The 71417-nt window shown below is 34.7% G+C and overlaps 7 protein-coding genes and 5 pseudogenes across 9 annotated transcripts in view; 3 read left to right on the top strand and 9 right to left on the bottom strand.

Annotated features, from left to right (window-relative positions):
* LOC116146854 (pentatricopeptide repeat-containing protein At5g46580, chloroplastic-like) overlaps positions 1–1264 on the top strand; it is a 3382-nt gene extending 2118 nt beyond the window's left edge. Inside the window, exon 3 of the mRNA XM_031432301.1 lies at positions 1–1264. This exon is cut by the window's left edge and continues 1246 nt beyond it. Within this exon, the coding sequence (XP_031288161.1) occupies positions 1–1018 (1018 nt within the window). The 3' untranslated portion in view covers positions 1019–1264.
* A 1068-nt stretch (positions 1265–2332) lies between these two features.
* On the bottom strand, positions 2333–9007 carry LOC116146749 (protein phosphatase 2C 29). Of its 3 annotated transcripts, none has more exons than XM_031432184.1 (4): positions 6982–9005; positions 4001–4114; positions 3106–3443; positions 2333–2726 (listed from the first exon to the last, which is right to left on the bottom strand). In XM_031432184.1, exons 1-3 carry the CDS (start codon positions 8848–8850, stop codon positions 3330–3332), a joined length of 2097 nt encoding a protein of 698 aa, XP_031288044.1. In that variant the 5' UTR covers positions 8851–9005; the 3' UTR covers positions 2333–2726; positions 3106–3329. The 3 variants fall into 3 exon arrangements, with proteins under 3 accessions (XP_031288044.1, XP_031288043.1, XP_031288045.1); XM_031432183.1 differs by having other exon boundaries at positions 3106–3370; positions 6982–9003; XM_031432185.1 differs by lacking the exons at positions 2333–2726; positions 3106–3443; positions 4001–4114 and adding exons at positions 6157–6631; positions 6708–6817 and having other exon boundaries at positions 6982–9007.
* A 9386-nt stretch (positions 9008–18393) lies between these two features.
* LOC116146725 lies at positions 18394–23896 on the bottom strand. The gene is made up of 7 exons (XM_031432147.1): positions 23697–23896; positions 22296–22428; positions 20368–20453; positions 20181–20259; positions 19945–20054; positions 19345–19409; positions 18394–18660 (listed from the first exon to the last, which is right to left on the bottom strand). Exons 1-7 carry the CDS (start codon positions 23841–23843, stop codon positions 18567–18569), a joined length of 714 nt encoding a protein of 237 aa, XP_031288007.1. The 5' UTR covers positions 23844–23896; the 3' UTR covers positions 18394–18566.
* Positions 23897–25457: 1561 nt separating this feature from the next.
* On the top strand, positions 25458–27924 carry LOC116146852 (annotated as a pseudogene).
* Positions 27925–30330: 2406 nt separating this feature from the next.
* LOC116146812 (glycine cleavage system H protein 3, mitochondrial-like) lies at positions 30331–31270 on the top strand. Its single transcript, XM_031432263.1, has 4 exons — positions 30331–30521; positions 30606–30694; positions 30787–30957; positions 31065–31270. The coding sequence occupies exons 1-4, from the start codon at positions 30407–30409 to the stop codon at positions 31188–31190; spliced, it is 501 nt and encodes a 166-aa protein (XP_031288123.1). The 5' UTR covers positions 30331–30406; the 3' UTR covers positions 31191–31270.
* Positions 31271–31433: 163 nt separating this feature from the next.
* On the bottom strand, positions 31434–33857 carry LOC116146821 (beta-amyrin 11-oxidase-like). Its single transcript, XM_031432272.1, has 8 exons — positions 33617–33857; positions 33061–33541; positions 32414–32680; positions 32247–32336; positions 32088–32166; positions 31888–31994; positions 31690–31811; positions 31434–31595 (listed from the first exon to the last, which is right to left on the bottom strand). Exons 1-8 carry the CDS (start codon positions 33853–33855, stop codon positions 31499–31501), a joined length of 1482 nt encoding a protein of 493 aa, XP_031288132.1. The 5' UTR covers positions 33856–33857; the 3' UTR covers positions 31434–31498.
* A 4062-nt stretch (positions 33858–37919) lies between these two features.
* On the bottom strand, positions 37920–39206 carry LOC116146851 (annotated as a pseudogene).
* A 2444-nt stretch (positions 39207–41650) lies between these two features.
* LOC116146850 lies at positions 41651–42862 on the bottom strand (annotated as a pseudogene).
* A 7627-nt stretch (positions 42863–50489) lies between these two features.
* LOC116146849 lies at positions 50490–51755 on the bottom strand (annotated as a pseudogene).
* A 3452-nt stretch (positions 51756–55207) lies between these two features.
* On the bottom strand, positions 55208–56729 carry LOC116146790 (stemmadenine O-acetyltransferase-like). Its single transcript, XM_031432234.1, has one exon. It carries the CDS (start codon positions 56629–56631, stop codon positions 55306–55308), a length of 1326 nt encoding a protein of 441 aa, XP_031288094.1. The 5' UTR covers positions 56632–56729; the 3' UTR covers positions 55208–55305.
* Positions 56730–58362: 1633 nt separating this feature from the next.
* Positions 58363–60545, bottom strand: LOC116146829 (ent-kaurenoic acid oxidase 2-like). The gene is made up of 7 exons (XM_031432284.1): positions 60290–60545; positions 59699–60179; positions 59369–59632; positions 59122–59290; positions 58924–59030; positions 58717–58838; positions 58363–58626 (listed from the first exon to the last, which is right to left on the bottom strand). The coding sequence occupies exons 1-7, from the start codon at positions 60520–60522 to the stop codon at positions 58533–58535; spliced, it is 1470 nt and encodes a 489-aa protein (XP_031288144.1). The 5' UTR covers positions 60523–60545; the 3' UTR covers positions 58363–58532.
* Positions 60546–65820: 5275 nt separating this feature from the next.
* Positions 65821–71417, bottom strand: part of LOC116146782 — an 8014-nt pseudogene continuing 2417 nt past the window's right edge.

Here is a 71417-nt window from a genome sequence, read left to right as displayed (position 1 = left end):
GGAGCGAATGAGGGAGAATAGGTGGCCGATGGATTTTATTTTTTATAACACATTGTTGAATATGTGTGCGGATATTGGATTGGTTGAGGAAGCAGAGAAGCTGTTTGAGCATATGAAACAGTCGGAGAATTGTAAGCCGGATAGTTATAGCTATACGGCAATGCTGAACATATATGGTAGTGGCAGGAAGGTTGATAAGGCAATGGATTTGTTTGAAGAGATGCCTGAGCAGGGGGTTGAGATCAATGTGATGGGGTTTACTTGTTTGATTCAGTGTTTGGGAAAGGCTAGGAGGATTAATGATTTGGTAAGAGTGTTTGATGTCTCTGTTGGACGCGGCGTTAAACCGGATGATAGGCTTTGTGGGTGTTTGCTGTCTGTTATGGCCCTGTGTGAGACCAGTGAGGATGTTGACAAGGTGATTGCATGTTTGCAGCAAGCTAATCCAAAGTTGGTTGCCTTTGTCAAATTGATTGAAGACGAGAAAACCGACTTTCAGATCATCAAGGAGGAGTTTAGGACTGTCATTAGGGACACTGCGGTTGATGCCAGAAGACCATTCTGCAATTGCTTGATCGATATTTGTCGAAATAGAAATCTCCATGTGAGAGCACATGAGCTGCTCTATTTAGGAACCTTGTATGGTTTATATCCTGGTTTACATAACAAAACTGGGGATGAATGGAATCTTGATGTGCGATCACTCTCCATCGGTGCAGCTCAGACTGCCCTTGAAGAGTGGATAGCGACGCTGGAAAAAACAGTTCAACGCAAAGAGGAATTACCGGAGTTGTTTTTGGCTCAAACCGGTACAGGAACTCACAAATTCTCACAAGGTTTGGCCGCAGCCTTCGCGACCCACTTGGAGAAATTTGCAGCACCATTTAGGCAAAGCGAAGAAAGAGCTGGTTATTTTGTGGCAACTAAGGAGGATTTAGTTTCATGGGTGCAAGCAAGAATGCACCCTTCTGTTACCCGCATAAATTCCAAATTAACTGTAAAATGTTGTAATTTTTAGTTTCACAGTTTTTTCATTGAATGGAAGTAATGAGAAAATGATTTCTACAAAAGGAATCTGAAAATGAAATTCCAACTTTGTAAACCGCATGGGTGGAAATCCACCTTCAAAATTACAGACGCTCACCTTTCATTAGGAAATGCTCAAAGTTCAGTAAGTATAACTGTACCCCCCCAACCATACTACAGACTATTTCTTTTTCTTTTTTCTCTGCCTTGAATAGAAAAGAAAAAAATAAAAGGAAGGCACCTTGGAATGTTAAGAGCCTCCATCTATGCAAATCTCTAAGTAAAGCAAAAGTCTAAAAGAAAAAGATTGAAAAAAAATTAAACAAAATGAGTTCTTTCTTTCCTTTTTGTCCCTAAAGAGCATTTCCCAACAACCCTTCCCTTTTTTTCTTTTTTAATCCTGAACTGAATTTTCAGGCATCTACTCAACTCTTGATGACTACCTAACATTAGTCTGCCTTTGTCATTTGAACTTCCCCCTATCNCATGTAGTTGCGAAATCGCTGTCACAGAAAGTGTGGGCGTCTAAATTTTTAGTTAGTCGCGGAAATTTTTTTTTTTTGCAAAGCAAATTAGTCGCTAATTGCTGGTTAAAATAGTCTCCCCCCCTAGACGCTAATTGTTCAAGGGTACTTTGGTAAAATAGTATCGCGATTAATCAATTAGTTGCAAAATGTATCTTTTCGTGTCTAATAATTTGTCGTAAATGCCACAAAAATTAGACGCTAAAAGTGTGAGGGTAATTTCGTAAAAAAATTTCGCAACTATTTTATTAGTAAACGAATGTATCTTTTGATGACCAAAATTTAGCGGTTAATTCTAATACTTTGACACTGAATATGAAAACCAAAAGGTTTTCACGACTATTTATTAGTGGTCGAATGTATCTTTTAGTGACCAAAATTTAGTAGTTAATTCTAATAATTTTAGACGCTAAATGTAAAATCCAAAAGGTTTTCACGACTATTTTATTATTAAACGAATGTATCTTTTAATGACCAAAATTTGGTGGTTAATTCTTATAATTTTAAACGCTAAATGTGGAATTCAATTATGATAAATTACTGTTTGCAATTAAAAAATTAATTGCAAAATATGTTTTTTTTTTAGAAAATAATTAGTGGCAAAAGCATTTTGTATTAACCTAGTTTATACATTCAACATCAACAAAATAATCCATCACAATATAAAAATCTGAACACTAATATATATATATATATACTTGTCAAAATATATATTGCCTATACAACAAAAAACTAACCATCAATATCTAGAGCATCTCAAGTGTCACCAGTTGAGGTTTTCGAAATAGTTGTAGTTGATAAGGACGAGTCTTTAGCAATTGGAGATGGCGATGGTTGTCGAGTTGGAGCTTTATCAGATTGTTGTAGTTCAAGGGCTATAGTTAGCTGCTGCATCATCTCCAACAGGACAAATTGTTGTTGTTCAAGGCTTTTTACTTTATGTTTTTGTTGATCAACTAAGACGAGTTGCTCCTCCAACTGTTTAATCTTATTTTCTTCTTGTTGTACTATGCACCTTAACTCTGCTTCTGCTGCAGTATCATGATGCTTAGTGTGTGAAAATTCAAAATTTTGATTAAATCCGAAAGCTTTACCCAGAACTTTCTCACATATTTTTGCTTCTGTTTTTTCACTTTCCCCTGTTGGTGTTTCATCTTACAGCTCTATCATTTTTTCCTACCATCAATTCAATGCATAATCAATAAGTCAATAATTACATATACATTATAATTAATAAGTCAATGCATAATCAATAAGTCAGATAACCATGAATAAATTACTCGAAACCAATCACGTTAATAATATTAAGAAGATAACTAAAATTACCTGTTGTAATGCAGAAGAAAAACGACTAAAAATTATGCCAGAACGTTTACATTGAGAAATAGTTGACAAATGGCTTAATATTGACATGGAAAAAGCTTTGATACTATTTACTGTGGAAGAAACACCCTTACTTTCAGAGGTTAAATCTCATAATTACTTTTCCACATTTTGTACAACTGGATGATTATTAGCATTTAAAGAAATAAGCAGAAAAGAAAAAACATTTTACCAGCTTTGTCAGCTGCATGGAAGAGCAGCTCCTCTATTAGGTGCTGTGCAGGATCACCATCTGGAAACTTCTCCATGAAACTCTCAACATTTGAAACCACTTCCTGATTGGTCAGATACTGATATAAGCCATCGGATGAGAGGATCAAAAATTAATCTCTTGGGCAGAGTCTATGGTGATGAAGAGAAGGCGTGCAGGATATGTATGGAGCAGTTCCAATATACTCATTTCGAAACATTTCCAATAATGAATCGTTCAACTTGGGCTGCACCAAGATGCCATGATATCATTGAGCAAGTTTTTAAAACACACCATTGGATAAAACAATACACTGGGAACTTCATCAATTGAAAAAATGAAACATAAGTGTAATGCTCAAGTGTGGTTTTGTAAGAGCAAGAATGCATAAATGAGTGAAGCATTAGCAAAATCAGTGATGATATTCTTGTGGTTTGTTAGAGCAAGGACACATATATTGAAACATTAAAATAATAAGTACAGTAATGATATTCGGTTGGCTCACATGACACAGCATACAACAGAAATGATATTTTTATGCACTGATAAAGGTGACCTGCAACTTGAATCATTTCCAATGCTATATACAGCATTTCCTCTATCACAACACTTTTAAAAGATATCCAAAAATTACAACATTTTAATTTATACACTGCATTATCTGTAAAAGCCAATATGTCTTGTCCATATACCGTAGTGATGAATATTATTCATGAGGATATAATTTACTAGAACATAGCAAGCAATGAGCACCTATAACGAAGATATATGCTACCATGATGTACAAATCACCAAACAGTAATAATTATCAACCAGAATTACTTTTTATCAGAAATCCTTGCAACAAAATAGTTATTACAAAGGATATACGACAAACCTTTTTCAGAAATCCAGCTCCAAATGCTCTGGTAACCTTAAGACGACCTTCCACTCTATCATTGACAATACATTGGCTATCATCCGGGTGTTCATTCTCTATTCTTATGATTTCCTGCAATATTAGTGCAAACCAAAGTTCTTAGCAAATCTACATTACTTCCCTTCATTAACAAGATCATACAGTTAGTTTAAGGGTAGAGATAACCATACTTGGCGGTGAAGGGCCAGCGGGACGGCCAAGGAAAAGAAGAAGGGCAAGTAGATTGAATATTTTATCATTAATGAAAATATACATGCAAGTGCAATGACACATTTGGATCGGACATTATCATCTTAATATGAAGCAAGCAATCCATTAAAGTTGAAACTTCATGGAAAAACCAAATGTTATCAATGAATTTCATTTGTCACCAAGTGAGCATAACTACTCTGCAATAAGCACAGGCTGACTCAATATTGAGAAAAAGTCCATGCTAACCATTTTGGTTCAATATCATGTGTACATAGGGTCTGCAAACACTAGACTTTGGGAGCACATCAGCGTGTGTGTCAGAGAAGCAGCAAGGAAGAAAAAAAAATGGAAAGTTTATAACAGCATTCATCCTGTTTCCAGTATACAGACAACTGCTCAGGCTTCCCAGTGAAAAAGAAACAGGGAACAGATGACAGAACTCCACTTCAAACAAAAAAAGAGAAAAGCAAGATTGCAATTTTGATTAATCTAATCTAGAAAAGTTCACCATACAGTCAAAATCTTCAATACAACCAAAAAGATATAGCAATGAGCCATATATAATATTTATATACACGAATAAAAATGATCAATCAAGCATACCATCAGAAGAACAAATTAAAATGTTTAAGACAAATAATTAATGCTGTCAGGTTGCCAGCAAGCTATGATGTGTAACATTCAAGTATTATCTGCACTACCTTAGTAATTCATTCTCAAAACCAGACCTTCATGATAGAAGATATGCTATAGATTATAGATGCACTCAGTTCTGAGCACACAGCATTCTTTTCATATAATGTTGCAAAGTTTGGAATATTATTAAATATCATAATTATAACTTGGCTTACTGACTTACATCCTCCAACGCTTCCCGAACTAGGCACTAAATCACTACATATATCTTGGCACACAAGATACTTCCACACATAATAATAATTATCGAAGTACAACATATTGGACCAGACACTACTATCCATTGTGTTAACACACTCCCCAAACTACAGATGTCAACACGACACAGAATGCCCACAAGTATTGTCAGAAGTCTTCCGGGAGAGTCACTATCCTAGACTCACCTGATTACATGTCTGATTACATAAAATATAGTGCAACATACCTTTGACATCACCTAAGGGAAGCAATCATCAGATAAGACATATTCTCAATCACTGAGATACAAGTAATATTTTAAATTAACTAAATACTCTTCTACAATAATACATTCATACTTTTGGGCATATTAAAGGATTCAAACACCAATCATACCCCACCATCTATAATTCTGACAATATCATACAATATTCCCACTATAAACAGATCCACATCCCTATGTTATTAACCTATTAACAGCAATAAGCCTGTGCAATACCAAAGGACTTCCTAATGTCCTAGAAATTCATATTTAGAAAAGTCTGAAACACAATAGCTCCTGGCACCCAACATGTGTTACCTAAGTCATGAGAAACAAGGTTGTTACTACATACTCGAACCATAAAGCCACCGCCAAAAGGCTTCTTTTCAACCAAGAGTTCTTCCACCATCTGTTAATAAACTATCCTTCCGTATCAGAGCCTCTTCAGCATTAGGGTTCCAAACAGTAAGAGACTTTATTAATTGCCATTTGAAGGGGATTCAACTAAAATTTTTGCAAACATTTCTTACCCTCTTAACTCAGAAAATTTCAGGAGGCATTCAAGCTTGATTTCAGTACCTGAACTAAGATGTTTTCACAACCCTAGATTCCATAAAAGTTCTCATCTTTCCAACCACATGCATTATTTTAAAAACTGAAATTAGGATTTCATGACACTCACATAGAAGCTGTAGCTTGATTTCTCATTACAAACACTCTTCCATGAAAACTCTTTAACAATTATCATTTATCATCTTAAGAGGTCTTAGTAAGATCATGATACAACACACAGAAATATGAATTCGCAAAATCCCAAGGGTTCATTTACTGTAACACTGCATCAGGCATCTCTACTATAAAATTATACCATCCCATAAGCATAAGACTAAGGTCAACCACTTCAGTAATAAAATTATCCTTATCTCATAAGCATAAAACTTTTCCTAGAAGATGCTCCAAATCCTTAGTGGTGGTAGTCAAAGAATAAGAAGCATAAGAATCATAGAGGATTTGTTTCAAGGAATGAAATATATATTTAATAATTTAAGTAACACTGCCAATTTCCATCAAAATGTGTAGACCCATGTACATAAATGCCAACAAAAAGTAGAAAATGCAGACACAAAGTCGTACACTTTAGCTTTCTAGAAAAAAATCGTGATCTACCAAGTACACTTCCAGATAGCAGAAAATTAACATCGCTCCGTTGCTTCTTGTCAGCTTAATAAAACAGCAAAAAACCTGAGGGTATTGCATATACACTGCAAAAAAACCAAGAGTATCTAATAGGTATACAAATTTCTGAATCAGTATTTCCTAACAATTTTGAACACCAACCTGTTTACAAGGTAAAATAAGAGTTTGTATGCCTCCAAACGCACAAAGCTCAGAGACATTAAGCTTCAAGATCAATTCCAAAAAAAGCATATTATCAAGTAAAACGACTCCTACCAATCACAAAGAAACAAACAACATGTTCAGGAGGAACTTTACACTAATCAATCGAACTGACTATCATGATGTAATATAAGTGTGTGAATGAGAGCTAAAGTGATGAATTCATGAAATGCAGAATAAAACAATCTAAGTATGAAAGTTTTCAAATACTAACTTCTTCAATGCTGGTGCTGTGATCAGTCGAAAGCTGCAATGCAGTCAATTTCATTCGTTGGGCAGAAGCCTCATTTGTCCTCACCTTACTTCCCCTTTCATCCTGTGTCACTGGCAATTCCTCAACTATACCCTCCATACTTGACCCATTGCCCCCAGGCCCTTTCATCCCCACACTACATTCAGCTGCTTCAGGCTGAAACTGTGCTACAATTGCCCTACTATCACCCACATTCATCACATACACATCCTCATCCCTCATCAACACAACCAATAAACACGAACCCATCAATGCTAGCTCCGGATTCGTATCAAGAACCTTATCCGTCATATCCAAGTATGCAAGCTCAGTCAATTCTAGAGCTCGCGACATCGCCTCCAACACCAATTCATGATCAACCGGGCCCTCTTTTCGCTTCTTTCCACTCTTTGCAACCTTCTCCTCTACTCTGTTCTCATCTAATCCAACCTTCTCTTTCTCCTCCAATCCAAACCTCCACGGAAACAATGATTTCCTCCCATAACCAACCTCCTTATGCTTTGTCAACAACCCTTGTTTCAACTTTGACAACAGCAACCATCTCCTACTCGCAGCTGAGCTCTCCTTGTTGACACTAATGGCATCATCCACTGAAAATGCAAACCTCTCTGACCCAGAAAGATCCAATCCATCTTCGGTGTCCTCCTCGGCCAAAAATTCCCATAGTCTCCTCCTCCTATTTTCTGTTCCCTCTGATTCAAAAGTCACTTTTTTAGCTCTCTCTATATCTTTCGTTTCATTTTCATTACTTAAAACCACTGGGTCAATTTTAGTTTCAGTTTCCTGAGTATTATCATCATTTGCATTCTTGATTTCATCATCTGGCTCCTCAACATCCCAAAATAAACCTTGTAACTCATTATAAACAGCTCTATAAAGATTACCCATCAAAAATTCGGGCGCATCCGGACCATTGAAACCATCATAAATTCCAACGAACATCCACCCCTGTTCTTCGGATACCACCACGTGCACACGATCTTCACCGGCCTTACCCAGCGCCCATTGAACATTATCATTATTCCTCTCGTTTTTTGCCACGTCAGCAGCCTCCTCGTCCAAGTTGTTGTCGTGGTGACTGTGGTTGCAGTCCTTTCTAGAAACGAAATTCAGTACCGGCACCACCCACGGCCGTTTCTTCTCGTAAAACGCTTTCCGGATTCCCGAAATCCCCAAAATGTTCCTCTTCTTCTTCCTCTTTAAGTAAATGCCGCCAAGCGGAGCAGAGAAATGGACATGGCCACCGGAGTCGGAGCAGCCGGTGTTCTGGTCCAGTGGGCCCGACAATGCCCCGCGCTCCAGCGGGCCAGACAAGAAGAACGGGCCCCGCTCGGAGGCATCGTAAGCACCGCCACGTGGCATCGGCTGGAGAGGTAAAGCACTAAACGACGAAGTACTCTCGAAACCACTGACATTCACAATACTGCTCTTCACACCATAACCACCGGTAAACGTAGTCTCAGTGGCATCGTCGTAAATATTGTCAAGTTGGAGGACAGTTCTGGGAGTAGAAGTATTGGCACTAACCGACGCTCCGGAAATGGCCTTAAACCCTGTCTCGGGCAGCGGGCCACGCTGTCCGGGTCCGGAACGGGTCGGAGAAAAACGGAGAGAGTGTGAAGGAGAGACAAAGCGATCGGAAGGAGTTGGCGAGATAAAACGGTTAGAGGATCGGACGTAGCAGAAGGAGTGTCCAAGAGTCTCATCCAAGGGTTCAGACGAAGCGAAGATCAGGTCCGGTTGGTGAGCCTGTTCCGGTTGGTGCGTGGTCCGGTTAGTTCGGTTAACCGGTTTGATACAAGGGAAGAGGTAAGAGAGTCCACTTCCCATCACATTTGACGCACACCCCGTGGTTTTGGTTCGGTTCGGTTTCCTGTGTTTGGTTGCCGAGAAAATTTGTTTAAAGAGGCAAGCAAGTGCAAGTTTTTCTGGCAAAGTTTGAAAAAGAAAAGAAATAAAAAATAAAAAAATAATTAAACAAAAAGAAAAGAAAAAAAAAAAAAGAAAAAGAAAGTAACGCAAGACAGAAGAGAGAGAGAGAGAAAGAGGGAGTGAAAGAGAAGAGTGTTTTTTTTATATTTCAGCTGAGTAGACTTATTTTTATAGCGAGAGAGAGACTGTGTGTTTTTTCTTGTTTTTGTTTTTGTTTTTTTTGTTTTTCTGTTGTTGGCTCATGGTTGACGGTTACACCTGGCGTTTTGCAGAGGGAGAAGAGAGGTGAGAGGATGCCACATAAGATGCCAAGTCAGAGTTGGTGGTAAGAAATGACGGAAAAGTCCATGATTGGCTTTTAAGGAAAATAATAGGGTCAAAGTGGGAAACAGAGGTTGAATAAAGAGTTTTTCTTTCAGGTTTACTTCTGTCCTTTTACCTTGTTTGGTCAATGGAACTCCCTGTTTGGTAAGCTCAAGGCTAGGCCCAAAGCCCAATTCCGTTGACGCTTTCTTTGTTTATTTACAATAACACCCTCAATATTTTTTTTTAAATTAATTTGTTTTTATGAGTTAATAGGGATTAGATTCCCCTCATTAAAACAACACCTGTATAGATTAATTAATTAATTCTACTATTAATGAAGGTTGAAAGTTGTTTGGAAAATATTTATGAACCTAATAAGATTCATAAATAGATATAATAAGTGTTTAAAGTCCGAGCCACTAACAACATTTTCTTTTATTTATTAATAACATGGACCATAAATAGTCAGAAAAAACATTGATGAAACTTTAAATCATAACGCTCTCCTACTTAAATGCATGATTTTACCACATTATTTTTATATATGGAAATGGGCGGATATACCAAAGCGTAGGGAAATTACCTAAACTAGAAAGACCTACCTCCGATCCAAGTCATTACGGTCGGGTACGGCTCGAACCTACCCTTGTTACAAAATGCAGTTAGAAAATAAACTTGGACCAAGTCCGAGTCAAAGCCTAGATCTTTGGTTGGAACCGAAACCCGACTTATGACATGGGTTTTCACTTAAACCCTTTTTTTTTTTTTTTTTAATTGTTTTAACATAATATTTGTTGGCGGATTTGTTACAAGTGGACACTATAGGGAGAGTCGTCTATTTGGCATCGATGCGTTTATATATGCATTAAAAAACTCCTTATATATATTCACTATTGATGCAATTACGGGCGTTCAAAAAAATACAAAAACCCAACCGAACCGAAAAAATAGTTCGAAAAATTCAAAAAATCGGATTTTCAGTTTGGTTACCGGTTCAGAAAAAAATAAAAAACGGTTAACCGAAACTAGTTTTTTGGACCGGTTATATATATATATATATATAAATAAAAATAAAAATATATATTATATATTAAATAAAAAAATAATTTCATTTCAGACTTTTATTTGTATCAATTTTTAATATATTGTTAGTAGTGGTCAATAGATATGTATGAATGTTTAATTTTTATTTGGATATGTATTATTTATATTTACAATTTAATTTAGAAAAAAAATAAAAAAAATTATAAAAAAAAGGGAAAACCGGTAAACTTCTTTTTTTCAAATGGTTAATCGATTTGGTTCAAAAATTTTTCCGACCCGAAAAACCAGTTCGGTTCAAAAAAGTGGTTAACCAATTCAGTATGTTAACCGCTTATTAAGATAGATCATATGAAAATTTGCTAACAACAAATTGGTAATAGACAACTCATAATAATATTTAATTTTTTAAATCATCTAAATTGGGCATTAAAGTATGTTATATAATAGTCAATGGTAATGTTGGTGGACGAAAGAAGAAAATTTGATAAATGAAGAAAAGAATGGTGGTTGTAATTGTTAGTAGTGGACCAAATGGTAATGAGGTGGTTGCATGATGGGTAAGTGATAATGTTTTGAACAAGGATTTAAATTCAAATTCAAATCAAATTAATATTTTATCTTTATAATAACATTTAAGTCCAAAAATAAAATAAGAAAAACCCCTTTATATGATATAGAATTTTATTGTCAAAAAGTTAAAATACAATTTTTATAAATATAATAGGTTCAAATTAGTCAAAAGACCTAAAATTTTAAAGGGGGTGGCAATCAATAGCGACTAGTGAGCAATTTAAATTTGAATTGTATAAAGATTATATTATAAAATTGAGGTCTTTCAATTTTCAACTACTAATAACCTAATTGGTAAATCTTCAATCAACTTTATCACCTTTCTACCACAAAATTTAAATACAAAAATTAATGTGACAAAGTCAAGGTTTGATGAAGATTTGTGTTTTATTATATACGGGGTACTTTTATTTTATGTTAATTAAAAGAATTTTATTAGGGGTAATTTCGTCATTTAAGATGGGCCAAGAAAAAGAAACCCAAAGGTAAAACTAAAAATAAAAAAGGATGAAAGAATGACTATCCTACCCTTGGGGGCGGATCGTGGTCGGGTATCTTTCATGTTGCCACGTCATCATACGGGACAAGAATCAGAAGATAAGACACATTGAAAAAACGGAGGGTGAGGATTGAATGAGCGGAAAATTGCAGGAGTATCTGATTAGTCAAAGCGCACGAATTCCTCTTCGCTCATGGTTTGTCGTAATCCCAAACTTTAATAAAATAATAATATCTAAAAATAATAATAAAATAATATTTTTGGGAAGTCGGGAGGGAGGGGGAGCTTTTCACACTTAGTCAAAAAACCCCACTTTAATAATTAAAGAGGAAAAATAATAAAATAAAAAATGGGAAAAAAGAGAGAGAGAGAGAGAAAAGAATTAAGCATGTGAAGGCGGGAAAATCTCTCACACACTGCAAGTCAAAGAGTTTGTTGGTTTTTCAGAAATTTTGTGAAACAAGACGACAAACGCAATATTAACTCTCACACCGTACGTGTGAAACTCAAACCCCACATTCTCTTTCTCTTTTATTTTTTTTTATTTTACATTATCACCTTAATTACTATATCCATAGATCTATCTTCCCATGGTTTACACGTTAATATTGCAGAATGATTATTAAGTATATGCACATATAATTATTTAATATTAATTTTATTATAATCATACTATATATTATAATTATCCTGGATATTCACTCGACTTAAACCCTACTTTTATAAACTTTTTTTATTAATTTTTTCTCACTAATGCGACATGATAGTTCGTAATTGGTTAGTTCATAATAAGTTTTACCTACCCAATAATAGGTTTTGTCTGATTGATTGAGAGCTGTCACGTCACGTTTGAGAGAAAAAACTAATGGGAAAGGTTTGTCAGTCTATTTTTATTAGAAGTAAAAAACTAAAAATGATCGATTGTTAACATTAAGAGACTTACATATATGGATGGACCTACTTAGTTATAAGGGGGGGTTGGTGACCCCACTCAAACAAATAACTTAGTGTTTATCATCATCTAGCAGGACCAGCACAAGGGTTTGCAACTATGTGAATAGAGTTAATGACTTTTTTTTCACCCAAATAATGGTTTAATTATATTTTTTCACTCATAGACTCTTAAAATAATAATTTATTACCTAAATTTATATCACGTTTTCGATTCCGAGATCGTTGTGACCCCATATCACCATCATTCTCTTCATCAATCATTACTCACCAAAACCCCTTGAACCCTACCCCCACCAACCCCGCCAATCGTCGGCAATTGAGTGATTACGGTTTGCGCAGCTGCCCCTCTCAAGTCAAATCTCGATCAATCTCAACCACCAAAATACTCATCGGTTTCTCCTCTTCAAAAGCATCAACAGTCTTAACCGAGTTTAGTCTCTGTTCACCATCGGAATATAAATTTGGGTATTAAAGAAGTATTTTAAAAGTTTGTGAATGGTAAAGTGTCATTAAACCATTATTTAGGTGGGAAAAAGCCGTTAACTCGTGAATATTACCTGTTTTTTAGATTAGCATGTAAGTGTTACTTTTTTGTGTAACATTCGACATCACTTAGGAAGGTTAAGAAAATATTAATAAAATATATTGTGAACTCTCGAGCTGTCAAGATGTGTTTTGGGTGAAACATGCTTGCGTGAAGTTTAAAAGCAAACCCGTACGGGTATATGAAAACTCAAAGTGGATAATATCTTGATAGTGAATCGAGATGTTACGTTTAAATTTTAGATTTAGACTCTTATTTAATAAGAGGCAAGCATAGAATTCTTTATGGGAGGTGCTTTAACAACTCCCATGAAGAAGAGGATTTTACTTGTTTAATAATCAAAACCTTTTTTTTTTAACATTATTTAGATTTGTTGTCTCTTTCGTATAACATGGTTTTGTAACATAATCTTAATGATTATTTAATAATATAAATGGATAAAAAACTTATTTAAATTTTATTTTGTGAAATTTTTATATTTGAAATTTATAAGTTCCAAATTACTTTAATTAAATTCAAATACAAGTAAACAATTTCAACATAATCGGACCCACACATACTATATTGAATAGACATTCACAACATAGTAAAGTTACCTTAATTCAAAATTTTAAAATTTTGAATGAAGTTCAAAAAAAAAAAAAAAAAAACTCTTAAAAATGAATGAAGAAAGAAGGAAAAATAGATAGACTTTAAATTTATTCAATAAAAAAAAAAAAACCATCAATCTTTTCAGAATTTAAATTAATTTTTTGGACAAGAAAATACATCTACTACCTGAATGGAATATTTAAAAAAATATATATTTCTATTAATATATAGAATAATTAATTAATATTCTGTTATTTGTAAGTAAAAGCTTTTGAAAAATGTTGGGCGATGTGGGGCCAAAAGAAATCAGACGGTCAACCAGGGAGGACATAATCCTGATGTGTGGGTTCCATGGACCGTTGATTTTGATTTTTATATCACCTTTGTCGGATTCCCCTTTCAAGGAAAATAAAACAAATTATTTCATTAAAATCAATAAAAGAAATTTCATATTAAATACTATTACATGTATATTGGTAATTCGATAATTAATATTTTTAAAAATCTAAAAAAAAAAATTAATTGAAGAATTATGAAATCACTCTAATTTTTGTATATTTTATAATTAGTCTAAAAAAAAAAAAAAAACCAAACTTAATAAATTTAAAATATGAAACAAAAATATAAAGTTAGTTTAAGTGAATATGCAAGACTTTATTGTACAAGACTTTTAATTAATTAATTTTGATGTCTTAATCACTTATCCATTCGTAAAAGTTAGACAAAAAGGATCAAGTGGTATTTAATCAATTAACTAAATATGATTAGTTAATTAATTAATTAACTTCAAAATCAAGTAATTGACTCTATATTTGACAAAATTAATTAATTAGCGTAGTAAGTGCATATTTGGGGGAAGAACCAACTACATTGTTACATTTATTCTATGTCCTTTCAAGTATTTTTCTAAGAATATTCATCAAATTAATTAACTTTAATTACCCATCACTCAATTTAAATTTTAAACTAACCCAAAACATTCACTTTCTTCGATTACTTGTACAAATAGAGATCAACTTACGTTTGGTTTTGACAATTTTTTTTTCTTCCTTTTTTATATTTGTAGTCATTTTCTGGTGTGGACGTTTTTAAAGCATATCAAAACCTAATAACCGAACATCGACTTCACAAAACATCTACACTTAAGAATTTTTGTTTATTTTATGTATGAAAATTCTCATGTTCATACATCTTGAAGGTTTGTATATAATAATTTTGCGTATTTTCTTAGAGAACGTATTAAATTAAATTAAATAAATATATGAGATTGAACATGAAATTTCTCGTTGGGTTCTTATTTGTTGACTCTATCGGCTTCTAAATTAAGATGTTTTGAAATAGATAATTAAGAATAAATAATATGTATAAATTTATTTGGTAAATGTGAAGATTTATGTATTGCATGGGTTTAAGAGAAGAAGAAAAAAATAAATAAAAAATGCATTGTAATTAGTATAAGCACATGGTTGACTTGGTTCGATTTAAATGTAACGTGCCGTCAAGAATTGGCTGTACAACCACCTTTTTTATTTATTTTAATTAATTAATTATTGTTTCTGAAAGTTACAAATTAATTTTTTTTTATTAAAATTGTTTTATACCAAAATACAAAATGCTATAATATTATGGGTTATTTAAAGAATATTTTGAAAATTATTGGGATGAAATTAAGTCCATAATTCAATGAATACCATGGTTTTAAAACCTGGCTTGGTCGGGCCGGTTGAATTGGTTCGATTGAGAACCGGTGGCTAGATTGAGTCAGTTAATGTTAAAAACCAAAAATAACAATTGACCCACTTCCACTCGCGGTTAAATTCGTTTTTTTATAGCGAACCACCGGTCCAACCGATATAACCCAGGTTGCTACAATAAAATATAAAAAATAATATAAAATTAAAAGTAACCCTTTTAAGCTTTTCTCTTCTCCCTTCCCTATTTTTATTCGACAAAACCAACACCAACAAGGATAAAAAAATAAAAATAAAACCCATTAAAAATAAAAATTTGCATTTTTTTTTTAATTTGCTGACATCAGCATGATGCCATCATGCTGATGTCATGATCCGACCCATCGGTCAGACCATTCGACCCGTAAAACCTGTGACCCGGTGGCTTGACCGGGTTGCCCCGGTATGGTTTTAAAACCTTGATGAATACTTTATGGAAAAGCATAGAATTTTATTTAATAGACAAATTAAACGTTCTAAAATTCAACACCAAAAATACTGTTTAAAAATAATTGCCCAATTGATTTAATTATTAATTCAATCTTTTGAAATTGATTGACTTTGAAAATAATGACCGGATCAATAATAATCGCTGAATTTTTCAAAACATTCAATCATCATCTGCTTAAAAGTTGAAGACATGATTACATTATTACCCATGAGGTTTGGTACAAAAAACGTTTTCCTCTTCCAATTTTGAAAACTAACGCTAAAGCTCCTATTTAGAAATTATGTCAGCTAAATTTAGCATGGTTTTCACATTCAGGAATTGTAATAGTAACAAAACGATCTCTTCGTTAGATAGTGTTTTTGTTAATTAAATATAATGGCACAAAGGGTAGAAATTAATGTTTTGAAAACCGGACTGGCTGGTTGGACTGGTGACCCGCATTCTTTCCAGTTCGGTTTAATATTTTCAACTATTCACCAAATCTTTAATTTGACCACCAATGAATGAGGGCTATCAAGTTCCAGAGTTAGATGGGTTTTGTAGAGTGGAAGTTGATGGTTTAAGGGGTAGTGTTGAATTTAATTTTCGACGCCAGAATCAATCGAAATTTGGCCAGAAAAATCAATCAAATATGTGAGTCACAACAGACAAACGCGAGGGGGATACAAAGTGCCAGGGTTAGAGGAGTTTTGTAGAGTGCGTTAGGCCGAACAACCTGGTCCGTTGGCTGGGTGGCATCCTGGATCGGGTTTTTGAACATTGGTAGAAATATATTTTCAATGACCGGTTGATGGTTTTGATCAAACAATTCACAATTTTTACATTTTAGAATTGGTGTAGTACCAAAAAGAACATTGGTTGGCTAAATTTTTTGTTGAAAGTTTCAACTGTTTGGCCCAAGTTGTCAGTGATTTATTCAAAATATCATTCTTACCACTTGATCCGTTACATTTAACTAATAAAAACGTCATTCAAGGGCGAAAACATTAAGTTTTTCAAAATTATGGGGAAGCAATGGTACCTTGCCAAACCTTGGGGGTGGCACAGTAGAAGCCAAAGTTAGCATAATTATTGACGTCACTTTCAAGTCTATTTAATAATTGACTATATACAAATAATAATTAATTTGTTGACACATTAAACTATATATATATATATTATATATTGTCTAAAAATTCAAAATTTGTCTCAACTACATGGAAGTTTTCTCTTTGAAATTATATAGACTAGTTGCATCCCAATTGACCCAGAAAATAAAATAATAATAATTAAAAAAAACAAAAAAGAAAAGAATTTGAAATTTTTTGTAATTTTTTCTTTCTGGGTATTTGAATTTAAATTTCCTTTTTCTGATTTTGATTTGGTCAAACCCTTCTTCCTCCGCCATCTGCTCCGATAACTCAATTGCTGGCTTCAAATGAAGCTTTCACACATTAAATTATGATAGTTACACACTTCTAAGAAGACATGAGTCATTGTACCTCTCATATAAATATCTATCCAGAGTGTCCACAAACACCAACAAAAAATCCTTTTCTTTTTAAGGTGAAGAGTTTTTTTTTTTGGTATCCAAGGTTGTTCGGGTCAGTTTGTTTTAGTATTTTGAATAGGATTTTTGATATTTTCAGAGTTAGATAGGAATAACGAGATCAAATTTAAAAATTAACCAAAACACCCTCTAGATTTGTTAAATAATAAACACCCCTGTAATAAAAATTACAAAAACACCCCTACTCACCCATTAAATTCCGACAGCCAACCACCACCGTTGGAGGGTGGCCGGAGTCAACGTATCGGCTCACAACTGGCTGGATCTGGCCGGTCGTGTGCCGAGATGCTCTTTTCCAGCCAGATCCACTGTGGATTTGGTCGAGAAAAGACCAGATCTACGGCTAGATCTGGCCATGTTTGGTCATCAACGACAGCCAAAGATATGACCATTGTTGACGTCCAGATCTTTGGGTGTGGATCTGACCTTTTCCGGCCAGATCTACGATGAATCTGGTCAGAAAATGATAGATTGATGCACTATCGACAAGATCCAGTCGATAGTGTGCCATTATATCAGATTCTGACGACCTGACACATGTGGGTGAGTGGGGGTGTTTTTGTTAATTTTTAAACTTTTTTCTAGTGGTGTTTAATTAAATTAATAAACTTAAGGGGTCTAAAAAATTAAATAAAATATAATAGTATTTCATAAATAATGAAACAAACAGTTATTTTGAGAATATGACTGAAAATAAGGTAAAAAATAATGAAACAAATAGACCCTCAACTATTTATCTGAAACCTTAAAGTTAAGGATCAGATAAACCTCTACTGACAACCTCTTATTAATAATCGAGAAGGTGAAGAGTTTATTTAATATCTCACAGCATTATTTGTGTCAACGAGTTTTAGAAACTCATGCTCGATGTTTATAAATTAAAGTTGATGTCGCTAATAACATAGGATGTGACATTTACTAAGCTTAAGTTTCCGGAAGGATGAATAAAGGAGAATGAAAACATAATCCAGACATTTTGACATCAGAAATTAAATTTTCTGGGTTTTTCTTTAAGTCATGATTAAGAACAGAGGGATAAAGATTTGGGGTTTTTTAATATCTGAGCCATGGCATTGCACTCTATCAGGCATTCCAATTCCTGTAAATTTCTGATTGGCTGCCTCGGGAGTAAATTGAGAAAGTGTTATTACTACTAGTTTTGGTAGAGAGGGCATGCAAGAAAAACAAAGATAATAACAATAAAAACAGAACACTGCATAGAATTTACAATTTAATTGGTCAGTGACAGAGTAAAGAGTAAAATATGATCAAAGTAGGACAGTGATTTAATTACTTGGCTCAAAGTTGAACTTCTGTGCAGTTGTGTATATACTGTTTTATGGGTTAATAATGATCAGAACAGGTGTTTTACATGCTCAAAATTGACCTGCTCGAATGTCTCTATCCAGTTGATCAGCATTATGGGTCCCAGGAAGCTCTCTGAAATCATCATTGAAGATAGAATATGCACTGCAGGGATTAGGAACAAAACATAAGTTTCTCCTGGAAAATTCGGTGTTATCAATTTTGTTCAACAAGGCACTCATTTCAATTAAGAAAAAAGTGCACAGATTAAAAACAGGAAAATAAGTTTCTCCTGGGAAATTCAGTGAACGATCTCATCCAACAAGGTAATCATTAGAATAATGGAAAAACCACATTGGATACTACAAGAAATTGAAGCATAAACAATTTAAAAAGCAACCAGTTTGAAAACATAGGAAAGAATCAAAGAAGATGAAGAAAATTAAACGAAGATAAGAGTCAGTTTGGTAAACTGACTTTGCTCTAACTTCTAATTCACTGTCAGCTGTAACAAAAGCAGTTGAACAATTCATAAACCATGCTTTTAGAAGCGCTATGAGTTTTGAAAGTGCATTTGGAAAATTCTTATTGTCTAATGCTAGTGACTATGTACAGAGACTAAAATAAACACGATGCCCCACCAAAAAAAAAAAAAAAAAAAAGAAGGAAAAAAAAAGGAAATCATAAACTATTCGTAAATAAAATAGCACAAGGATTGTAAAATCAAATTTCAATAAGTTCTATAATCCATAACTTTTTTTTTTTTTTCACATGATTTTGTAATAACAATTAAACTTCAACTACAGTTCATTAAATCAAGAGTATGCCAATTTCCCCATTAGGTTATACCTTAGGTCTCCAGGTCGTCGCTGTCCAAGATTCAAGAAAATGATAGCAAAGGCTGTCCCAAGTATCTGAATAAAAAACAGTAACAAGGAATTGCAATATCAAATCACTTTCCAACAAGTGATCCAGGGAAATGCGAAGACATATAATGCAAAAGACAATGATCATTAAAGTTCATCCTGTTAAATAACCTGCAGGCTTGCAAATCAAACAATTCAACACAATTGGTAATGACACAGATCTTTTTCACTTCTATGTACCGAAAACAAGAAAAATCAAACAATACAATAAATCAAAGACTACAATCCTGATCAACTCAAACTAAGCTTTGTTAACAAGATACCATAAGAAAGAAAAAAACTGATTTTTCAACACAAAAAAAAAAGAAAAAAGAAAAAAAGCTTAATTATTTTTAATTGTAAATTTAGTGTGGTCTAATTCTTCCTAGGCCAAGCAAAAAGCAGACAAACAATTCATAAAATTGGACAAACACTGAACTGAAATCTGTATTGACTTTTATATACTAAAAACATCTTAAAACAAAGTAATATTAAATTATTAACAGTGTTATTATGCGTTCATAAATAAATGAGAGACACTTACATATAAAGGTCCAAGATCCCATCGATGTGCAATAGGTGCAAAAATAAACCATAGAATGATAATAGCCCACACCTTTAGGCTGAGTGAGAAAATTGCCATCAGAAGCATATCTATCAAAGAAACACAAAGGGAAAGGCATTAAGCAGATTGCTGTTTTTATTTTTCACAAAATACTATAATCTAGAATAATCGGCAGATTTTTTTTTTTTAAAATATAACTTCAATTAGATGGTTACCAGGAAGCTTTAACTTATTATGTAGGAAAAAATAAAGCCTCCTCTTCCACTGGCTTGTTGATTGTGGGAGTTGAAACTTCTAGACATTCACAAATTGACGAATTAGTTAAAAAAAAAAGTCAACCAAGAGATGTTTGAACATTAAAGTGGTATCCAAATTCATAATGTTACTAGCTAATTCTATTACCATATCTAAATCATCATCATCGATATAAGTATCATCATGAAGATGTTTGGCAGGTGCCTTTGGTTTGACAGCAGCGATCACGCAGTCTTGAAAATGTGGGTAGAAAGGTACAATAAATTAATGGGCAAATGCCAACAGACACAAAAGAAAGATTTTCTCAGAATCTAAAACAATCAATTATAGGAACTGAATATGCTTACAGTAACTATGACATGGAGCTTCTCTACAATATAACTTGGCATACAGTTGTGATTCATGTTATATTCATATATATGACTCAAATTGAAACCAAAAACATGAATGTCTAATTTACCAATTATAGATTTTTTATTTTTGTTTTTATTTCTACAAGTTGAATTACAGTGGCAAAACAATTAGGTTTCTTCCCCGATTTCAATGCGCAAATTTCATTGACCTGATCCTTACCTTTGCTTTAAACTAAAAACACTACCTTCCCTCTTTAAAATATCGCTAACCTTCTCTACTGTTATGAAGTCTCTGTTTAATTTAACGATTAATTTGAAAAACATATTTGGGAACTCTCGTAATGTTAAGAAAAATTCACTGGGACGTCCCTAATGTTAGGAAATTTTACATACATTCTTTAACGGCAGGAGAGGTCAATACCGTCTTAAAAACAGAATGGTTCTGTTTATTTTCAAGGCAAAGATGAGGGAGGTCAAATAAATTTATGCATACTAATTTATATTAATTTGCTCAACAGTTTATTGATCTTCTGAAATGGAAATATTAATATTTCTTCCTAGAACAAGAATCTTAACAAGCATTGACAAAAAAACAAAATCCCAAAAGTATAAAATCTCCGCTCAGTATAGAATATTACAAGAAGATATGCATGTGATATCTTTATAAAAATCAAATGAGCAATCAGAACTGGCAGAACTCTATTTATCTACTTTTTATTTTCTGAGCAGTATTTGACCTTATACTACTTGTTGCCTTATATTTTAACCTTAAACAGATATCAGAATACTTCATGATGAAAGCTTTTGTAGTTGAATGGGGTAAACAAAATGATGAATATGGAAAATGTTTAGGGCTATACTCAAGTTTTGAAAAAAAAATAGCAAGAAGGTTAAGACTTCAAGATGGCAACAATGACAAGTCTCTTTATGTTTGACAATTGAAATTCGATAGCCAGATTATGGAGCTAAGTAAAAGTGTAAAATGAGAGTTTGTTCTTCTCCTTAAAGAAAAATAGAGAATGCTAACTGGGAGCATTATTAATAACCGAGAAAATTAAAAAGGCTGGGATCTTTTTGAAGAGTATCAAGGTAGGGAAATCTTGTTGAGCATTTTTTATTAAAATTTTTTATAGGTCTAGGGTTGAGGAGTCAAAGGAACCTGTAAATAAGAAACCTGTGGCTAATTAATAAGTGTAACAAACTAACTATCGTGCTGAAAGTTAGAAAGAAGAGATAATGAAGAAAGGGAGAAGAAGGAGAGAAAATAGTGGAGAGCAATAAGGTAGGCAACTTTGCTTTCTAATAAAATATAATCAAACTATACTTTAGCAGAAAGAGTACATAAAAAAATCATCATTTGGTAATTCCAAGGACATCCGAACCAAAATTGAATAATATATCCGCCTCTCTTAGAAATGAGTTTGGATTTTGGTTCTGTACATTCAATGGGACTATAACCCAACCCCCTTTTAGTATACCGAAAGGTTAGCAATATAGCTTGACCATATTAAAAAAATATAATAGACAACTATACAGACCTCAATTTGTTCTGAGTTTCATAATTCTGTGAAATGGTCAGTATACAAAATTATCTAGCTCTCCTAGTGCCAGGCTAGTTTGCTTAGAATTAAAATGTCAAGAAGAGGAGAGCTTTACATGAGAAAAATTTCAGTATATGTGTAACATATTGTATCAAGGACTAATTGAAGATAGAAACAATACCTCCATTACTGAGTTTGAGATACACTTCGTCCTCGTCTTCTTTGTCAACCAAAACGTTCCCCCGCAAAATAAGCCTCAAATTCTCTATTGGTAAATGTTTACTTCTGGCAACCACAGTCCTCAAATCACACACCTAAATACATAGAAACAATACAAGCACACACAAGAATTAACACACAATAGAATCTTCAAAATCTTAACCATCTAAAATCTTCTCCTTTACTAACAATATATAGTTTGATCACTGTCAAAACCATCCAACTTATCTATGTTCTGAAACCTCTGAAATTGATTTAATATCAAAAGCAGAAATGATGGAAAGATATTCTGCTAATATATCTTTGCCATAGCTAGACATTTTCCAGAACATGTGAACTAGTCCAAACACCCTAACGTAAAGATAAGAAAAATAATATCTAGTGGCAAGGGAGTTTTATGAGGGTGAAAAAACATAAAGGTATCTATCTCGTTAAAGAATATGATCAATTCATTTGAATGTTAAAACTCATATTGTTTCACTTCAAAGTACATTGATATAAGCCGAAATATTTCTACTCATAATTCTTGTTCAATTTCCCAACTGGAGACTATGTTCAACCAAAAACAACATTGAGCTGGTTGAGTCCCAGATAGGCTGGTAATGGGTGACTGCTTCTCTGTCCATCATGAGAATGGTTACACACCAAAGTATCCAACAAGCTTCATCAACCTTCTGCCCCTGAACAAAACTATATCTTCTGCCTGACGGGTACAATATATATATAGCCGGGTAAAATCACAAGAATAACGCTCTATCTGGAGTGCATTAACGTCAACTCTCTACAAAACCAGCAAACTTTTAACAATATCTCCAACCTGATTGTTACGAATAGCTTGCTTCAGGAAATAAGCCTAAAATAATCTAATAATAGCCCATCCCCACACATTTTTACTGTTGTTCAAAAATTCAAAACATGAAAGCAGGAGCTACCAACTGTGAAAACTCTAGGAACTCATTTTGCCAAGCAAAATATCTTACAAAAAAAGAAAACCCAATTAGCTCCGCTTATTTAATCTACAATACGTGTCATAAAAAGGTACACATGCCAAAATGGAGATATTCAGCCTTCAAAAGTTAAAAAAGAAAATCCAATTTCCACCTTCAAAAACTTTCTAGGGAAAATATTTTCCCAAAACTAATTTCCATTTGAACAAATGGATCCATATAAAAAATTGGACATATATCTACTAATTAATTTAATATAGTTCGATTCAAAAATATATTAATTAGCACTTAAACTGCGAAGTAATAATAATCATGAACAGATCATAATTTCATAAAAGCGATCTGGGTATTTCAATTATGTTAAAGAAAGGATGAATTACGCATAAATTAAATAAAGTAGAAGAAAGGAAACGTACTTTGATTGAAGAGGCGACAAGAAGGCGAGAGGGGCGAGCAGGGCCGACGGTTTTGATGGTGATCTCCACATTATTATCGTCATCTCTTCGTTTATTGCTGTCATGATTGGTCTCCTCTACGATCTCTCCCATGACATTTGATCCCATTCCTCACTCAAACAATTGGATCAACCGCAAGAAAGCTGAAATAAAATAATCGCTACCTTGAGTAAACGAGGGAAACTTTGCAAACTTGATGACCTTGAAGGGGTTTAAAAGAATTAACCACTCCCACTAATTTTGTCGCGTGAAGACAAAAATACCCTTATCTTCGTATGACGCTCCTTTTTTATACGTCATTTTAAAAGTTTATAGTAAAAAAAAAAATTAAAAATATTGTTAATATAGATTATTAGACTTATGTTTTATCTAAGTTTAAGCATATTATAAGATAAGCATCTTAAAAGGGGTTATNGAAAGCTGAAATAAAATAATCGCTACCTTGAGTAAACGAGGGAAACTTTGCAAACTTGATGACCTTGAAGGGGTTTAAAAAAATTAACCACTCCCACTAATTTTGTCGCGTGAAGACAAAAATACCCTTATCTTCGTATGACGCTCCTTTTTTATACGTCATTTTAAAAGTTTATAGTAAAAAAAAAAATTAAAAATATTGTTAATATAGATTATTAGACTTATGTTTTATCTAAGTTTAAGCATATTATAAGATAAGCATCTTAAAAGGGGTTATTATTATAGATTATTAAGTAATCGTTTAATTTTGTTACCAATTTATTGTTATAAAAGTATTATTTACCTCTTTATTAGAAAGATTTTTGGTTTTTTATTAGATTGTTTAATAATCTAAAAGAAATAATGAGGGTAGATAAAATTAAGTAATCTCCTAGAGTTTATATAATAATCCATTTGAAGGGTAGATAAAATATATATAATCGTAAAAAATATTCACGAGAAGAGTATTATAATATATGAAAGAGATCTTAATTTCAAATTTTCATGACTACTAATAAGAGGTAGTCATTGAAAGCTTACTTAATCGTTAACTTTAGAGTCTCGAAAGACTAGTTAAACCCGGACACCCGGATTAAAAAAAAAAAAAAAAAAAAACCTTTGGGCGTATTGGACAGTAACATAAGAGTCCCATTTATTTGATTTCCTTTCACTTTCAACCCTCTTTTCTCCATATACATATTTTGATTATGAAACAACCCAGTAAAATGAAAACATATCAATGGACTCCTCGTTCGCACGTCATAAGAATGACATCACCCATTCAATTAATCAAAAGCTAATTTGAAAGCAGTTATTTGTATTCTTCCCTCAGTGTTTTACAACTTACATTCATGCAAGAGTGTTTTGTATATTCAGTTATTTGTATATCACTCAGTGTTTAGCAAGTTACATACATGAAAGAGAGCTACCATTGTTGCACAGTGAAAGATATTACGAATGGAATGAGCAAGAGATTTTATTATACTGTACACAGTTTGTTTGGACATATTTTACGATGATATCAAATGGAAACAGGAGAATCCGAGAATATCCCGATTGTATGCTTTACAACAATGTGCAGAAAAGAAAAAGCAAGCTCGGTTTGTCGTCGGTGCCGCCGATGAAGTGATATTAATTCGTTCTTTAAGGGACAGGCAAACGACAAACATGGCTCTCTGAACCCAGAAGCTCCAGCTCTATATACAAATATGTACATACGCACAGAGGACAATTCAGAGAAAACAGGAGAGATTGAACAAAACTCAAAACATGAAGTTAGATTTCCTCTGGTTGATTTTGGCTATTTTTCTTGGCACTTACCTTGTCTTGTTTGGTTTTCTCAGGAGAGTAAACGAATTGTATTATATTTGCATGTTAAAGTTGTGACAAGCGACGTTATCTCCCTCCACCTGATATGGGATGGCCTCTGCTTGGAAACATGGTAACATTCATCCGAAGTTTTAAGTCCAGTCACCCTGATAACTTCATCTGCAACTTAGTTGACAGGTTAATTAAATTCTTAGTGCTTGTTTAATTGTAATCATAAGTGCTTAATCAACATCTAAACATCTCTTAATTCTTGAGTTCATACAGATATGGAATGTAGTGACTAATTAGGGCTCTCAACTATGCTAATCAAATCAATCAGTGAGCAAACACAATCTTATCAAGCAATAGAATCAGAGATTAATTAAAGCATGAAACAAATCAGAAAAAACAATTGACACAGGGGATTTATAGTGGTTCGGCTAAGGAAGCCTACATCCACTCTTCAAGGCACACTATAGGATATTTCATTAATCAAGAGAACCAAAGGTTACAAAGAGTAAACAATCAAAGAATAACAAGAAAGAACACACCCGTTTCAACCCTCTCTCCACTCCCTTTGTATTCGCACAAAATGGTCAAAAATTTATACATATTAAGACCCCATTGATCATCTTCTAGCTGTCCAGAAAAATCTGCAGTTTGTTAGAGCAGAGGAGCACTAGAATCTTCTGTCGTTAGGGTTGAGAAGGAACCAGAGAAGGCGTGAAAAGAGTTATTCATTCTGTTGCAACAGAATGAAATTCGTGTGCCAGATAAGGCACTTAAGTTTGATAGTTGAAACACTGCCGTATTGGTTTAATTTGAAGCTGACTTCTTTGACTGATGTTGACTCCACCGTGGCATACACAAGCCACATCATCATCACATGGAAGAACATGTATCTACAAAGCCTACCTGTTTGGAAGCCCAAGTGTCATAGTTTGTACCCCTGAATCCTGCAGACGGGTCCTGATGGACGATGAGAAATTTGGAGTTGGTCATCCTGAATCAATCAAGCAATTAACATGAAAAAGATTATTTCATAGCATTTCAAGTGCAGAACACAAACGTCTTCGCAGATTAACCACAAGTCCAATCAATGGGCACGAGGCATTAGCCATGTACATTGGGTATATTGAAGACATTGTGGTTACTGCATTGGATGAATTTGCCAGTAGAAACAAGCCAATTGAGTTCTTGACAGAGATGAGGAAGGTTACTTTCAAAGTCATTACTTATATCTTTCTGGGATCCGGCTGTGATTCAATTAATCTCGAGTCATTAGAGAAATATTATACTGATTTGGTTTACCGATTCATGCCTCCAGCCTTTAACATCCCAGGTCTCCCTTTTCATAAAGGACTCAAGGTAAAGTTTTATCAGGGAATTATTAACATTTGTTTACTGAAAATATGAGCTTCATCATGGACTTTTTCTTTGCTTACCAGGCAAGAGAAATGTTGGTGAAGATCTTCCAGAGACTCTTGGATGATAGAAGGGCAATGAGGGGAAGTGACAATGAGAAAGAATCAAAGAGAGGCATGATTGATTTGATGATGGAAGTTGTAGATGAGAATGGTGAGAAGCTGGAGGATGAAGATATTGTAGATATTCTTCTACTATTCTTGTTAGCTGGCCATGGAAGTTCTGCACTTACTGCAATGTGGGCGATAGTTCACCTGCATCATCATCCAGAAATGGTGCAAAAAGCCAAGGTCGAGACTTGGAAATTATAATGAACTTGCAAAGTAAATAATCAATACATAAAGAGAGACACTGCATTTTCAGATCATAAAGTTGTTCTTGTTAATTTTTCTGGGCAGGAAGAGCAAGAGGAGATTATAAGGAGAAGATCCTCAACACAGAAAGGATTAAATCTCAAGGAAATTAAACAGATGGAGTATCTTGCTACGGTAATAGATGAAACATTGCGGAGAAGCACTCTCTCATTTGCAATATTTCGTCAGGCAAAAGTAGATGTTGCCATGGAAGGTTAGTGAAGTCACTCAATGCTTCATATTAATTGTCCTTCTTTTATTATGCGTCACAAAAGGAGAATTACATAATTATTTTTGCAGGTTATATTATACCAAAAGGCTGGAAAGTTTTTGTGTGGAAAAGAGGTGTTCATATGGACCCTGAAACTTACCCAGAACCAAAACAATTTGATCCCTCAAGACGGGAAGTAACTTAGAACACAATGATATTTAAAAAAATCTCTTAAATTATTTCTCGATCTATAAACTTATCGATGTTATTTACCACGTCAACTCATCATTTACTAGCAGAATCATGTAGCGAAGCCAGGAGCTTACAAATCCTTTGGAGCTGGACCAGGATTTGCCCTGGAGCTGATCTAGCCAAGCTCGAAATTTCCATTTTCACTACAAGAAAAAGTACTTCTTGTAACCAATTTTTTTGTAATTAGTGTAACAAATCCCACATTGAAAGCGTATTAGGGAGGTCTTGGGCTTATAAATAGGAGGAGTCCCTCTACCTAATAGGTTAGCCTTTTGGGTGTGAAACTCCCAGCCCGTGACAAGTGGTATCAGAGCAGACCCAATCCGTCTTTCGATGTCCCGCCAAGCGTCCACGCAGGGGCGTCCACGTGTGATTGTGGGTCTACACGAGAGTGAGGTGGATGGATAGGCAGGGGGCCCCACCTGTGACGAGGGCGTCACAGGATTAGGTGGGGGAGAATGTAACAAATCCCACATTGAAAGCGTATTGGGGAGGTCTTGGGCTTATAAATGGGAGGAGTTCCTCTACCTAATAGGTTAACCTTTTGGGTGTGAAACTCCCAGCCCGTGACATTAGGCAAAGATAGTTGCAGATATCCCACATTTAGTAACTAAATTCCAATTAATCGGCCAAAGGAGAATAAAATTCTAGGGCCCATTTATTCTTGTCTTTGGCATCTAAAATTAATATTCTGCGAATAATTTGATTTGTTGCCCAAAATATCACATTAGCGGCTAATTTATTTGGTTGCCAATTCTTGTGCGAACACAATTAGCAACTACAACAAGAGATTCCGCAACTAAAATTATGGTTACAAAAAACAATTATTTGTAACTACTGAATAATTGCTAAATTAGATGCAAATATTTATTAATTAATTTGTAACTATTTTTATTTGTTACAAAATAATACAATTACGAAATATCCAAGCTTCTGATAATAATTATAAAGGGCCTAGGGTACATTTGACAACTAATTATTTTGTGTATATTACAAATAGTTGCAAAAACTCATGTCTAGCAGCTAAAATGTATTTAGCGTCTAAGCTGGGGACTATTTCAACTAGCAATTAGAGACTAACATCGCCAAAAAAAAACTTTCCGCGCTTAATCAACTTTTTAGACGCCCATACTTTCTGCGACAACGATTCTGCAATTACGTGGCGACTACGAAATTTAAACGCACAAGATATTTAGCGTCTAAATTTTACTATCGACGTCTAATTTTGCTAGACGCTGAAAGCCATTTTTCTTGTAGTGAATTTCCTACATTATTTTGTGCTTAACTAATATATATATGCTTAATAATCATATACTTTAAATGATCTTTTCATCAGTTAAAATTTTTGACATATTGTAACATGACCTTAGTTACCAAATAAGATCATCCAGCAGTAAGTCCACATAAAGAAATCCAATCAACTTCAGAGCCCATTTCTGACCATAGGTTTTAGGCCCAGCAGACACAAAACCTTAAAACAATACTATTTAATCCAAAGTTTGAATTAATGTACAGATAACTATCATATGTATTAAGATTTAATAGCTCTATTCCCACATTTATATTTGATTCATGGACTGTGGTTGATGAATTTCTCCTTAATATTTTATAGAGTGCGTTTGTTTTATTATTTCACCAATATTCTATCCTTATTCCAAATACCAATGTGCGTTTGTTTCCTTATTTTCAAAATCATATCCTAAACTAATTTTTTTAAACCCCTTAGATTTGTTAATTGACAAAGACACCCCCAACAAAAAAAATTATAAATTAACAAAAACACCCACACCCACCCATAATTGTCAGATTCTGGCAACCACCATCGATGGTGGCCAGAATCTGTCACAACAGTGCACTGCCGGCTGGAACTGGTCGGTAATGCGTCGATCTGACCTTTTCCGGCTAGATCCATCGTAGACTTGTTCAAAAAAGGCTAGATCTGATCGTCAAAGACAACTATATCCTTGGCCGTCACTGACGGCCAGATCTTGCCTTTTCTGACCAGATTGGTGCACGATCAGCTAGATCTGGCCGAGCGTACGCTGTAACGCCAGATTCCGACAATGGTGGTCGGAATCTGGCAAGTGTGGGTGAGTGGCGGTATTTTTGTTATTTTATAAATTTTTTATATATTGGGGTATTTAGTTAAATTAGCAAGCCTAGGGGTTTTTTTTGTTAATTTGTAAATTCTACCTCGTAATAATCACCCAATTCTACCTACAAATAATATTTCAAAAATACTACTCAAAATAATAAAATAAACACACCTTATTTTATTTTTTAATATTAATTTATAATTATAATCTAATATTGGTATGAACTAAACTAGAATATATGTCATTTCCCTCAAACAAACATCAAAATTAGTTCCTAGTGATTAATGGTCCCTCTGTTGATCTTGAATGTGACTGAACCTTCATGTCATTTTTTTTTTTTTATTCTCATATACTTTACTCACAATTATCCATTTTGAATTAAAAAAAAAATGGCATGAAGCAATTACAGATAAAAATAAAAGCGAAGTAGAGAAGGACTAATCAGGATGAGGCTTTCGTTACCCACCATTCATACAAGATAAAACCAGCCACGAAAACCTTCTTTTATCTCCTACATTTTCCTATTTGCTTGGAGAGTTTAAGCTTCAGATACTTCAGCTCAAGATAGTAAGCATGGCGCTCAGAATGTGGGCTTCTTCTACTGCTAATGCACTCAGACTTTCTTCTTCTTCTTCCAAAACTTCCCTTTTTCCTGCTGCCTTTTCCCTCTCTAGATGCTTCTCTTCCGGTACTTCATTTTTCTTTCTTTTTTGTTCCTTGATGTTATCAGAATGTTGTTGACATGGGGTTGATTTCATTTGTCTTCTTGTAGTTTTGGATGGGTTGAAGTACGCGTCTTCACATGAGTGGGTGAAGCATGAAGGCTCAGTGGCCACCATTGGCATCACTGATCATGCTCAGGTTTTTTTCTGTTCTTTTTTCTCTGTGGAGATATTCAGGTTTATAATTATAAGAACTTGAATGTTTTTTGTTTTTGGTTTGCGTGATTACAGGACCATCTTGGGGAAGTAGTGTTTGTGGAGCTGCCGGAACCCGGTGGCGCAGTCAACCAAGGCGGCAGCTTTGGGGCCGTGGAAAGTGTGAAAGCAACCAGTGATATTAACTCTCCAATCTCTGGTGAGATTGTTGAGATTAACTCAAAGCTTACTGACTCTCCTGGCTTGGTAATTCTCCCTTTCAATTTCTTATTTTTTCATTATCCTTAGCAATATAATGTAGGACCATATTTTGAATTGATCTGTAGCTAATTTTGATGGTTTGAAAAATGAAGATAAATTCAAGCCCATATGAAGAAGGATGGATGATAAAGGTGAAGCCTAGCAGTCCATCAGAATTGGAGTCCTTGATGGGTTCAAAGGAATACACAAAATTCTGTGAGGAAGAAGATGGTCATTAGTATATTATTAAGATATGTTCAACTTCCAAACATTTTCCTCTTCTTTGTTTTAAATTACTACCTGTTTGTTTGTGTTGTCATTTTCATCTTCATGAAACTAAATTTAATAAATCCTTATGATCATTATTAATTTCAGCTTAATGTGTTTTTCCTCTTAACTAATCTTGAGTGATTAAATCCTTAATTTCATGTATAGCTTGGAGAAAAACTGAAAAAGAATTATTTATTATTCTCAAACTTCATACAAGTAAATGGCTATATTACTTGACTACATAAACGAATTAAATTTCTGAGAAATGTGTGGATGTTCATGATCTGAGTTTAATTACTTTTGCAAGACAGTTATCTGAAGGCTTTGGTATTGGTAAGTACACAATTCGGCAACCTGGATTAAGTTGTTCAAGCCTGCAATTAACAGAAAGAAAAGAGAAAAATTAGAGAGATAAAATAGTACTTCTAAATTCTGTCTAACTTATAATAAAAGTAATGTAAAACTCACTTGTAGTTAAGGAGAAAATAATGAAGGAAAATGGAGACTTCAAGCTTGGCTAGATCAGCTCCAGGGCAAATCCTGGGTCCAGCTCCAAAGGGAATAAAAGCTCCTGGTTTAGCTACATGGTTCTGCATTCAAGTTAAGAAAAATTAATAACATTGAGATTGCTTTTTGTGTGTTTGATGAATTTGGTGTCCCCCTTACCTCCCATCTTGAAGGATCATACTGGTTTGGGTGAGGGTAATTTTCAGGATCCATGTGAACACCTCTGTTCCAAACCAAAACTTTCCAACCTTTTGGTATCGTATAACCTGCAAATCAATAATTTTCTTTTACTCTTAGACATGATAGAATTAAAAAGAGCAAAAGGTTAGGGGGGAAACTTTAAGCATTCCGTGAGTAACCTTTGATGGTAACATCTACTTTTGCCTGGCGAAAATTTGCAAATGAAAGATTGGTTCTTCGCAATGTTTCATCTATCACCTATATCATAAACAATAAAAAACAATGAAAAATATGCAGCTTGTTGCAGACCATGATTAGACTAAGCAAGTTAGTTTTACCTTAGCAAGATATTCCATTTGTTTAATTTCGATGAGATTCAATCCTTTCTGTGTTGAGGGTCTTCTCTTCATAATCTCCTCTTGTTCTTCCTGCCAAGTTGGATTGCTTCACAAGTTAACACAATCTTTATCACTTAAAACTAAAATTTGTGTAGACAATCCCAAACCTTGGCTTTCTGTAGCATTTCAGGATGCTGATGCAGGTAGAGTATCGCCCACATTGCAGCATGCGCTGAGCTTTCATGACCGGCTAATAAGAACATGAGGAGTAAATCTTTGATATCTGCATCCTCCAACTTTTTACCATTCTCATCTTCCACTTCCATCATTAAATCAATCATGCCTCTCTTCGCCTTCTGCTTATCTTTACTTTCCCTCATTGCTCTTCTTTCATCTAGAACAGTTTGAAGGATCTTCAACAACTTATTTCGTGCCTGGTCAGAAAGAAACATGAGGTTAAGCTCATAGATGTTATCTTCTTCAACCTTACATCGAAAATGACAATGAAAACCTTTTAACAGCTAGCAGTAAAAGGTTGATATATTCCTAATTAAGATCTACCTACCACCAATTATTGATAGAAATGGCATGGTTGAAAACATCAATATTGCCGAAGTTTATTGTTAAAAGCAAGTAAAGAGATTTGTCCCCTTGAGAGTGACTTGCAAGAAAGCACATTGTTATTCGGCCCAAAATAAATAAAGCCTCGTGGTAAACGCCAGTTTCATTCAAGAATTAAATAAACATTTTGCAGAATCTTGATTATTCCTTGTGATGGTATTATCTATGAATCAGTATGACCAAATTAATTTACCTTGAGTGCTCTGTGAAAAGCGAAACCGGGGATGTTAATGGCAGAAGACTTCAATCCGTAAAGTATATCAGTGTAATATTTCTCCACTGATCCAAGAATCGAATCACTATCGGATCCCAGAAAGATGTGAGTGATGACTTTGAAAGCAATCTTCCTCATCTCAGTCAAGAACTCGATTGGCTTGTCGTTTCTCGCCCATTTATCCAATGAAGTAATCACAATGTTCTGGATGTACTCAATGTACATGGCTAGAGCCTCATTGCCAGTGATTGAACTTGTCGTCAGCTTGCGGAGTCGCTTGTGTTCTGAAACTGAAATGCTATGGAATGATTTTTTTCCTGTTAAATGCTTGGTTGAAGCAGGATAACCAAGTGCAAATTGCTCAGTGTCCATCAACACTCGTCTACACGTTTCTGGGGTGCAAACTATAACGCTCGGGCTCCCAAATAAGTAACTCTTATATATACCTGTTCGACCATATCTGTATCTCCAAAAGATCAGAATTATGAATAAGTGTGCATGCAAGACAATTGAAAGGGAGAGAACTTAAACAAACCTGTCAACTAAGTTGTAAATGAAGTTATCAGGATTACTGGATTTGAAAGCTCGCAGGAAAGACAACATTTTGCCGAGCACAGGCCATCCCATATCACCTGGAGGGAGAGCCCGCCGCTTCTCGTGACTCAACCTGAAACTAACATAATACCACTCGTTTATTCGGCTGAGAAATCCAAACAAGACACCATAAGTGCCAAGAAGAATTGCAAGAATCAGCCAAAATAAATCTAACTCCATATTTGTGGTGTTTGTTTATGAATGCAAGATAGTTGATCGCTCACATTTATATATATATGCAGCTTATTGTCTTCAATAATACGCGTATCAATAGCTAAAGAGTTGCTTGGTCCAAAGAGTTAGGTGAATAGCCAGTCTTCCATCTTTTCTTGTACTTCATTTTATAAGAATATTGCATCAGGGCAGCAATGACAGAATTTTGTAGTCTTTGACATGAAAATGTTTATAGTTGAATTTTTGTCTTTTGACATTAGTCGATCGACATAAACAATACCAAATTTTAAAAAAATTACACATGTCCATAGTAGAAAAGGGACTACATGTATGATGTCTTCTATTCATTTTTGGAGTATTGGTAAAGTCATTGACTTACAATTTATTAGTTCAGCGTGAGACGAGTAACAATGTTTTTTGAATTTAACTTCTTATATTATACATATAACTTTAAAATGTACAGCTATATATATTTGGTCATATCTCAAGATGAAGATTCTATTGGAGTTGTCAGCCAGTTCAACAATATCAGGTGATGCAGACACATACGGTGTCCCATTGGTGGTTTGGGCCTATCTCATGACGAGCCGTTATAGGATTTCTTTAAGTAATAAAACTCCTAATAGGATTTTGACTTAGTAAAATAGATCCTAGTAATATTAGGTTTTTCTTATTAAACCTAGTATATAAACATATTTTTTCTCTTGTATTAGTGATATAACAAATCATAGACAAATACATTTATTATAATAAGAGAGGTGATGAGATATTTCAATAATATTGATTCCACTGAAAATAGGCCAAATTTTGGATAAACTACGATAAATATTTGTTTGGTTTTGATTACTCTCCAGATTGTTTCATATTCCTGAGCAACGCAGGTAATTCATAATCACGCCACTTATGAATTATTTTTGAAGCTGAAACTTAAGCTAGTTCATGGAAGTTGAAGCAGTCATTTTTTCTTGAAATATTTTTGATAAATGGCACAGTTAGACTTGCATTGATTTATTTGTTAATATTTAGTTTATTGGACCTTAAAGTAAATTACAAATATAATAGGTGGTCACTTGGTGAGACTTAACATAAGATTTATGAGTAATTTAAAGTCTTGCCACCAAACCTCAAGCTAACTGGTTAGTTTATTTGATTCCTGACTTAACTAATACTACCGCGATGAGATCAATAAATTATGAATTCCCAGAAGGCCAGCAGTCCCAGTTCATAAATTAATATATCTTATAGTTATAGGACAATATGATTTGTAATTTTGCAGTAAATATCCTGGGATTAATCTTATTTACAAAGGGACGTTCTCCCACTTAAATAGTAGTGTCAAATTCACTCTTCTCAGTTTTGGCATTACTGGATGGATCTTTTCATTCACTTGAAGTTTTTACCAACATTTGTCACCATGCTTGCGATGCTGATTCCTGCGTCGTCAAGGACGTTTTACAATTTGATTTTAGTCTTTTATGAAGCAATTACTGCGTCGGAAAAGCACAGTTTTTCTGTAATGTCCTTCTCATATTAAAATTTTGTGCTTTGATTTTCGTAATTATGTTGAAAAGAATGATAATGAAGCAAGAGAAGCTATCAATAAGATAAGACAATGCTTTTAATTAAACTGTATTGATGCTTGATTTTAACATAGAAATGCTAAACGTGTTTAGAAGTCACACGTGATTATGAAAATATTTAGTTTAATAAAAGGTAAAGAACAACGTTTAAAGTGGTTCAAATGCTCAAAAACGAATCCTACGTCCATTGATATTTTATTAATGAGAGTAAAATTAGGTCGCTTTCAACGAGTTGAGTTACAACAGGAGAGAGGGTATACTATTCTAGTGTGAAATTAGCCAATCTCGCAAATGAGAGAGAAGACCTCTATTTATAATGGGACGAATCAAGGTAATGATTACTAAATCTACAAGTGGGGTGGATACCGTATCATTCTCTGCGTCCTATTGCTTATATGACCGAGTGATTTCCTCGATTTGTATAGAGATTGGACACGTGAGTGATTTCCAACCATCCGCTGGCATGACGTCCATCCACTGCACTAACAGGGACATGTCACTCACATCATTATGCGACGTGGTTGCGTCTGATCGATCGCTAAACTTCCAAGTTCTGATCACCCTATGTTGACAAGACCCTGTGTCAGCCCTACTCTTTCAGGCATAACAAACTGCTAGACCGGCTGCCGACTGCACTGAAGTAATGTGAGGCTGTTGAGCTTTACCGCCATTTGACAGAGTAGGAGAAAACAAAAAATAAGTATGTATATTGAGATTTATTTGGATGCTACTACTCAACTTGACCAACTTTTTTTGACAGATTTTACTCAAGGCTGGCCACCATCAATTTTATTATGCATATTTGTTTCCATGAATAATCATAAGTCTCATTGGTGCTAGTACGTAATTGGTAAAAAATGAAACTTAATGCTTTGTATTCTATAATCTATATATATATTTTTATAACCGGAGGTGTTCGGACCAATTTACATGCATTTCAATTAATCTTCTGAGACCTTAGAATTATCGATCAAGTACGAGTTCCAATGGTCACCTCTATTAGCAACTGTGATATTCTATAGAAAATTGTTTATCAATACATGCATATATTCAATGGAGTAGATTTGATGACCAAGTCTTTCCTACATTTCTTAAAAACTTAATTGGTTTAGCTGTAAAATTCATGCAGCAAGTTAACTAGGAAGACTAAAAATAATTCCTATGAGAGCCATTTTAGTAAAGTATTTTATTGAAATTAATAAATTCACGCAACTTAGTTTTAATATTGTCTCATCTCAGAATTTAATCCTAAAGTTTAAAAACAAATATGTAAAAGATTTAGAGTTAACGACATGTTCGGTGTTCCCATCCAAAAATGACCCATTGAAAATTTCATACCCACCCGTTTTTTAAAAATCCTTTTGCTACCCAAATATTATGTTTTTGGTGGGAAATACAATGATTTATGAAAATATCCTTAGCCTCTTCCATTGCCGACTGGGAGCTGGGTGCTGCAATTAATCGAGCAGGTGGTGTACGACCTTGGGCCAGCGAGGTTGGCGTGATCTGGGAGACAATAGTGGCCGGAAAATACACAACGCCAACAACCAATCAAAAGCCACGGATCCAGCACCCAAAACACTAACAATTTGCGGAGGAAACCGCTGCAAATCGCCACTGTCCCAAGGCGGAAAGAGTTAGACACAGGTGGCAAATGGCGTGCACGAAGGGTTCGGGGAGGGGTGGGTTTTGAAGAGCAGAGCGTAGGGAGTTGAATGGTGGTGGTAGGGGGCATTTTGGGTGATTAAATCGGCAAAATAAAAAAAATAAAAAAAAGGCCGAAAAGATGGAAAATCGCGCAAAATCTCAGGCAGCGATTTCAGGCGACTGACAGTTGCATTGAGCTTGGGGTGAACGAATTAAGGGTGAGAGAGGCTCGAGGAAGAGGATGGAGGAGGCAGTGAGTTTTTAGGCGGTGGTTTTTTACGCAGGGGATTCGACCGTGAAAGCGAAACAGAAAATCCGGCTACCGTCTGAATGGAGTGGTGGTGGGAAATGGTGAGTGATGACGACAAATGGAGGCTTGGTTTTCTAGACGAAGTGATGGGGATTCTGTGGGTGGTATCGGAAGTGATTTTGGATGCCGGATCTGCCAGAAACGAAAAAACCGCCAGCCTTTTCTCGCTAAGTGCGCCATCTCTTTTATTTCTCTTCCCCGCGACCAAGTATTTGTTAACCATTCTGCCTTTTACCCTTCCCACAACAAAAATTGCTAACCTTGGGTACTAAAAGGTATTTAAAAGTGGGTGGTATGAATTATCAATGGCTCTTTTTGGGGTGGGAGCATGTCGTTGACTCTAAATTTATTTTAAAAGAATACCATTTTTATCGGGAAGAAAACTTGAACCACTTACAAAACAAAAGTCTTTTAGCAGCAAATTAAAAATTGTGGCTTCATAAATTGATCCACACAAAACACAATATATCACAATCCAATTTATTAAAGAAAATTCAAAGCCCTTATTAACAATAACAGTAGAAAATCTGAAGTCAAGCACAAGCAATACTGGGGTTGAAGTGGCATATTCCGTAGCTCCCATTGCGCTCAAAAATGGCCATTTCTTCATCATCTCAAGTAATCAACGCTTCAATTCCATCGCCAGATCTCGTATCGGCCAAAGCAATTGTATTCTCACTATTTTGTTCACACTAACATGCCAAACGGTTTCCCCCAACCAAAATCAGTATCAACAATGGAAATTTGCACCAACTCGTACACTTGTAAACCGTCATCTCCCTATTGTTCTTGAAAAACTCTCCTCTCTCTTTTAAAGCTCCCAAAATGGCTAAATGACCTTCTTCCCCTTTAATTTATCAGCCTTTTCATTGCAGAAGTTGTTGAAAGCTTTTCTCATCACAGTCACCACTCGGTGTAGTTCCAAGTCATCCTTTTATCTTCTTCTACAGCACCATAAATGGCCAGACAAAGTTTCCGAAAGCGGTTTCAGGAACAGGAGGGTCATTCTTTTGCGGAGATTCACAGCCTGGAACAAAACTGATGGCCTACATGACTCTGATTTTGATCTGTTGGCGGCCATGGCGCATTTCATATGAGGGCGCACCAACTCAACTCTTAAGGATGGCGATGCATCGCTAGTAAAATGGTCATACACTTTATCCTTAGTTCCGCTATCTTTGATGCACTGAAACAAATCTCCTCAACGCAAAGTTCGCAGCTTTGATGTTCACTGAGCCGACATTTTTTGAAAATCATCTCTCGGGGGCAGAAGATTAGGCCCATGAAATCCGGGACAACTGGTTTGCAAAATAAGCACTAGCGTTTGTCCAGCTTCGAAGGAAAGTGACGAGGGCTGACATATCACGCATTGTGTAGTCAGAGAAAACTAATAGCCGCCCCACCGCAGGTGAAGCTAGTGAACTGAACGAGCAACATGCGCCATTGGAAAGCTCCACGTTGTGTAGTCATGCTGGGCAGGAAATGATCGGTTAAATGAAATCAGGTTGTGAAAGGAACTGAGAGAGTTGATATTGACTTTGGCTTCGTGAAGAACACGCCTTGATCGTTGCAGTCGACGGTGGGCGGCGTCCTGGAGGCGGCCGGCAAGAGTAGAAGAGGGTTAAGGTTTTGGAGAGTGACTCCTGGGGTTTGGGAGAATTTGAGAATTGTTAAGAGTGGAGGTGTAGAAGAAGGTCATGGTACCATGAATGGAGGGGCGAGCTGGTCAGAAGAGAGAGTTTGAAGGTTTGAGATGAGAAGGTGTTGGAGAAGAAGGTTTGATACATCTTCTTGACAATTTCAGACTTCATTTCAATCATTTTCCTTCTCCTCTTCTTCTTCTTCTCGCTCTTGTTGATAATTAGTTCTTGTTTGTTGAATTGACTGTTTTTTTCTTGTTTTGAGGACCGCACATTTCTTTGTTCATTATTTCCTCCCTTTAATTTATATATTAATTTTGTAGTGGGTAGACAACTCCAAGACTTTTAGGTAACGAAGACAATCTTTTTCATGTAAAAGAATGTCTGTAATTTTTTTTTATATGATTCTATGATAAAGTCTAAAACCTTATTATAACTTTCTTTCACAAATGTTAGATAATTCTAATTGATTAAATGAGACTCATTATTAGGACAAGAGTCCATTAAACTACCATTATGAACTATCATATTCATTTATAAGAGAAGTTAATGAAAGGTTTGTCATTGTAATATACCAATATTCTGTATATATATAAAAAATGAAAGTGTACACCCACAACTGCTCTACAAACTTTTTTACAACTCTACGTAGCAGCTCGAATTGGTTAGCTTATAATGGATCCTACTAATAAATTGTAACTGACCAATTACAGCTGCATGCGGGTTGTGAGAGAAAATTTATGAGAAGATTTATAGGATTATTAAAAAAAAATAGGACAATACTACATTAAATATACAATATACATTACAACAATCTCAAAGCTTTTTCTCACAATCTTATCACATTACAATTGATCACCTGACATGGGTCTGATTGCCAAGATTGCGAGTCAATCTTTATTGTAAAGAATAATGCTCTATTCAGTTCTGTTATAGATAGATATATGAGCTTTTTATTTTTAGTTTTTATATGAGTGGATAGTGAGATTATTTTATAAATGAATTTATTATACTGGCTAATCAAATCTAAATATAAGTCAAACAAATAAATATAATATATGAAAAATCCTTTTTTTATTAAAAAATAACAAAAAGCTGACCTGATTTCACCTGGTTCTACTTACTTCCATCTTAGTCTTTCTTTTGTTTTAAATTTTAATCTACCCTTGGCACAAGAATTCTGACTTGTGGGCAACAAATTCTAATTTAAGGAAATAATACAGTTATCACGAAGGTGCTATTAAATATGTGACATAATTCTGATCATCAATTAATATTAATTCAAATTAATCATATTTAAGATTTTATCACATCATTCAGTGACGATCGATGCATCTTCAATAATTCTAGCATTACTCTTAATCTACATTGATTTCTTAAGTTATTCTTCTCCTTTTTGTTTAACCTATGAGAATTACGATCATAATTTATTTCACCCATCTCATTTAAGAGGTTTAAATTTATCTTCACCTACACTCGTATAAAAGGATTCAAAACTTTAACCAAAGCTTAAACTAAATTTACGAGAAAGTATTGAACCTCATTAAATGAGGTGGGTAGGAGATAAATTTGTGTCCTACGAATATGATGAATAATAATACATGACGATTATAATTACTGAACCCACAGAAGCGGATGATAGAGACATAAAGCATCTTCAAAATGTCATTTTCTAGTGTCTTTTATTCAATAAAAATTTATTAGCACAATTATATTAGCAACATGTTTATAGATTTAACCAAAATAGAAAGTGAGAAGAGTGAGACTACTCTTCTTTATGATTATTTGAAATAGTGCAATTTAATAGAACAAGGAATTTTTCTAGTGTCATTACCAAAATATTGTGGATTGATTCAATCTAGGATTTATCCTTGACGTCTTCAAAGATGAAATCCTAGGTTCAAATCAAAAGAGATGCGCATAAATTCATAATATCTTGACATGGTCGGCTGTTACAACATTATTACGAGAGCTTCTTGATCCTGGCAAGGCAATTGTCTTTAGGGCTGACATGAGGCAAGTATCTTACTGAGCATCCTGGTTAATTCTCTCCAGCCTCAACATATTCAAACACTTAAAGTTAGATAATGCAGAATATTCATAAATGCAATCAAGTAAAATATATGCAGTGGAGAAACTCACTTGTAAAGAACGAAAAAATAATGAAGAAATGTAGAAATTTCAAGCTTGGTCAATTCACTTCCAGGGCATAACCTACTTCCTGTTCCAAAAGAATGTACCTTCCACTTTGGGTTTTGTTCCTACTTTTCATGCTTCATTAATTGCATACAGAAAATTCATCTATACATTTGATGAAGAATATGAATCATCTTAAATACTTACATCCCATCTCTGAGGATCAATTTTGTTGGGTTGAGATGATTTCGGAATCCAAATACAGCCCTAAACCACCAATACTTTCCATCCTTGAGGAACCAAATATCCTTCAAAGTGAAGAATTTATTTATGAATTGCAGAATGGGAAAAAGAATAACTGAGTGTTAATAGGAAAGAGAAAATGCGAATTACACCAATGTTGACATAGTGCTTGCCTCCCAAAGTTAACAGGGAGATATTCGCCACGCGCATGTTTCATCGATTACCTTAGAAAGATACTCCATCTGTTAGTTTCTCTGAGGCTCAATTCTGTTTCTGTGGTTCCTTTCTTTTTACAAGCTCTCTTGCTCTGCCTGCAAAACTAAGCTTCATTATTATGTTATCTGATAGTTTCGATAAATTTCGAAGGTTAACTGACCAGAAATCAAACCTTGGCTTTCAGAAATTCTGGATGATCATGTAGGAAAAGGGTCACCCACATCAAGGCATGGGCTGAGATTCATGGCCAGCATTCAAGTACACAAGGATATTCTATGATCTCTTCATTATCCAATCTCCCTCCATTCTCATCTTCAGTTTCTATAAGTAAATCCATCATATCTTTGTCCTTCTCCGATCCATCGCTTTTCTTCGTTGCTCTCCTGCCCTCTACAACATCTTGAAGGATCTTTACCAGCTTCTTTCGCCCCTGATGCAAGAGTGTCAGTTTTCATCCAGAAAGAAAATCCGGAAGAAAAGTGGTTAAAACATACCTTAATTGCTTTATGATAAGCAAATCCAGGAAGGTTAATCGCCATAGCTCTTAGTCCATGATTCAGATCAGTGTAGAGCTTTTCCATTGTCTCCAGCATTGGACCACTGTCCCCACTCAAAATATATGCAAAATGATCTTAAAGGTGATCTTCCTTATCTCGTTAAGAACTCAAATGGCTGCTCCCTGCTAGACCATCATCCAATGACGTGATTATAACTTCCTTGATATATTCATGGTACATGGAGAGTGCCTCTTGACCTCTAATCGGTGATGCAGTTAGCCTTCGGAGGCGTTTGTGCTCTTCATCAGAAAGGCTCATAAATGATTTCTTCCCCAGTAATTCATAAGTGGTTTAGCCATCCTTGCTTGAATCGTTTATCATCCATCAAACTTGTCTACATGTTTCCGGCATTGAACTATAACGCTAGGATTTCCAAACATCAGGCTTTGTATATTCCTGTCCGACCAAATCTTGAATTCCAACAAGCAAAAGATACAATTAAGTTGAAACAAATTTAATTTGAACAGAAAAAAGAACTTAACATAGATCGTGGAGTTAGAGAGAGATGGAAGGAACCTGTTGACAAAGCTGAGATGATGAGTCGATCACCATATTGAAAGCAAAAAGAAAAGACCACATGTTTCCTATTAAAGGCCACCCCATATCTCCAGGAGGAGAAGATATTGCTGTTACCCAACTTCCTTGTAAAGAACCACTCATTTGCTCTCTTTCCAACCAAAACATTGTAACTGTGCTCCTAAAGTTGTGAAAACCATCCACCAGAACCCAACTCCATTTTTTTCAACCTTAGCCAGGAGACTGAATTGTGAATTGCTGTTATACATCTGTGTCATTCAGTTATATATCATACATGCAGCTGAGGGTGTTTATCTGAGGAAAGTATCATCTAGCTATGAATACTTCCAAAACGAATTTTCTTTTTGTCTTGAGGTATCAGTTTTCTCATATTCAATTACGCCAGCAACATTCTAAATTGTTAAACATAAACGTGAGCAGATATGAGGTATCTCAGTTGTTGATTCCAGTAAAGTTCATTTGGATAAAGCACAGTTGACCCAAAGTTGAGTTTAATCATGTATCAGAACTTATTACCAAATCATTGTTGTCATAACACTGTTATGCATGGAAACGAGTGGAGGGGTTACTAATGGTTTATAAAGTGGGCACCTCCCAATAGAATGACAATCGTCTCATATTTTTGGATACCTGGCCCGCCAAAAAGTTTGAGCTTTACTCATGTTTGTAGGCTTGACCTAATTTAAGGTCGACCTCTGGTACGGGGTAGGTCTGGGTATGTCTTCAGCCCGGCCTGACTTGCAATTTTAATATTAATTATACTAAATTACCCTTATACTATATATTTAATTACAAGATATTACCTACATATATATACTATTTTTTCCAAACTACATGGATGATGGATGCACTTTGTGCAATTATTTATATATTTGGTGAGTTATCAAAAATAAATTAATATTAAAAATTGTTTCTGGAATTAAAATATAAAAAATTAAAAATTTATTAATATTTAAAAATTCACATTATAAAAATGGGTGGGCTGGACTGGGTCTGATGTTACAAAAACCCGTTAACCAGACTTGAGCTTTACCTTCATACTTATGGCGGGTGTTTTTTTAGGCCTTGGTTATGAGGTTGGCTTGGGCCTGGGCCAAGGGATACCCGTCCCACTTAGCCCATTGCCATCGCTACTCCCAAATTGATTTTCAAAGTATTTCTACTCCATCCTTAAAGCCCTTACCCAAAGTTTTGGCCATTTTCTATCATTCATCATCGAGCATGATGTGGACTGCACAGAGCCATGGGATTGGGAATCCCCCAATGGAGTCCATTAAGTTGAATTCTACCCAACCACCTAGGCCCGTTGACCCAAGGTTTAGGCCCATTACTGATAACTTTTTAGGAATAAACTCATTACACATTTACAAAGAGAGATCAAAGCGGGGTGCGTTCGTCTTTACCTTTTAGAATAGCATTCTATAATAGAGTGGCTTCGTTTGTTGGATTTTGGGAATACTACTTTTAGTATTCCCAAAAAAGTTAAACAGTAAATACCCTAAAACTCATAAATTATTCAACTTTATTCATATTTTTTAAACCCCCTAAATTTATTAATTCAATAAATACCCCTAATATTTTAATATTTTTGTTACGGCGACTCCGGCCACCCTCCGGCGGTGGTGGCCGGCTTGTCCGTATTTGAGGGTGGATTGGGGGTGTTTTTTGTTAACTTTTAATGTTTTATATATAAGGGGTGTTTTGTAAAAAATAAACATAGGGGGTATTTATTAATTTGTAAATCCTACATCGTAATACCCGCCTAATTCACTTTTTTTTTAACTTTTTTCAAAAAACTTTTTCCAAAAACACAAATTGTAACCAACAGAGCCACTAATTATTTAATGAAATAAGATAATATTACCGAAACGTGTTTTAAAAATATTTTCTGGAAAATATTTATATTAATTTTAACGCCATATATTTGGTTAATTTAACTAAACATTTCTCCACGATAAAAATTTATAAATTAAAACAAAAATACCCTTATTAACCCAACTATTGCCGACAGCCTGCCATCACCGCTGGATAGTGGTTCGAATTCACCAGAATGACGCATGAATAGTTGGATTTGTCTAGTTGTGCATCGATTTGACATTTTTCGATTAGATCTATAGTAGATTTGGCTGAAAATGGATAGATCGACAATAATCGACCAGATCTAGTTGATCGTGTGTCATTACAGCGTTGGCGTTCAATGATGGCAGTGACGGTGGCTACTGGCGGGTGATAATAGCTTGGGTGGGTGGAGGTGTTTTTGTTAATATATAAATTTTTATTAAAAAATAATTGTTAAATGTTTTGGGTTGAATAGATTAATAAAATATTATTGGATTTTGAATTGAATAGAAAAATAATTATTTTATTAAATATGATACGATAACAAGATAGGATATAGGATATGATAGGATAGGATAGGAAAGCGAGAAAAAATTTGAACAACCGCCGCCTTTCCACTAGAAGAAGAGCCACTATTCAGTTGATACTTGATACTGGTGAGAAGGCTCGGGTATGGCATTAAAGAAATGCTCAAGAACTCAGGTTTACACCTTCCAATCGTCCGGGTTCCGCTCAATATTCAACATACAGACTCTGAACAGGCTTGTTCCTTAATCAGCTTTGGGTGCAGAAGTTCCGATTCTACTCTGATTTACCAACTATAACATTAATTCTCACATTAACTTCAAACACTTAATGAAATATAAAACAACAGATAACTTGATCATATTAATCAAAGAATTCATAACTTTATATAAAGTCAGTAGTTATGAGACCTCAGCAATAAATGTTCTGCCATATATACTTCAGTTAAGCTTTTGAAACTTGACATATTGAAGAAAAAGTATCCAGACCTGGCTCACCTACTGGCATAAACTGATTACAGTACAGAATTCTAGCTGTAATTCCAGCAAATTCTAGCATACATGTCCGACGTGAATTAAAGAATAAGAAGAAGAATCAATCACAAACTGAGACAAAATTTCAACTTTTTTCCACAAGAACTACATTATAATCCGTACATAAAGTTGGAAGGTGTCTTCCTCCCTATTTATATATAGATAACATCAGAAACATAGACAGAATTATTATGTATCAGCTGAAGTACTTCAATGGCACATTGAACCTCAACTATAATTTACAACAGTTCCTTCGAAATTATAACTTCTCAAAAATCCTTATGGTGTTACAGTGCTATCGGAACAATATTAACATCAGGCGATTGAATGTAAGAAATGGAGATCAAATCAGACCTATATTTTTCATCTCCATCACCATTTCTCACTGGAATGGCATCAGCTCTGTCAAAATTCTCAGGAACATTATCCAAATTAAGAAGCTTTTGAGGTAAAGAACAAGAGATTCCCATAAGTAACTCCCGAGCCAGCTCCTCAGACACCACTACAACATCCATAACTATCTCAAACTTCTCCTGCAATTCAAAACCCAAATTCCATGTCAAGAAAAGGTTTACAAAAGAGGGCTCTAAATTCGTCCTTGATTTCTAAATTTCTCATAGACTTTTCTTGAATAACATAGTAAACCTGAATTTACTGTTTGGTTGCCGGGTGGAGGAGTCGTGTTGAATGCTGAATCTGCTACGCCGATAATGCTGAGAAATTTAGTTTTCTCTGGAACCAAACAGAAGCATGCACAACCACAAACAGAAGAGTGAGAGAGATGCAATGGTGAATTTGGGTGCTAAAGCTGGTGTAGTTATAAGAGTTGTGGTTTAAGTAAACAACTTCACAACAGACAGAAGTTGTTCTTATCTTCTCCAGCCTTTTCTTGAAACTCACCCGAAAACCAACCAACAGATAATGTTTATATTAAGGAATATGGATTATAAGGCTGGCACCAGCTGGAATCTTAAAATGAAACAACAGTTTTTAATAATTGGATTAATTTTTGGTTTTAACAAAGTAAAAGTTAATTTTTATTAGTTACATTTTGTTTAAGGTGCACAAAGTTCTGATGTAACAGTGGTAATAGCTCGTTAAAATGGAAGTATCATGCAGCTACAACATAGAGCACAACACATAAATGTAGCTCAAATTATGGCTATTAGTATCTTATAATACAGGTCACCAATGATATATATCAGAGAGTATATCTTAAACCTTTCGATACATTAATATATATCCTATTATACGATAAGTATTCGTTAGTATCTTTAAAAATATCGATACGACTTTATTAATTTGGGCTAAAAAGCCAAAAAAAAAAAAAATCGGGTCGGATTCGGGTCACCCAACCCGATTTACTAAAATCCGCCTAAATTTACCCATTTTGCATGGAGAAAGTAAAGAGAAAAATGTATTGCCCATTTCATATGATAATAATAACAGAAGTGGAGATATATATATTGACATTGATATGAATGATTGAGAAGAAATAATATAGATTTTTAATTTTGTGATTAATTTTGATTATATAATACTATAATTTAAAGTCAATACTATCACAAAATTTGTTAATTAATCTTGGGGATGATATTAGTTTTTAGAAAAAATTTATTATTTTATTTATTATTCTTTTAAAAAGGCGTATCCTACGATACGATACAATACGCGATACACGATTCGAAAAATTAGGTTTTTGATACACGATACTATAAGCGATTTGACAACCATGGCTCAAACCATAGTTATTAATATCTTACGATACGTGATATGTATCCTACGATACGATTCGATGCGGGTCGCCAATGATATATATATATATATCAGAGAGTGTATCCTAAACCTTTTCATACGTTAATATGTATCATACGATACAATACGTATTTGTTCGTATCCTTAATAATATCGATACAAACTGATATGACTTTATTAATTTGGGCTAAAGGCCCAAAAAAAAAATTCGTTTCAGGTTGAAATAGATCAGGTCGGATCTGGGGCGATTCACTAAAACCCACCCAAATTTATGGAGAAAGTGAAGAAGAAGATGTGTTACCAATTTTCCATGATAATAATAACACAAGTAGAGATATTGACATTAATATTAGAAATAATATAGATTCTTAATTTTGTGATTAATTTTGATTATGTAATATCATAATTTAAAGACAATAATATCACAAAATTTGTTAATTAATCTTCATAATGTTATTAATTTAAAAAAAAATTTAAATTATTTTATTATTTTTTTTAAAAGTCGCATCCTATAATACGATACATAATATATAATTCTAAAAATTAGATTTTTAATACGCAATACAATAAGATATGCAATATGATAATCATAACCTAATCCAATAAACTGAATAAAGGTCTGGTCCTATTTCACAGTCCCCTCCAAAAAAAAGCACCATCACAGGAATTAAGTCATCTTCTCCTTCCTCGCAGAAATATACAACTTCCACTAACTTATCAGTACAACTACCACCAAAAAAACCAGATATGTATTAACAATCCAACATCATCTGTAAAATGGCAGACAGTAAATTCTATCCCACAATTTCAGCAAAGTAACAACAAAAGGAAAGAAGAGACCAGAATTATTCACGATTTCTTTCATTATAATCACACTGGGATGTGTACGTATATAGAACTGGAAAGACACAACCACTCAACCCAATATCACAGCAAAAGTATTCACACAGCCATCACACGGTGGGAAGCTTTATATATCCCACATTATATATGAATATATAACGAAAATCCTTCATCAAAATAATTCCTCATAAACATCATTTAACATCAGGAGATTGAGCATAGGAAATTGAGATCAAGTCCGCCCTGTACTTTTCAACTCGATCATCCTTCGCCGTAACAACTCTATTAGGCCTTTCAAAACTTGGACGAAATTTATCCAAATCCATAACCTTATAAGACAAAGTAGAAGAAATCGAGATCAGTAACTCACGAGCCAGCTCCTTGGCCATCTCCCGATTGGACGCTATACTTCCCATACTGATTCTTGAAGTTTATTAGATATATTGAAAAGAAACCTGAATCTTCTGTAGCTGAGGAAAGGAGTGGAGTGGAGTTTTTTCCCCTTTTTTTTTTCTTTTCCCGGGAAGCAAACAGGGGACGAAGTCTTTTAGTTAGGAGGTGAAGTTGGTGAAGTTATAGGAATTGCCGGGTGGAATTTGTTTCCGTATTTAGTTAAGGAAATGATTTGATCAAACAAGATAGTGACAAAAATGGAAGACTTGGCTATGATGAGCTAACAAAAAGCTGACCTGATTTCCACCTAGTTCTACTTACTTCCATCTTTAGTCTTTCTTTTGTTTAATTTTAATCTACCCTTGGCACAAGAATTCTGACTTGTGGGCACAAATTCTAATTATAAGGAAAATATACAGTTTATCGAAGGATGCGTATTAAAGATGTACATAATTCTGATCATCAATTAATATTAATTCATAATTAATCAATAGTTAAGATTTTATCACATCATTATGTACGAATTCGATGACATCCTTCAATAATTCTAGCATTACTCAATTTATAATCTACATTGATTTCTTAGTTATTCTTCTCCTTTTATTTTTTTAACCTATGGAGAATTACGATCATAATTTATTCTACCCATCTCATTTAAAGAGGTTTAAATTTACTTCACCTAACCGTATAAAAGGATTCAAACTTTTAACCAAAGTCTTAAACTAAATTTACGAGAAAGTATTGAACCTCATTAATGAGGTGGGTAGGAGATAAATTTGTGTCCTACGAAATATGATGAATAAGATAATACATGACGATTATAATTACGTGACCCAACGAACGAGGATAAGAGACATAAAGCATCTTCTAAAATGTTCATTTTCTAGTGTCTTTTATTCAATATAAGAATTTATTAGCACAATATATTAGCAACATGTTGATGATATTAACCAAAATAGAAGTGAGAAGAGTGAGACTACTCTTCTTTATGATTATTTGAATAAGTGCTTTAATTAGAACAGGAATTTTCTAGTGTCATTACCAAAATATTGTGGATTTGATTCAAATCTAGGATTAATCCTTGGACGTCTTCAAAGATAAATCCTAGGTTCAAATCAAAAGAGATGCGCATAAATTCATAATATCTTGACACTGTGTCGGCTGTTACAACATTATTACGAGAGCTTCTTGATCCTGGCAAGGCAATTGTCTTTAGGGCTGATGAGCAGTATCTTACGAGCACCTGGATTAATTCTCTCCAGCCTCAACAATTCAAACACTTAAAGTTAGAGATAATGCAGAATAATTCATAAATGCATCAAGTAAAAATATATGCAGTGGAGAAACTCACTTAAGAAAGCAGAAAATAATGAAGAAATGTAGAAATTTCAAGCTTGGTCAATTCACTTCCAGGGCATAACCTACTTCCTGTTCCAAAATGAATGTAACTTCCACTTTGGGTTTATGTTCCTACATTTTCATGCTTCATTAATTGCATACAGAAAATTCATCTATACATTTGATGAAAGAATATGAATCATCTTAAATCACTTACATCCCATCTCTGAGGTCAAATTTTGTTGGGTTGAGATGATTTTCGGAATCCAAATTAACAGCCCTAAACCAAACCAATACTTTCCATCCTTGAGGAACCAAATATCCTTCAAAGTGAAGAATTTATTTATGAATGCAGAATGGGAAAAGAATAACTGAGTGTTAATAGGAAAAGAGAAAACAGAATTACCCACAATGTTGACATCAGTGCTTGCCTCCCGGAAAGTTAACAGGGAGATATTCGCCCGCGCATTGTTCATCGATACCTTAAAAGATACTCCATCTGTTTAGTTTCTCTGAGGCTCAATTCTGTTTCTGTTGTTCCTTTCTTTTTACAGCTCCTCTTGCTCTGCCTGCAAAACTAAGCTTCATTATTATGTATCTGATAGTTTCGATAAATTCGAAGGTTAACTGACCAGAAATCAAACCTTGGCTTTCAGGAATTTCTGGATGTCATGTAGGAAAAGGGTCACCCACATCAAGGCATGGGCTGAAGATTCATGGCCAGCATTCAAGTACACAAGATGATGCTATGATCTCTTCATTATCCAATCTCCCTCCATTCTCATCTTCAGTTTCTATAAGTAAATCCATCATATCTTTGTCCTTCTCCGATCCATCGCTTTTCTTCGTTGCTCTCCTCCCTCTACAACACTTGAAGGATCTTTACCAGCTTCTTTCGCCCCTGATGCAAGAGTGTCAGTTTTTCATCCAGAAAGAAAATCCAGGAAGAAAAGTGTTTAAATCATACCTTAATTGCTTTATGATAAGCAAATCCAGGAGTTAATCGCCATAGCTCTTAGTCCATGATTCAGATCAGTTAGAGCTTTCCATTGCTCCAGCATTGGACCACTGTCCACACTCAAAAATATATGCATATGATCTTAAAGGTGATCTTCCTTATCTCAGTTAAGAACTCAAATGGCTGCTCCCTGCTAGACCATTCATCCAATGACGTGATTATAACTTCCTTGATATATTCATGGTACATGAGAGTGCCTCTTGACCTCTAATCGGTGATGCAGTTAGCCTTCGGAGGCGTTTGTGCTCTTCATCAAAAGGCTCATAAATGATTTCTTCCCCAGTAATATACTAAGTGGCTTTAGGCCATCCTTGCTTAATCGTTTATCATCCATCAAACTTGTCTACATGTTTCCGGCATTGTAACTATAACGCTAGGATTTCCAAACATCAAGGCTTTGTTATTCCTGTCCGACCAAATCTTGAATTCCCGCAAAAGATACAAATTAAGTTGAAACAAGATTTAATTTGAACAGAAAAAGAACTTAACATAGATCGGTGAGTTAGAAGAGAGAAGGAAGGAACCGTTGACAAAGCTGGAGATGAATGAGTCAGGATCACCATATTTGAAAGCAAAAAGAAAAGACCACATGTTTCCTATTAAAGGCCACCCCATATCTCCAGGGAGAAGATATTGCTTGTTACCCAACTTCCTTAAAGACCACTCATTTGCTCTCTTACCAACCAAAACATTGTACAACTGCTGCTCCTAAAGTTGTGAAAACCATCCACCTGAACCCAACTCCATTTTTTTCAACCTTAGCCAGGAGACTGAATTGTGAATTGCTGTTATACATCTGTGTCATTCAGTTTATATATCATACATGCAGCTGAGGTTGTGTACTGAGGAAAGTATCTTAGCTATGAATACTCCAAAACGAATTATTCTTTTTGTCTTTGAGGTATCAGTTTTCTTACATATTCAATTACGCCAGCAACATTCAAATTGTAAACATAAACGTGAGCAGATATGAGTTATCTCAGTTGTTGATTCCAGTAAAGTTCATTGGATAAAGACAAAGTTGACCCAAAGTTGAGTTTAATCATGTATCAGAACTTAATTACCAAATCATTGTTGTCATACCACTGTTATGCATGGAAACGAGTGGAGGGGTTCTTAATGGTTATAAAGTGGGCACCTCCCAAATAAGATGACATGGGCTCATATTTTTTGATACCTGGCCCAGCCAAAAAGTTTGAGCTTTACTCGATGTTTGTAGCTAGACCTAATTTTAAGGTCTGACCTCTGGTACGGGTCAGGTCTGGGTATGTCTTCAGCCCGGCCTGACTTGACAATTTTAATATTAATTATACTAAATTACCCTTATACTATATATTTAATTACAGATTTCCTCATATATATACTTATTTTTCCAAACCTTACAGGGATGGATGGATGCACTTGTGCAAAGTTATTATATATTTGGTGAGTATTCAAAAATAAATTATATTTAAAAATTGTTTCGGGATTAAAATATAAAAATTAAAAATTTTAATATTTAAAAATTCACATTATAAAATGGGTGGGCTTGGACTGGGTCTGATGTTACAAAAAGCCCGTTAACCAACTTGAGCTTTACCTTATACTTAGGCGGGTCGGGTTTAGGCCTTGTTAGAGGTTGGCTTGGGCCTGGGCCAAGGGATACCCGTCCCAACTTAGCCCATTGCCATCGCTACTCCCAAATCGATTTTCAAAAGAATGTTCTACCCAATCACTAAGCCCTTGACCCAAATTTTGGCCATTTTCTATCAATTTCATCAGAGCATGATGTGGACGGCACAGAAGCCATGGGATTGGGAATCCCACAATGGAGTCCTTAGTTGAATTCTACCCAACCACCTAGGCCCTTGACCCAAGGTTTTAGGCCCATTATGATAACTTTTTAGGAATAACTCATTCACATTTACAAAGAAGATCAAGCGGGGTGCGTTCGTCTTACCTTTTAGAATAGCATTCTATAATAGAGTGGCTTCGTTTGGTTGGATTTTGGGAATACACTTTTAGTATTCCCAAAAGTTAAACAGTAAAATACCCTAAACATTATTCAACTTTATTCATATTTTTTAAACCCCCAAATTTATTAATTCAATTAATACCCCTAAATATTTTAATATTTTTGTTACGGCGACTCCGGCCACCCTCCGGCGGTGGTGGCCGGCTGTCCGTATTTGAGGGTGGATTGGGGGTGTTTTTGTTAACTTTTAATGTTTTATTATAAGGGGTGTTTTGTAAAAAAATAAACATAGGGGGTATTTTAATTGGTAAATCCTACATCGTATACCCGCCTAATTCAACTTTTTTTTTAACTTTTTTCAAAAAACTTTTTCCAAAAACACAAAATTGTGAACCAACAGAGCCACTAATTATTAATGAAATAAGATAAGATTACCGAACGTGTTTTAAAAATATTCTGGAAATATTTATATTAATTTTAACTCATATTTGTTAATTTAACTAAACATTTCTACGATAAAAATTTATAAATTAACAAAAATACCCTATTAACCCAACTATTCCGACAGCCTGCCATCACCGTGGAAGTGGTTCGAATTCACCAGAATGACGCATGAATAGTTGGATTTGTCTAGTTGTGCATCGATTTACATTTTTCGATTAGATCTATAGTAGATTTGGCTGAAAATGGATAGATCGACAATAATCGACCAGATCTAGTTGATCGTGTGTCATTACAGCGTTGGCGTTCATGATGGCAGTGACGGTGGCTACTGCGGGTGATAATAGCTTGGGTGGGTGGAGGTGTTTTGTTAATATATAAATTTTTATTAAAAAATAATGTTAAATTTTGGGTTGAATAGATTAATAAAATATTTGGATTTTGATTTGAATAGAAAATAATTATTTTATTAAATATGATACGATAACAAGATAGGATATAGGATATGATAGGATAGGATAGGAGGAAAAAATTTGAACAACCGCCGCCTTTCCACTAGAAGAAGAGCCACTATTCAGTTGATACTTGATACTGGTGAGAGGCTCGGGTATGGCATTAAAGAATGCTCAAGAACTCAGGTTTACACCTTCCAATCGTCCGGGTTCCGCTCAATATTCAACATACAGACTCTGAACGGCTTGTTCTTAATCAGCTTTGGGTGCAGAAGTTCCGATTCTACTCTGATTTACCAACTATAACATTAATTCTCACATTAACTTCAAACACTTAATGAAATATAAAACAACAGATAACTTGATCATATTAATCAAAGAATTCATAACTTTAATAAAGTCAGTAGTTATGAGACCTCAGCAATAAATGTTCTGCCATATATACTTCAGTTAAGCTTTTGAAACTTGACATATGAAGAAAAAGTTCAGACCTGGCTCACCTACTGCATAAACTGATTACAGTACAGAATTCTAGCTGTAATTCCAGCAAATTCTAGCATACATGTCCGACGTGAATTAAAGAATAAGAAGAAGAATCAATCACAAACTGAGACAAAATTTCAACTTTTTTCCACAAGAACTACATTATAATCCGTACATAAAGTTGGAAGGTGTCTTCCTCCTATTATATATAGATAACATCAGAAACATAGACAGAATTATTATGTATCAGCTGAAGTACTTCAATGGCACATTGAACCTCAACTATACTTTACAACAGTTCCTTCGAAATAATACTTCTCAAAAATCCTATTGTGTTACAGTGCTATCGGAACAATTTAACATCAGGCGATTGAATGTAAGAAATGGAGATCAAATCAGACCTATATTTTTCATCTCCATCACCATTTCTCACTGGAATGGCATCACTCTGTCAAAATTCTCAGGAACATTATCCAAATTAAGAAGCTTTTGAGGTAAAGAACAAGAGATTCCCATAAGTAACTCCCGAGCCAGCTCCTCAGACAACCACTACAACATCCATAACTATCTCAAACTTCTCCTGCAATTCAAAACCCAAATTCCATGTCAAGAAAAGGTTTACAAAAGAGGGCTCTAAATTCGTCCTGATTTCTAAATTTCTCATAGACTTTTCTTGAATAACATAGTAAACCTGAATTTACTGTTTGGTTGCCGGTGGAGGAGTCGTGTTGAATGCTGAATCTGCTACGCCGATAATGCTGAGAAATTTAGTTTTCCTGGAGCCAAACAGAAACATGCACAACCACAAACAGAAGATGATCTAAAATTTATTTTAAAAGAATACCATTTTTATCGGGAAGAAAACTTGAACCACTTACAAAACAAAAGTCTTTTAGCAGCAAATTAAAAATTTGGCTTCATAAATTGATCCAACACAAAACCACAATAATATCACAATCCAATTTATTAAAGAAAATTCAAAGCCCTTATTAACAATAACAGTAGAAAATCTGAAGTCAAGCACAAGCAATACTGGGGTTGAGAGTGGCATATTCCAGTAGCTCCTCATTGCGCTCAAAAATGGCCATTTCTTCATCATCTAAAGTAATCAACGCTTCAATTCCATCGCCAGATCTCGTATCGGCCAAAGCAATTGTATTGCTCACTATTTTGTTCACACTAACATGCCAAACGGGTTTCCCCCAACCAAAATCAGTATCATACAATGGAAATTTGCACCAACTCGTACACTTGTAAACCGTCATCTCCCTATTGTTCTTGAAAAACTCTCCTCTCTCTTTTAAAGCTCCCAAAATGGCTAAATGACCTTCTTCCCCTTTAAATTTATCAGCCTTTTCATTGCAGAAGTTGTTGAAAGCTTTTCTCATCTCAGTCACCAGCTCGTGTAGTTCCAAGTCATCCTTATTATCTTCTTCTGCAAGCACCATAAATGGCCAGACAAAGTTTCCGAAAGCGGTTTCAGGAACAGGAGGGGTCATTCTTTTGCGGAGATTCACAGCCTGGAACAAAACTGATGGCCTAAATGACTCTGATTTTGATCTGTTGGCGGCCATGGCGCATTTCCATATGAGGGCTAGCACCAACTCAACTCTTGAAGGATGGCGATGCATCGCTAGTAAAAATTGGTCATACACTTTATCCTTAAGTTCCGCTATCTTTGATGTACTGAAAACAAATCTCCTCAACGCAAAGTTCGCAGCTTTGATGTTCACTGAAGCCGACATGTTTTGAAAATCATCTCTCGGGGGCAGAAGATTAGGCCCAATGAAATCCGGGACAACTGGTTTGCAAAATAAGCAACTAGCGTTTGTCCAGCTTCGAAGGAAAGTGACGAGTGCTGACATATCAGCAAGTTTGTGAGTCAGAGAAAGACTAATAGCCGCCCCACCGCAGGTGAAGCTAGTGAACTGAACGAGCAACATCGCGCCATTGGAAAGCTCCATCGTTTGGTAGTCATTGCTGGGCAGGAAATGATCGGTTAAATTGAAATCAGGTTGTGAAAGGAACTGAGAGAGTTGGATATTGACTTTGGCTTCGATGAAGAACACGCCTTGATCGTTGCAGTCGACGGTGGCGGCGTCCTGGAGGCGGCCGGCAAGAGGGTAGAAGAGGGTTAAGGTTTTGGAGAGTGATTCCTGGAGGGTTTGGGAGAAATTTGAAGAATTGTTAAGAGTGGAGGTGTAGAAGAAGGTCATGGTACCATGAATGGGAGGGGCGAGCTGGTCAAGAAGAGAGAGTTTGAAGGTTTTGAGATGAGAAGGTGTTGGAGAAGAAGGTTTGATACATCTTCTTGACAAGATTTCAGACTTCATTTCAATCATTTTCCTTCTTCCTCTTCTTTCTTCTTCTCGCTCTTGTTGATTAATTAGTTCTTGTTTGTTGAATTGACATGTTTTTTTCTTGTTTTGTAGGACCGCACATTTCTTTGTTCATTAATTTCCTCCCTTTAATTTATATATTAATTTTGTAGTGGGTAGACAACTCCAAGACTTTTAGGTAACGAAGACAATCTTTTTTCATGTATAAGAATGTCTGTTAATTATATTTTTATATGAATTCTATTGATAAAGTGGGCTGAAAAACCCTTATTATAACTTTCTTTCACAAATGTTACATAATAATTCGTAATTGATTAAATGAGACTCATTATTAGGTAAGCAAGATCCATTAGAAGCTGACCAATTATGAACTATCATATTACATTTATAAGAGAAAGTTAATGAAAAGGGTTTGTCATTGTAATATTACCAATATTCTGTATATATATAAAGAATGGAAAGTGTTACACCCACAACTGCTTCGTACAAACTTCTTTTTACAACTCTAACGTAGCAGCTCGCAATTGGTTAGCTTATAATGGATCCTACCTAATAAATTGTAACTGACCAATTACGAGCTGCCAGTCGAGGTTGTGAGAGAAAATTTATGAGAAGAGGTTATAGGATTATTAAAAAAAAAATAGGACAATACTACACTTACAAAGAATATGACAATACTACACTTACAACACAATCTCACAAGCTTTTTCTCACAATCCTTATCACATTACAATTGATCACCTGACATTGGGGTCTGATTGCCCAAGATTGCGAGTCAATCTTTATTGTAAAGAATAATGTTCTAATTCAGTTCTGTTTATAGATAGATATATGAGCTTTTTATTTTTAGTTTTTATATGAGTGGATAGTGGGATTATTCTATAAATGAATTTATTATATTGGCTTAATCAAATCTAAATATAAGTCAAACAAAATAAATATAATATATGAAAAATCACACTTTTTTTTATTAAAAAATAACAAAAAGCTGACCTGATTTCCACCTAGTTCTACTTACTTCCATACTTTAGTCTTTCTTTTGTTTTAAATTTTAATCTACCCTTGGCACAAGAATTCTGACTTGTGGGCAACAACTTCTAATTTATAAGGAAAATAATACAGTTATCATCGACGGATGTACATTAAATGATGTGACATAATTCTGATCGTCAATTAATATTAATTCATAATTAATCGATAGTTAAGATTTTATCACGTCATTTAGTATACGAATCCGATGCATATCTTTCAGTAATTGTAGCATTACTCAATTTATAATCTACATTGATTTCTTAAGTTATTCTTCTCCTTTTATTTTTTTAACCTATGGAGAATTACGATCATAATTTATTCTACCCATCTCATTTAAAGAGGTTTAAATTTATCTTCTACCTAACTCGTATAAAAGGATTCAAAACTTTTAACCAAAGTCTTAAACTAAATTTACGAGAAAGTATTGAACCTCATTAAATGAGGTGGGTAGGAGATAAATTTGTGTCCTACGAAATATGATGAATAAGATAATACATGACGATTATAATTACGTGAACCCAACAGAAGCGATGGATAAGAGACATAAAGCATCTTCTAAAATGTTCATTTTCTAGTGTCTTTTATTCAATAATAAGAATTTATTAGCACAATTATATTAGCAACATGTTTGATGATATTAACCAAAATAGAAAGTGAGAAGAGTGAGACTACTCTTCTTTATGATTATTTGAAATAGTGCAATTTAAGTAGAACAAGGAATTTTCTAGTGTCATTACCAAAATATTGTGGATTTGATTCAAATCTAGGATTTAATCCTTGGACGTCTTCAAAGATGAAATCCTAGGTTCAAATCAAAAGAGATGCGCATAAATTCATAATATCTTGACACTGTGTCGGCTGTTACAACATTATTACGAGAGCTTCTTGATCCTGGCAAGGCAATTGTCTTTAGGGCTGACATGAGGCAAGTATCTTACTGAGCATCCTGGATTAATTCTCTCCAGCCTCAACATATTCAAACACTTAAAGTTAGAGATAATGCAGAATAATTCATAAATGCAATCAAGTAAAAATATATGCAGTGGAGAAACTCACTTGTAAGAAAGCAGAAAATAATGAAGAAATGTAGAAATTTCAAGCTTGGTCAATTCACTTCCAGGGCATAACCTACTTCCTGTTCCAAAATGAATGTAACTTCCAGCTTTGGGTTTATGTTCCTACATTTTCATGCTTCATTAATTGCATACAGAAAATTCATCTATACATTTGATGAAAGAATATGAATCATCTTAAATTACTTACATCCCATCTCTGAGGATCAAATTTTGTTGGGTTGAGATGATTTTCGGAATCCAAATTAACAGCCCTAAACCAAACCAATACTTTCCATCCTTGAGGAACCAAATATCCTTCAAAGTGAAGAATTTATTTATGAATTGCAGAATGGGAAAAAGAATAACTGAGTGTTAATAGGAAAAGAGAAAATGCAGAAAGACTTACCACCAATGTTGACATTAGTGCTTGCCTCCCGGAAAGTTAACAGGGAGATATTCGCAATGCGCAGTGTTTCATCGATTACCTTAGAAAGATACTCCATCTGTTTAGTTTCTCTGAGGCTCAATTCTGTTTCTGTTGGTTCCTTTCTTTTTACAAGCTCCTCTTGCTCTGCCTGCAAAACTAAGCTTCATTATTATGTTAATCTGATAGTTTCGATAAATTTCGAAGGTTAACTGACCAGAAATCAAACCTTGGCTTTCAGGAAATATTCTGGATGATCATGTAGGAAAAGGGTCACCCACATCAAGGCATGGGCTGAAGATTCATGGCCAGCATTCAAGTACACAAGGATGATGTCTATGATCTCTTCATTATCCAATCTCCCTCCATTCTCATCTTCAGTTTCTATAAGTAAATCCATCATATCTTTGTCCTTCTCCGATCCATCGCTTTTCTTCTTTGCTCTCCTGCCCTCTACAACATCTTGAAGGATCTTTACCAGCTTCTTTCGCCCCTGATGCAAGAGTGTCAGTTTTCATCCAGAAAGAAAATCCAGGAAGAAAAGTGGTTAAAATCATACCTTAATTGCTTTATGATAAGCAAATCCAGGAAGGTTAATCGCCATAGCTCTTAGTCCATGATTCAGATCAGTGTAGAGCTTTTCCATTGTCTCCAGCATTGGACCACTGTCCACACTCAAAAATATATGCATAATGATCTTAAAGGTGATCTTCCTTATCTCAGTTAAGAACTCAAATGGCTGCTCCCTGCTAGACCATTCATCCAATGACGTGATTATAACTTCCTTGATATATTCATGGTACATGGAGAGTGCCTCTTGACCTCTAATCGGTGATGCAGTTAGCCTTCTGAGGCGTTTGTGCTCTTCATCAGAAAGGCTCATAAATGATTTCTTCCCCAGTAATTCATAAGTGGATTTAGGCCATCCTTGCTTGAATCGTTTATCATCCATCAAAACTTGTCTACATGTTTCCGGCATTGTAACTATAACGCTAGGATTTCCAAACATCAAGGCTTTGTATATTCCTGTCCGACCAAATCTTGAATTCCAACAAGCAAAAGATACAAATTAAGTTGAAACAAGATTTAATTTGAACAGAAAAAAGAACTTAACATAGATCGGTGAGTTAGAAGAGAGATAGGAAGGAACCTGTTGACAAAGCTGGAGATGAATGAGTCAGGATCACCATATTTGAAAGCAAAAAGAAAAGACCACATGTTTCCTATTAAAGGCCACCCCATATCTCCAGGAGGAAGAGGATATTGCTTGTTACCCAACTTCCTTGTAAAGAACCACTCATTTGCTCTCTTTACCAACCAAAACATTGTAACAAATGCTGCTCCTAAAGTTGTGAAAACCATCCACCATGAACCCAACTCCATTTTTTTCAACCTTAGCCAGGAGACTGAATTGTGAATTGCTGTTATACATCTGTGTCATTCAGTTATATATACATACATGCAGCTGAGGGTGTTTATCTGAGGAAAGTATCATCTAGCTATGAATACTTCCAAAACGAATTATTCTTTTTGTCTTCGAGGTATCCGTTTTCTTACATATTCAATTACGCCAGCAACATTCTAAATTGTTAAACATAAACGTGAGCAGATATGAGGTATCTCAGTTGTTGATTCCAGTAAGGTTCATTTGGATAAAGACAAAGTTGACCCAAAGTTGAGTTTAATCATGTATCAGAACTTAATTACCAAATCATTGTTGTCATAACACTGTTATGCATGGAAACGAGTGGAGGGGTTACTTAAATGGTTTATAAAGTGGGCACCTCCCAAATAGAGATGGCAATGAGCTCGATATTTCTAGATACCTGGCCCGGCCCAAAAAGTTCGAGCTTTACTCGATGTTTGTGGGCTTGGACCTGATTTTAAGGTCCGACCTCTGGTACGGGGTTAGGTCTGGGTATGTCTTCAGGCCCGGCCTGACCTGGCAATTTTAGTATTAATTATACTAAATTACCCTTATACTATATATTTAATTACAAGATTATCCTACATATATATACTCATTTTTTCCAAACCCTACATGGATGGATGGATGCACTTTGTGAAAAATTATTTATATATTTGGTGAGTATTCAAAAATAAATTAATATTTAAAAATTGTTTCTGGAATTAAAAATATAAAAAAAATAAAAATTTATTAATATTTAAAAATTCACATTATAAAAATGGGTGGGCTTGGACTGGGTCTGATGTTACAAAAAACCTGTCGGATCGGACTTGAGCTTTACCTGTCATACTTATGACGGGTTGGGTTTGGGCCTTTGTCATGAGGTCGGGCTTAGGCATTTGTCATGAGATTGGGCTTGGACCTGGGCTAAGGGATACCCGATCCCAGCTTAGCCCATTGCCATCGCTACTCCCAAATTGATTTTCAAAAGTATGTTCTACTCCATTTCTTAAAGCCCTTGACCCAAAGTTTTGGCCTATTTTCTATCGATTCATCATCAGAGCATGATGTGGACGTCGGCACAGAAGCCATGGGATTGGGAATCCCACAATGGAGTCCATTAAGTTGAATTCTACCCAACCACCTAGGCCGTTGACCCAAGGTTTAGGCCCATTACTGATAACTTTTTAGGAATAAACTCATTACACATTTACAAAGAGAGATCAAAAGCGGGGTGCGTTTGTCATACCTTTTAGAATAGCATTCTATAATAGAGTATTATTTAATGAAATAAGATAAGATTACCAGAACGTGTTTTAAAAAATATTTCCTGATTAATTTTTAACTTCATATATTTGTTAATTTAACTAAATATTTCTTACGATAAAAATTTATAAATTAACAAAAATACCCTTATTAACCCAACTATTACCGACAGCCTGCCATCACCACTGGACAGTGGCTCGAATTCACCAGAATGACGCATGAATAGTTGGATCTGGCTAGTTGTGCATCGATTTGATATTTTTCGATTAGATCTATAGTAGATTTGGCTGAAAATGAATAGATCGACAACGATCGATCAGATCTAGTCGATCGTGTGTCATTACAGCGTTGGCGTTCAATGATGGCAGTGACGGTGGCTACTGACGGGTGATAATAGCTTGGGTGAGTGGAGGTGTTTTTGTTAACATATAAATTTTTATTAAAAAATAATTATTAAATATTTTGGGTTGAATAGATCAATAAAATATGATTGGATTTTGATTTGAATAGAAGAATAATTATTTTATTAAATATGATAAGATAACAAGATAGGATATAGGATATGATAGGATAGGATAGCGAGAAAAAATTTAAACAACCGCCGCCTTTCCACTGGAAGAAGAGCCACTATTCAGTTGATACTTGATACTGGTGAGAAGGCTCGGGTCTGGCATTAAAGCAATGCTCAAGAACTCAGGTTTACACCTTCCAATCGTCCGGGTTCCGCTCAATATTCAACATACAGACTCTGAACAGGCTTGTTCCTTAATCAGCTTTGGGTGCAGAAGTTCCGATTCTACTCTGATTTACCAACAATAACATTAATTCTCACATTAACTTCAAACACTTAATGAAATATAAAACAACAGATAACTTGATCATATTAATCAAAGAATTCATAACGTTATATAAAATCAGTAGTTATGAGACCTCAGCAATAAATGTTCTGCCATATATACTTCAGTTAAGCTTTTGAAACTTGACATATTGAAGAAAAAGAATCCAGACCTGGCTCACCTACTGTCATAAACTGATAACAGTACAGAATTCTAGCTGTAATTCCAGCAAATTCTAGCATACATGTCCGACGTGAATTAAAGAATAAGAAGAAGAATCAATCACAAACTGAGACAAAATTTCAACTTTTTTCCACAAGAACTACATTATAATCCGTACATAAAGTTGGAAGGTGTCTTCCTCCCTATTTATATATAGATAACATCAGAAACATAGACAGAATTATTATGTATCAGCTGAAGTACTTCAATGGCACATTGAACCTCAACTATAATTTACAACAGTTCCTTCGAAATTATAACTTCTCAAAAATCCTTATGGTGTTACAGTGCTATCGGAACAATATTAACATCAGGCGATTGAATGTAAGAAATGGAGATCAAATCAGACCTATATTTTTCATCTCCATCACCATTTCTCACTGGAATGGCATCAGCTCTGTCAAAATTCTCAGGAACATTATCCAAATTAAGAAGCTTTTGAGGTAAAGAACAAGAGATTCCCATAAGTAACTCCCGAGCCAGCTCCTCAGACACCACTACAACATCCATAACTATCTCAAACTTCTCCTGCAATTCAAAACCCAAATTCCATGTCAAGAAAAGGTTTACAAAAGAGGGCTCTAAATTCGTCCTTGATTTCTAAATTTCTCATAGACTTTTCTTGAATAACATAGTAAACCTGAATTTACTGTTTGGTTGCCGGGTGGAGGAGTCGTGTTGAATGCTGAATCTGCTACGCCGATAATGCTGAGAAATTTAGTTTTCTCTGGAACCAAACAGAAGCATGCACAACCACAAACAGAAGAGTGAGAGAGATGCAATGGTGAATTTGGGTGCTAAAGCTGGTGTAGTTATAAGAGTTGTGGTTTAAGTAAACAACTTCACAACAGACAGAAGTTGTTCTTATCTTCTCCAGCCTTTTCTTGAAACTCACCCGAAAACCAACTAACAGATAATGTTTATATTAAGGAATATGGATTATAAGGCTGGCACCAGTTGGAATCTTAAAATGAAACAACAGTTTTTAATAATTGGATTAATTTTTGGTTTCAACAAAGTAAAAGTTAATTTTTATTACTTTCATTTTGTCAAAGGTGCCCAAAGTTCTGATGTAACAGTGGTAATAGCTCTTTAAAATGGAAGTAACATGCAGCTGCAAACATAGAGCACAACACATAAATGCAGCTCAAACTATGGTTATTAGTATCCTACGATACGATTTGATATGGGTCATCAATGATACGTATCAGAGAATATATCTTAAACCTTTTGATATGTTAATATATATCTTACAATACGATACGTATTCTTAAAAATATCGATATGACTTTATTAATTTGGGTCAAAAGGCCCAAAAAAATTTAGGATCGGATTCGAGTCACCTAACCTGGTTTACTAAAACCCGCCCAAATTTACCAAATTTGCATGAAAAAAGTAAATAGAAAGATGTATTACCCATTTTATATGATAATAATAACATAAGTGGAGATATAGATATTGACATTGATTTTGGAAATGATATGAATGGTTGAGAGGAAATGATATAAATTCTTAATTCTGTGATCAATTTTGATTATGTAATACCATAATTTAGAGCCAATAATATCAAAAAATTTGTTAATTAATCTTAGGGAAGATATTAGTTTTTAGAAAAAATTTATTATTTTTTTAAAAAGGCATATCCTACGATACAATACAATATGCGATACACGATTCGAAAAATTAGGTTTTTGATATATGATACTATAAGCGATTTGACAACCATGGCTCAAACCATGGTTATTAATATCTTACGATACGTGATACGTATTCTACGATACGATTCAATACAGGTCGTCAATGACATGTATCAGAAAGTATATTCTAAACCTTTCGATACGTTAATATGTATTATACGATACGATATGATATGCATCTGTTCGTATTTTTAATAATATCGATATAAATCAATATGACTTTATTAATTTGGGTCGAAAGCCCTAAAAAAAATTCGTGTCAAGTTGAAATAGATCAGGTCGGATCCGTGGCAATTCGCTAAAAACTGCCCAAATTTATGGAGAAATTAAAGAGAAAGATGTGTTACCCATTTTGCATGATTATAATAACACAAATGAAGATATAAATATTGACATTGATCTTGAAAATGATATAAATGGTTGAAAGGAAATGATATAGATTTTTAATTTTATAATTAATTTTAATTATCTAATATCATAATTTAAAGCGAATAATATCATAAAATTCTAAAGTATTCACACAGCCTATCACACACTATGGGAAGCTTTGTGTATCCCACCTTATATATGAATATATCACGAAAATCCTTCATCAAAATAATTCCTCATAAACATCATTTAACATCAGGGGATTGAGCATAGGAAATTGAGATCAAGTCCGACCTGTACTTTTCAACTCGATCATCCTTCGCCGCAACAACTCTATTAGGCCTTTCAAAACTTGGACGAAATTTATCCAAATCCATAACCTTATAAGACAAAGTAGAAGAAATCGAGATCAGTAACTCACGAGCCAGCTCCTTGGACATCTCCCGATTGGACGCTATACTTCCCATAATGATTCTTGAAGTTTATTAGATATATTGAAAAGAAACCTGAATCTTCTGTGGCTGAGGAAAGGAGTGGAGTGGAGTTTTTTCCTTTTTGTTCTTTTCTCGGGAAGCAAACAGGGGACGAAGTCTTTTAGTTAGGAGGTGAAGTTGGTGAAGTTATAGGAGTTGCCGGGTGGAATTTGTTTCCGTACTTAGTTAAGGAAATGATTTGATCAAACAAGATAGTGACAAAAATGGAAGACTTGGCTATGATGATCTTTCCAGAAGCCAAACAGAAAGCTATAAATAACTAACTGTCGCGTCTGTTTATGTATAAAGAAAGGTTGGCGGCAGATATAGTCCTTTTTTGTAAGAAAATATAATTTAAATTTTTTATTATTTTTAATAATTATAATAAAAGATTTAAACCACAAGCAGTGCATGTGATTTTTCTGAATAATCAAACACATTATTTGCTCTTTTGGAGTGTACAATATATGTATATTGCTCAAACATGGTAAATATGCAGACAACTCTGTTAGACTGTTAGTACTCTAATCCTAGCTCCACCATTTTCTTTTACAGCTAAATTTTCTAACTACCCATTGTTAATACAGGATGGTCGTCGCCGACCAAGAGATGAATTACATTCTAATTGCGCCAGCTGTTCTGTTTCTTGGCTTCGTAGGCTACTCCCTCATTCAGCATATCCTCAGCATCAGTTTCCATTCCCAGTTTTGACAGTGCAAGAGCCTGCAGGTAGAATGCAGTTGGCCATTCTGGTATACACACCTGAGCCTGCATTGCGTCCCTCAACGCAAGTTCCGCTTGCCCGTTCATCAAGTAGGAGAATGCTCGTCTTGCAAAGACTGTGGCCGAAGGAACAGACATCATAACAATCAACTGTTTCATGTAAATGAAACTGTGAGAAGATAAATTATGAAGACTGGAAGAATGCTGAAAGCAAGATTTTAAAGTCTAGTGTGATGAAACCAACATTTGGATGAAATGGAACTGTTGAAAGAACGGACATGCATTAAGTAAGAATATTTGACTGCCCAGATTGGCATGAAAAATGTCCAGAGATCAATTAAAACTTTGGTGACTGACTTGTTAAACATTGCATCATGAAACACATTCAAATGACACAGAAGTTTGGCTACAGAGTTAGCACTTAAAAATAAATTCTGCAAATGTGTTTCGGTTTTACACAGGTAGCTAATCAATTCTCTTAACATGTATGTTTACCGTTCAAAAGAACATATAGTTTTATGCTTCAGGTTCTAAAAGCCAATTAATCAAATGCATTCCTATCGAAAGAATTCGTACCAAATATTATGGTCCTAATGTGCAATAAAGCGCAAGGAGGGAGAAAGAATATATCTACCTTTGAATAGTACTCAATCGCATTCTTAAAATCCTTGTCCCTGAATGCAATATCACCAAGTTTCTTTGTGTTCAACATATCCTGCACTTGCTGTGTCCATTCTTGAAAGGAAAGCTACAATACAGATCCCATTATCAGAGCATAGGACAAAGAAGGTTTTATACCAGTGCAAACACAAAAGGAGGACAAAAATAAACTTGTAAATCAAGAAATGGGCAGCCAATATGCATGCAAACTTCCAGAAAAGAGGTTCAGAGATCCTAAATGCACTGGCAAAGACACACGTACATGAATATATAGAAAACATGTAAAACAATTGTGTCCTTCTAGCACCAGTCCACTACCACAACTTCTTTTTCTGTCAGTCTCACTTAAAAATAATTCTGTCCCACAACAAAGCAACAATGAACTGACATATTCATTGAGAGTTTAACATATGTTACCGCATGCACTATGGTAACTTCATGTTTTCTTAAAAGTTAATGAGGAAAAAATAAGGAAAGAAAAAGTTATACCTAAAGTCTAAAAACATTTAAATCATCAGATATATATCCACCTTTTTTTGGGGAGAATTTTTCATATGTTAATTGAGAGTTTACAACATGGATATGGCTCCTGCTTCAGGGTATTCTTGCCACCTGAATCATGAATCAAATACACATGGGGCAACCTATTTGGATATTTACAGCCCACAAGTCCCCTGGCAACCAAAGCTATAGAATTTGGAAGCAATCGTCAATTTAGAACTCAGTGAACAAATTAAAGTTCAAGAAGTTTTTGTTTATTAAGAAATTAATTTAAAAAAGAAAATCATCAAACCTCAATTAATTTGGCTCCTATAGCTTTATTGAATCTCAACAATTAACAATCTTTAAATCCATTGACCACTCTATTTTCTAGATGGTAAACTAGATGCTGCACCTTCTTTATTATTAGTACCTGTTTTAAGCAAAGTATCGTTTTCTACATATTGTTAAGCCAGAGAATAGACATAAAAATACCTCATTTTCTGCACCTTCTTCATCTTTATAACCTGTTTTAAGCAAAATGTCATGTACTTCAGTAAGATCCCTCCTAGCACAAGCCTTTCCAAGGGGAGAGAGCATGGTGGGAACAACTACTGTATTTTTCACCAGGCCCATCAGAACATGAGATGCTATCTAAGTAAACCAACAGAATAAGTCAGAACACATGCACAGGAATACTATTCCATCCATACCAAAAGAAAAATCTTTGAAGATGGATAACCACAACAGAAACAACTTGTCCAAGACGCAGGGAAAACATGAAATTCACCTCTTTCTGCTTTTGTAAAGGTGCAACTGCTGTAAGAAGAAACTTGGTATCAGGTCGATCCTTAGCCTCAGACTGAAGACATTTTGATGTAAGTCCGATTAATTTAGTAGCATCATCATTGGCATACTGCCCATCCAACGAAGAATCCATCAACTTTAACAAATCCTTCCCCCTTATCAAGTCAAGAGCCTGGACATATAAATTATAAGCATCATCAAATTACAAAACGCCAGTAAGCATCATCAAATTTAAAAAATGACACTAAGCATTATCAAATTTTCATAGAATAGAAGATACAATCTTTCTCTGAAATTCTGGGACCATGAGTCACAGATATAAAGCCATAGAAAGTATACAGTAGATAATCTTTAGTGTATTAAAAAAAAAAGCAGATACAAAAAGGGACAAGCTAACCACAAAAAGAAAAGGCACCATATCAATTGTAGGTGGTGGGGAAAAAGGAAACGAAACTGTGAAGTAGAATGCAGATTAATCAAACGGTTTTATGGAATGGAGGGCAACATACATGGCCGGGAGGAATGTGCTTTCCGCTTAAGAGATCCAACAGAACTGTTCCATAACTATAAATCACACTCTCTGGGATGACTCTGCCTGCAGAATTTAACACTAATCAAATCCACTGGATTGATTCAATAAATCTACATAAAAACAAACCATATCAATTATTATAGTTACAAGAATCACATCATCATTGATGCATTAGGGAATAATCCACAGAGAGAGAATGCACTTGCACATATGTTGTGGTTCATAATAAAAAATATAAATTAAACCACAAAGATGAAGGATATCTCTGCCAATTAGTTATTTCATTCTTTTGCAATTTCCTGTTGCAAAATAATGAAAGATCTAAATGTGATATCACATTAGGCTGATGAAAATTCTTCTCAAGAAAACAGATTAGGTTATTTAGCCTTTAAACTAAAATTAGAAACAAAGTTCATATTAGCCGATGAATTATTCCAGTCAGTATCAAGAGTAATTTAAAATTCAAAGTAAAAGATTGTAACAGTACATGCATGTATGTTTAGCATAATCCTAAAATATCCACAGGGAAAACAGCTATCATTAATTATAAAGGGTGCAGTAGAAAGTCATAAAAAACTGTCCAAATTCTTGACCTCTTCATATAATTTAATTTATCTTCACAAGCAAATCCAATCCCATAACAACAACAAAACACAAATTTGTGCAGGATCTAAAATAGCACAATTACACCATACTATCATCTTATAGCAAGTATAAGGGATTTCCACAAAACCCAAAACATCAATGCATCAATGTTCTAAACACAAGTGGATCACTCGTTACTTCCTTTCAAAATTTTCAAACATGTAATCCTGAGAAAATTCCTCTCAGAATGAGAATGGCTTCATTCAGAAAATTTCCCCAAACTGACCTAGTAAAATTGTGGCGTTACATTGAGCATAAATTATCAGTGGTTGACGCATACAATCATATCTTGATTGCAAAAAAGCAGAAATTCTGTGAACCTAATTGCCTGAATCAGATTAAGGATTTGTATCCTTTGTCTAGGTTGAATCAAGTCCTCCATGAACTATAATGTGAAATTTCCAAGACATGATAATTTAAGAAGAAAGAAATAAACTACAATTATATTTCATTCAAATCCTAGAGAATACTTGTTATCATGCAATGTACCTTTCTGCAGAAACTCAGGTGGGGTGTATGCTAAGTTGGTACTATAGCTTTTTCCATCTCTGCTATTTTTCATAAGGCCAAAACTGGATAAACGAGGGTCACCTTCCTGAAATATGCCATACGTTAGCTATGTTCATCTTACAATAAGTTAACATCATCACCAAGCAGAAGAGAAATGGCATGCTTAAGAGCGAATAATCAAATGCTCTATACAACAGTCAGTATGCAATAATAAATAGAGGAACTCCAGTTTCCTGATAGTGCACTGTATTGAACCTTGAACCCTGATAGGTGAAACCAAATTTTGATAGCTTCAGCAAATGGAAAAAGTTAATGCATGATGACAGGTAATGAGCTAACAAATCACTAAACATCAAATTGATGATTGAATAATATGTTNTATAGGCATGTATGTTTAGCATAATCCTAAAATATCCATAGGGAAAGCGGCTATCATTAATTACAAAGGGTGCAGTAGAAAGTCACAAAAAACTGTCCAAATTCTTGACCTCTTCATAGAATTTAATTTATCTTCACAAGCAAATCCAATCCCATAACAACAACAAAACACAAATTTGTGCAGGATCTAAAATAGCACAATTACACCATACTATCATCTTATAGCACGTACAAGGGATTTCCACAAAACCCAAAACATCAATGCATCAATGTTCTAAACACAAGTGGATCACTCGTTATTTCCTTTCAAAATTTTCTCACATTTAATCCTGAGAAAATTCCTCTCAGAATGAGAATGGCTTCATTCAGAAAATTTCCCCACACTGACCTAGTAAAATTGTAGCGTTACATTGAACATAAATTATCAGTAGTTGACGCATACAATCATATCTTGATTGCAAAAGCAGAAATTCTGTGAACCTAATTGCCTGAATCAGATTGAGGATTTGTATCTTTTGTCTAGGTTGAATCAAGTCCTCCATGAACTATAATGTGAAATTTCCAAGACATGATAATTTAAGAAGAAAGAAATAAACTACAATTATATTTCATTCAAATCCTAGAGAATACTTGTTATCATGCAAGGTACCTTTCTGCAGAAACTCAGGTGGGGTGTATGCTAAGTTGGTACTATAGCTTTTTCCATCTCTGCTATTTTTCATAAGGCCAAAACTGGATAAACGAGGGTCACCTTCCTGAAATATGCCATAAGTTAGCTATGTTCATCTTACAATAAGTTAACATCATCACCAAGCAGAAGAGAAATGGCGCGCTTAAGAGCGAATAATCAAATGCTCTATACAACAGTCAGTATGGAATAATAAATAGAGGAACTCCAGTCTCCTGATAGTGCACTGTATTGAACCTTGAACCCTGATAGGTGAAACCAAATTTTGATAGCTTCAGCAAATGGAAAAAAGTTAATGCACGATAACAGGTAATGAGCTAACAAATCACTAAACATCAAATTGATGATTGAATAATATGTTATATGTTCCAGTTCCACACATTTTAGAGCTTACCTATAGAATATTAATCATTTAAAGGTCAAAACAAGCAACAAATAAATGTCTTTTCCATTAATAAAATGACCACTTAGAAACAAAGCTTAAACATAGTGATTGAAGATGTATGGGCGTTCAGTTAAAAAACTAAGTTGATAACCACAAGCTTACCTCATCAAAAAGAATTCTAAAAGTATTCAAATCATGA

The sequence above is a fragment of the Pistacia vera genome, unplaced genomic scaffold, assembly GCF_008641045.1.
Source record: "Pistacia vera cultivar Batoury unplaced genomic scaffold, PisVer_v2 Contig483, whole genome shotgun sequence".
NCBI lineage: Eukaryota > Viridiplantae > Streptophyta > Magnoliopsida > Sapindales > Anacardiaceae > Pistacia > Pistacia vera.
This window is presented reverse-complemented; position numbering and strand designations above follow the sequence as displayed.

Coding starts and splice junctions, on each gene's coding strand:
- LOC116146812 (XM_031432263.1), top strand. CDS start 30,407: ATGGCGCTCAGAATGTGGGCTTCTTCTACTGCTAATGCACTCAGACTT. Junction 30,522..30,605: donor CTCTAGATGCTTCTCTTCCG/GTACTTCATTTT, acceptor GTCTTCTTGTAG/TTTTGGATGGGTTGAAGTAC. Junction 30,695..30,786: donor GCATCACTGATCATGCTCAG/GTTTTTTTCTGT, acceptor GCGTGATTACAG/GACCATCTTGGGGAAGTAGT.
- LOC116146821 (XM_031432272.1), bottom strand. CDS start 33,855: ATGGAGTTAGATTTATTTTGGCTGATTCTTGCAATTCTTCTTGGCACT. Junction 32,337..32,413: donor AAATGCTACAGAAAGCCAAG/GTTTGGGATTGT, acceptor CCAACTTGGCAG/GAAGAACAAGAGGAGATTAT. Junction 31,995..32,087: donor AGTAGATGTTACCATCAAAG/GTTACTCACGGA, acceptor ATTGATTTGCAG/GTTATACGATACCAAAAGGT.
- LOC116146829 (XM_031432284.1), bottom strand. CDS start 60,522: ATGGAGTTGGGTTCATGGTGGATGGTTTTCACAACTTTAGGAGCAGCA. Junction 59,031..59,121: donor CACTAATGTCAACATTGGTG/GTAAGTCTTTCT, acceptor TTCACTTTGAAG/GATATTTGGTTCCTCAAGGA. Junction 58,839..58,923: donor TTGATCCTCAGAGATGGGAT/GTAAGTAATTTA, acceptor ATGAAAATGTAG/GAACATAAACCCAAAGCTGG.
- LOC116146790 (XM_031432234.1), bottom strand. CDS start 56,631: ATGATTGAAATGAAGTCTGAAATCTTGTCAAGAAGATGTATCAAACCT.
- LOC116146749 (XM_031432184.1), bottom strand. CDS start 8,850: ATGGGAAGTGGACTCTCTTACCTCTTCCCTTGTATCAAACCGGTTAAC. Junction 4,115..6,981: donor ACAGCACCAGCATTGAAGAA/GTTAGTATTTGA, acceptor CTAATATTGCAG/GAAATCATAAGAATAGAGAA. Junction 3,444..4,000: donor GAGCTGGATTTCTGAAAAAG/GTTTGTCGTATA, acceptor CAATTGATGAAG/TTCCCAGTGTATTGTTTTAT.
- LOC116146725 (XM_031432147.1), bottom strand. CDS start 23,843: ATGGGATCAAATGTCATGGGAGAGATCGTAGAGGAGACCAATCATGAC. Junction 20,454..22,295: donor TCTCAAACTCAGTAATGGAG/GTATTGTTTCTA, acceptor CACATTTTCAAG/ACTGCGTGATCGCTGCTGTC. Junction 18,661..19,344: donor CGACGACCTGGAGACCTAAG/GTATAACCTAAT, acceptor TAATCCCTGCAG/TGCATATTCTATCTTCAATG.